The 50999-nt window shown below is 40.8% G+C and overlaps 1 protein-coding gene across 1 annotated transcript; it reads left to right on the top strand.

Moving 5' to 3' along the window:
* The first annotated feature begins 21937 nt into the window (after window positions 1–21937).
* Window positions 21938–50344, top strand: SLC7A4 (solute carrier family 7 member 4). Its single transcript, XM_075214708.1, has 5 exons — window positions 21938–22158; window positions 36419–37482; window positions 38777–39471; window positions 42094–42202; window positions 43690–50344. The coding sequence occupies exons 2-5, from the start codon at window positions 36501–36503 to the stop codon at window positions 43884–43886; spliced, it is 1983 nt and encodes a 660-aa protein (XP_075070809.1). The 5' UTR covers window positions 21938–22158; window positions 36419–36500; the 3' UTR covers window positions 43887–50344.
* Window positions 50345–50999: the final 655 nt, after the last annotated feature.

Raw genomic sequence — 50999 nt, 5'->3', positions numbered from 1 at the left:
ATTAGATCTGTCGCTTTGATCAGTGTAAAGACTTACTGAGTAAATTAGTTTTGATTCCATATTAATATAGTTTAATATGAGAATGTCTCTGTTCCTTGTTTAGTGCCTCCCAAAGCCTAACTGTCGGTTTTATCCATCTGACAATCATCACATGATACATTGGATTGGGTGACAGACAGCAGCTAAAGAAGAACAGGACACAACCCCCTAAGTGTGGTTATGGCCTGTACAAAGAGATAACATAAACTTCTATCTAGCATATGCATCTCTTTGTGCTGTGCATATATTTCTTGAGGTTACAAAGCCTTTAAGCCTAGTGTGGCATAGTAAGAAATTTTTTATGTTGCGAAACCTCACCCATGTTCAGACATAACTCCATTTGCGCAGTGCATCTTGTGTAAAATAGCACTGCGCATGCCCAGAAACGGACATTACGCCAATGAACGCAATTGTATCATATCTGAGCGCAAATGACACGACTCCCTACAACTTGAGAGGCAGAACGGAGGAAGACTGGACTAACATAGGGCATGTACAGTAACGGGCGTTCCAATGCAGATATGGCCGGGTCTTGTCCTGTGTTTGTCGTAAGTACGCTTGTTTTCACTCGTATCTTGTACCCACTAAAGGGCAGGTGTAAATGCTGACTGATGATGATGACTGACGCTGCATAGTCACATCCACGTTGCAACTAGAGCTGTTGTAGCCCAAAACTAAAAGAATCCTCTACCCCTCCCCTTCACAAAATTATATAAAAAATTAAGTTAAATTTTTATATGATTTTAGGTATACCCTATTCAGCCTCCACTTCCTCCCCCATTATTAAATAGTAAAGTTTGAACATTATACTATAAAAAAAAAATATTAATGATAAAAAAAAAAAAAGTATATGTATGTGTGCCACTAGCTTTCTCAGAACAACAGTATGCAACTAAGATAGACTATAAAACTGCATTGAGCATCTGGGAAGAACACTGATGTTAATCAGTTACATTTCACTAACATTTTCCATGTCAGAAATATGTCACATACTATCTTTAGCTGTAGGGGTAGAATTGATCAGTTTTAGTCATTTTAATTTTTTTTTTGACTTCCCTATCGCCTCTGCCAGTCTCACTGTAAGCAAATGAGATGAAGTCAAGAGAGTGAACCCACTCTTAAAGGTGTTTATAATTTCTACTACCGCTTTAAGCCTGAGGAGGGAAATGGAAAGTTCATTAAAACAGCCAATTTTTGCTTAAACATGTAGTTAGTTAAGTACACAGTCACTTATTTACTATATTAAGTACACTATTTTAGTATGATGCATCTAAATGTATGGTTACATGAAGGCCTATTTTACTATGGTTAGTATTTCAAAATGGAGTGGCATGGATTTTCATCTGACCAACTGAGAATTTTATAAAGGGATTTCTATTTACCCATTGTATCAAATTGTAATATGGATATTAAGCACAATCTGTGTCAACTTGTGTGTGGTAGAAAGTTATTTTCATGTGGTCAAGGGTTTTTCTCTGTAAAGAGGTACACTATTCAAAATGTGTATTGCAGCAGTCACCCTTGTCCTTCCTTTTTCCCAAGTATCAAAGCCAGAAGGTCCCATACAGAAGACAGCAGCAGTTTGGCAGTAACTCATTCCTGCCGCAGTCCCACATTGCTCCGTTTTTCTCACAACCTGAATTTGAATATCAAGTCCTGTAGATGCTAGTTGTCAATACAACTAATCAGCTCATTTTGCTTCCACGCTATAAGCTCTGGCGTCTTGTGGTGTATCTTGGTTAACTAACACATGGGCTCCCCCTCATTTTGTCGTTCTCATTCCTGCCGTTTCCAGCTTCGCAACATTGCCCGCATTCGGCCCTTCCTCTCCCAGGATGCCACCAAATCTCTCGTCCACTCTCTGATCATCTCCCGCTTGGACTACTAGCGTTCGCCTCGCTATGTTAAAATAGGATCTCACGCTTGAGAGTCTCACTGAGTATGGTAAGAAATTCCAAAAGTGGGTAGCAGCACAGGAGACATCTAGTAGGCAGGAGTAAAACGTGGTAACCAGAGATGAGACACAGGTCAGAGTAAGATCTAAGAGGGCATAAGGGATAGTATTTTTACATGAGATTTGAGATGGATGAAGAGGTGGTGCTACTGATTTGTAGGTGAGTAATTTGAATTTATGCATAATGGTGAGCATATGTTGCCACTTTACAAATGAAAATAACAACAGCAATAATAATAATAATAAATGTAAAGGTAGGGATCATTCTTTGTGAGACTTTAGATATCTGAAATAAGAACTCTGTTTACTTGATAGACTGCAAGACAGGGTGGCTGACGAGGGATATTAGCCAAATGCATTGAGAGATTACCCCTAATACATGCATGTGTATTGACATTATAAGGCGTCTAATTGTAGAAGTGAACCTGAAAGCCAGATCAGTTCAATTCTGAGAAACACTGTGCAAAGTAGGCAGATAATCCTGCGAGGCTGCCGTGTAATCTTGTGCAGACTGTACTGACTAAGTATAAACAACTAGGCAACCAAATTTACTAGAGTGTTAGACTTTGTACGCACAAGCCTTAAAATCAAATGCACTAAGTGTGTTTCATGTATGATAGCAAAAATAATGTAAGCAAATGCATTTCTGACAAGCTCCGGGTTCCCGTCAATGTAGATGCTGCCTGCAGTGCTCAGAGGCACTAACGATTAGTGAAATACAATGAAGATCTATTGGAATGCTCATTAAGTACACAGTACACTATGTTGCAGGGAAGCTTTGAGAACACGTTTTGATAGTTCTGTTAAAATCAAGGACAGGAGGCAAGATTTTGTCCATGCATTTAACTGGCATTGTTTTGCAACTCTTCTGAGTACAAGATGTTGCCAACTGGGAGCTTCAATCCAATATAAATTTAATGACGTGTGTGTTACGGATAGATGATGCCAAGTGTATCACTATTTGTACATGCTGTGCACGTACTATCAAGAATTACCAATTAGTGCTGTAAGTTTTCCTCTGATTTTTGTAAGTTTTAAATTAAATGAAAAACAAAAGGTTGCTACACTTTTCATGTCATTCAATTTAAGCATATAAGGGTAAATGAAATATACAAAAACAAGTCCAGAAAATTCTTACATTTTATACACTGTACAAAACGTGGAAAATTAATCTTAAGCAGGTACATGTTCAAAGATATCTAAAATACATTGAGCTGCTAAACGTAGCTGAAAAGTTTACAATAACATGAGCTATAATTATGTTTTTATGTGAGAAGTTGAATATATTTAAAGGCAATGATCTTTGTAATGGAACAATACCTATAAAAACCATGTCACATTTGCCTACCTGTGTTCTCCCAGTCAGTGTAGCAGTAACCTATCAGTATGTAGAAAAACATACAGGAAAAATCAAGCCAATACTGTGGTACGGTTCCATAGCGCACACCAGTGGCGGAACTATCATTGGTGCGGCAGGTGCAGTAAACCAGGACCCATGGAGAGAATGGGGCCCGCTGCTCGGCAGATGCAGAGACTCGCTAGTTCCACCTCTGGCTCACACCTAACGCTACAACAATTTATCACACTCCTCCTGTTTAAGGCATATTCTTAATCCTTCATATAAGCAAAGTGTTTGGAATCCACTGACAAATAGGTATTACATAAATCAGCATTTCTCCAATATAGTCAGCAAGTCATGATTTCAGCATTTGTATTTGTGGGAATAGGTGGAATAACTGCTAATGCAGTCAAATTAAATCTAAAAAAAATGGCCAGGTTGTAGACAAACTGGAAAGGTTCCCCCACCCACATCACCCAACTGACATATTGGTCAGCATTTTAAAAAGTAACAAAATATAGTTATAAAGGTTCACATACTATACCGCCATCAACTATTCACAACATACAGCACCAGTGTTCAGCATATTATATAGCACTCCTATTATAAAAAAAATAAGACAGCTGACAGGTATCAAGTAACATTGGTTTTACATGCTCAATGAAGCTGTGACAACAAGCTCCCTTTAAAGGCTACAGTGAATAAATACGGTCACTTGTATAAGCAATCCCCACTCTAATGATATCCGCCACACATTTAAACACCACACGCTTATATCATACCTACCAATACCTAAAAAAAAAAAAAGGTCAGAGGGTGTATTTTATAACCCATTGTATTTTCTTCACGTTAATTATCATTTATTTTCACAGTGAACAAATGATCAGGCAGGACAGATGCTCAAATAAGAGCCTGTCCTGGCATAAAAATCGCAATCACCTTACCTGCAGGTTCTTATGGACTTTCTACACTTTGCCATAGGAAGGAGGGGTGGAGCACAAAGTCTGCCGGGGAAGGGGGGTAATTCCGAATGTAACACCCCCCCTAGTGGTGTTTTAGTTAAACCTTTACCTCAGTGAATAGAGGAGGGGTCACCTAGAGGGTAAGATAGAAGTTTCTGAAAAGTTACATAAACTGGTTACCATGGTGATAACCCAGCCCAGCCTGTGAGACTAAGTGAGAGGAAGGAGGGGCTGTCATTAAGGGGGGATAGGGACAGAGACTGGGAGAGACAGAGGAGAGGAGTTGTAGCTGGGGACCTGGGGTGGAAGCTCCCAGGCTCCCCCAGCATTGCCTGGCTGTCTGAGCGTGGTGACTGAGCCAGGGCAAGGAATGTGTGCCCTGGATGAGGGGGAGAACTCCATGCCACTATAGAGAACCCAAGGAAGAGGGGGACACTTCGCATGGAAGAGGCCCTGGAGTGAGGGCTGCTACAAGAGGCCTGGTAGCTGTAGTGTCAGATCCTGAGGCTGAGAGTACACAGAGTGACGTGTCAGAGCACAGGAGACATCATCCCCGCAGAGGAGGGGTGAGCTGCAGTTGAGAGGTACACAGAGTGTGTCAGAGCTGCATGGAGGAGAGGCTGCCTGCCTATTAGCATCCATGCATGTGCCCCTGCAGAAAGGGTATCTGCAGTGAGTATGGAGTGTAAGAGAGACCAATGATTTATGTTACATAACATCTGGATAACATTAAGAACTGTGCAGGAGGAGTAATGAGATATATTTGCAACCATATTCGTATTGCTCATTAAGAACTGTGCTGGAGAGAGTAAGGAGCTGTACATATATTTCTTTATTGCTGCAACCATTATGATTATCGTGCTGGAGGAAGAGTGTAAATAAAGAGTTGAGTTTGTTATAGAGATGGTCTGGCGCCCAAATTATTGTGACTTCTATTACACTGCACCAAAGTGACATTACCTGTGTCCCACTAACTACAAAGAAACACCTGCATGTGCAGGGACCCCCTGATCATTTACACCCATGCCCATCAGCTAGCCAGGGCTTGAGAAGGAGGTGCACTGTGTACCCTTTGCACCCCACACTACACACAGTGACAGGGGGTTACATAATGGCGCCCAACGTGGGGCTTGAGCACAACAGATGGAGAAAGTGCTTGCAGGACACAGGAACTGAGAGCAGTGTGCCCAGCCGGAGAAACACCCTTGGGACACCATGTCTGACCATCTCTAGGTGCCCAACAGAGACCAAGGGTAATGAGGAGGTAAAGCAAGTTGTTTGCTGAGTAGTTCTGTCCAGGACAGTATATGGAGCAGCAGTGTGCTTGTTGCTGAGACTTGTAGTGCCACTTATCCCAGCTGAGTGGGAAGCAAAAGAAGAAAAGGTTCAACATGTGAGGTGCAATTACAATGCAGTCTGTATATTGCCTTTCCTGAGGATTTGGGGAAGCAAAGAAAGGCAGATCGTCCACGTTGGAGAGAAAGGGGGGGAAGACAACCCCGCTGGTCAAATGCCACCCCTGCATATATTGCTGAGATGTATTTGTTGGGAGGGGCCCACGAGAGCCACCTGTCTCTTTTTGACCCAGGAGGGGGGAGACATGGGCAGGCATGGGCAGGTGCTACATTGCTTTGGCATAAAGCCATATTTAAATGTACATTGAAAGTAAACAGGACACCTGTGACTCACATGTTTACATCCATTGGGGGTGTTGTGGGGTATGCAATGTGAAATGTGTTTTATATTGATACTGCCATTGTATTGCTATGTATGTATTCACTTTACACTGTGATTTTTCATGCAATAGTGATGTAGAAAAGTTTACATGTGTGTGGTCATATGTGAGTTAGGTGTGAGTGAGATTAGCTAGGCAGCCCCATTAGGTGTAGTTTAGGGTGCCCAGCTAATCGGGGGAGAATGTAACACCCCCCTAGTGGTGTTTTAGTTAAACCTTTACCTCAGTGAATAGAGGAGGGGTCACCTAGAGGGTAAGATAGAAGTTTCTGAAAAGTTACATAAACTGGTTACCATGGTGATAACCCAGCCCAGCCTGTGAGACTAAGTGAGAGGAAGGAGGGGCTGTCATTAAGGGGGGATAGGGACAGAGACTGGGAGAGACAGAGGAGAGGAGTTGTAGCTGGGGACCTGGGGTGGAAGCTCCCAGGCTCCCCCAGCCTTGCCTGGCTGTCTGAGCGTGGTGACTGAGCCAGGGCAAGGAATGTGTGCCCTGGATGAGGGGGAGAACTCCATGCCACTATAGAGAACCCAAGGAAGAGGGGGACACTTCGCATGGAAGAGGCCCTGGAGTGAGGGCTGCTACAAGAGGCCTGGTAGCTGTAGTGTCAGATCCTGAGGCTGAGAGTACACAGAGTGACGTGTCAGAGCACAGGAGACATCATCCCCGCAGAGGAGGGGTGAGCTGCAGTTGAGAGGTACACAGAGTGTGTCAGAGCTGCATGGAGGAGAGGCTGCCTGCCTATTAGCATCCATGCATGTGCCCCTGCAGAAAGGGTATCTGCAGTGAGTATGGAGTGTAAGAGAGACCAATGATTTATGTTACATAACATCTGGATAACATTAAGAACTGTGCAGGAGGAGTAATGAGATATATTTGCAACCATATTCGTATTGCTCATTAAGAACTGTGCTGGAGAGAGTAAGGAGCTGTACATATATTTCTTTATTGCTGCAACCATTATGATTATCGTGCTGGAGGAAGAGTGTAAATAAAGAGTTGAGTTTGTTATAGAGATGGTCTGGCGCCCAAATTATTGTGACTTCTATTACACTGCACCAAAGTGACATTACCTGTGTCCCACTAACTACAAAGAAACACCTGCATGTGCAGGGACCCCCTGATCATTTACACCCATGCCCATCAGCTAGCCAGGGCTTGAGAAGGAGGTGCACTGTGTACCCTTTGCACCCCACACTACACACAGTGACAGGGGGTTACACGAAGATACCTCTCCTGTGATGAGCTCCCCACAAGATAGAACAGCTAACGCCATCTTCAGCTGTCGGACTCAAGTTCCGTATTTCAAAACTTGATAAATAGGGCATTTTTGGAATCCCCACAGACATCTATAGGGCGGTAGCATAGCCATGTTTTGAAGTGAGGAGGAGCAAAGGGTAAAGAATAGGAGCAAGTTGATTTAAGTAGTGGAATAAAAGAAAATGTCAATCAGTCAATAAAATTATGAAAAATATTTTGTTGTAAATGAGAGCTGATAACCATTAGGCTTAGGTGAGTGAATACAAGCCTTTATATATGCAATCTTACTGCTAGTAAAAGATGTTAACACAATATACTTAGCCTACAACAAGGGGTTTGTCAGGTGGCTGTGAAAAGTCAAAGCACTACCAATTTTGCTACTAGGCCACAAGTTGTCTGATTAATCCAGGAGTTCTTAAGCATAATTGGTTACTACTAGCCATTATGTGCTTCACAATAGTAGTCATTCATTTGTTTGTTTTAATAAGTGATTCTAGTACAGAACACAGTGCAGTTATCAGGGACATATCATTTTCAAAAGGCATTATATACATACAAAGGTGAAGAGTAAACTGATATAATGATATATTATAACAATATTAGTGCAGATGTATGCAACATGTGGCCGAACGGCTCTTATGGACCTGTAAACCCCAACATATCCTGGCAGTCATTTGTTAGAAGGGCATGCAGGAGTTTATAGTTCTACAACAGCAGGAAACCTGAATTATGTATGCAGAACATTACATGTCAAAGTGCAAATTGGAGTCATAAAAATTCTATAGCTAACATACCAAGGAATGCAATGTTAAATTGACAGTTTTGGTTACTATTGTATTGCTCAGATCACACACATTTACTGCAGTTAACAGTTGTTGGAAATAGTGGCTGAATCTGTGTCGCTTAGCAACCACTTAATGCCGGATGTGCCTGTCATCGTAGTGACATCAGTAGAATGCTTAATCTCTGATTGGTCAGGGTTTATTGTTCTTGCCTAACAACTAGGGATGAGCGCACTCGGATTTATGAAATCCGAGCCCACCCGAACGTTGCCGATCCGAGTCGGATCCGAGACAGATCCGGGTATTGGCGCCAAATTCAAATCTGAAACTGAGGCTCTGACTCATAATCCCGTTGTCGGATCTCGCGATACTCGGATCCTATAAATTCCCCGCTAGTCGCCGCCATCTTCACTCGGGCATTGATCAGGGTAGAGGGAGGGTGTGTTAGGTGGTCCTCTGTCCTGGTAGATCTCGTGCTGTGCTGTTTAGTTCTGTGCTGTGCTGTTTAGTTCTGTGCTGTGCTGTGCTGTGCTGTGTTCTGCAGTATCAGTCCAGTGGTGCTGTGTGCTGTGCTCTGTCCTTCTGAGGTCAGTGGTGCTGCTGGGTCCTGTGCTGTGTCCTGTTCAGTCCAGTGGTGCTGTGTCCTGTGCTCTGTGCTTCTAAGGGCATAGTTATTTCCCCAATATTCCCCTGTGTTTAAAAAAATAAAAAAAAGTTATTTAAAAAAATACCAAAAACTAATTTAATTTTTTTTAATTACCACAAAATTTGCACAACCAATCCTGCAGTATAAGCCCATTGGTACTGCAATATTACCAAGTTCACACATTCTGCAGTATCTTGTGCTACATATAATGGAGACCAAAAATTTGGAGGATAAAGTAGGGAAAGATCAAGACCCACTTCCTCCTAATGCTGAAGCTGCTGCCACTAGTCATGACATAGACGATGAAATGCCATCAACGTCGTCTGGCAAGCACGATGCCCAATCTCCTAGTACAGGGCATGTAAAATCCAAAAAGCCCAAGTTCTCAAAAAACAGCAAAAAAAGAAACTTAAAATCATCTGAGGAGAAACGTAAAGTTGGCAATATGCCAATTACGACACGTAGTGGCAAGGAACGGCTTAGGCCCTGGCCCGTGTTCATGACTAGTGGTCCAGCTTCACCCAAGGATCTAAGCCCTCCTCCCCCCCCTACAAAAAATTTAAGAGAGTTATGCTGTCAGCAACAACAACAAAACAGCAAAGAACTCTGCCTTCTAAACAGATGACATCACAAATCCCCAAGGCGAGTCCAAGGGTGTTGTTGGTTGTGAACCCTGACCTTCCCATCACTGTACGGGAAGAGGTGACTCCATCCAGCATTTGCAGCACGCCCTCTGCATATGCTGGAAGGATCACCCACAGTCCAGTTACAGATTTGGCTAATGAAGGTGTGAATGTTGTACACTGGGAGGAGGATATTGATGTAGCTGGCGCTGAGGAGGATGTTGATGATTATGATGCAGACAGATACCAAATTGCATTTCTCAATTTCTATTTATATTCTAGATTATATAACGGCTGAAAAGTTTTCTGTTTTACTCCTAGTGGAGAGGGGATCTGATGCAGACAGATACCAAACTGCCTTTGTCCATTTCTTTGTATATTTGAATTGCTAGTTCTACAGTCTATGCAGGCTGCTTTATTTATATTCAACTACAAGTGTAGGGCGGGGGGGGGGGGCATAGATAGCCACCAAAGTAACGTGGTCCATTTAATTTCACTTTCTAGCTCCACAGTCTGTGCAGCCTGCTTTTTTTTATCTTCAAAGTATTTATATTTACAAGCCTTGCAATCTAAATTAACTAGAGGTAGTGACATGGTAGAACTCCAAAAGGCAGTTTGGAAGCCCCTGTACAAACTGGCTCTATTTTTTAACTGAGTTGTCCCCCCTCCAGTGTGTACTCGGAAAGAGTTTTTAGTGCAGCGGGGAACCTGGTCAGTGAGCGGCGAAGGAGGTTGCTTCCTCACAACGTTGAAAAAATGATGTTTATAAAAATGAATAATCAATTCCTCAATGAAGTACAGCACTGCCCTCCAGACAGTACAGAGGGACTGTGGTTGTGGAGTCCAGCGGGGACGAATTGATAATGTGTGAGGAGGAGGAAGTACACACTGTAGGGGGAGAGGAATCAGAGGTTGAGGATGAGGACGACATCTTTCCTCAGTAGAGCCTGTTTAGTTTGTACAGGGAGAGATGAATTGTTTTATTGGTGTGGGGGCCCAAACAAACCAATCATTTCAGCCACAGTTGTTTGGTAGGCCCTGTCGCTGAAATGATTGGTTTGTTAAAGTGTGCATGTCCTATTTCAACAACATAAGGGTGGGTGGGAGGGCCCAAGGACAATTCCATCTTGCAACTTTTTTTTTGGCATTATGTGACCATTCAACAGTCGTTTGCCATGTTCAAAAAGTAAAAGAAAATGCCAACAAATTCAATAAATTAAATCAAAAGTTAAATGCCCTGTCATTATTTAAAACAAGAGGTTTTGACGTGCTAGAATTAGTGTAGTGTTAAGATGTTATAAACACTACACTTGGAAATTGGAGGAGGTAATGTGGCCCCGGTATCAAATTGGGTACCGGGGCCACCCCACTACGCAGTCCAGATACTTGTTTGGTGGAATTCAGACCAGTTGAGGGTGTATTTATTTTATTGTGGCCCCGGTATCAAAATGGGTACCGGGGCCACCCCACTACGCAGTCCATATACTTGTTTGGTGGAATTCAGACCAGTTGAGGGTGTATTTATTTTATTGTGGCCCCGGTATCAAAATGGGTACCGGGGCCACCCCACTACGCAGTCCAGATACTTGTTTGGTGGAATTCAGACCAGTTGAGGGTTTTATTATTATATTGTGGGGACCACTCTATCTATACCACACTACAACTCTATACCACTCTATTTAATACTTTAATTCTATTTAATACTTTAACTCTATTTAATACTTTAATTCTATTACTAATTACCATAAAGAGGAACTGCCGCTTCTATTTAATACTTTAATTCTATTAGTAGTTACCATAAAGAGGAACAAAATAAACCAATTTTACCAAAAGTATAATATGACTTAGACTTACAAACACTACACTTGAAAGATGGTGCCTTTAAATGAAAAAGTCAGTCTTCATTGCACGACTATGTGCAACAGGGACAGTTTTTTGGTTTACAAAGTCAACCAATAACACTTCGACCCTGTCTGTCTTTAACATACTTGATGGGATCTCAATGACGAATTGTCTGTACCATGTTTGGAGGAGGTATTGTGGCCCCGGTATCAAATTGGGTACCGGGGCCACCCCACTACGCAGTCCAGATACTTGTTTGGTGGAATTCAGACCAGTTGAGGGTGTATTTATTTTATTGTGGCCCCGGCACCAAATTTACTACCGGGGCCACTCCACTGTGCAGTCCATATTTAGGTGTATCAGATATTAAACAACGGTGACAGTTGATGCCCAATTTTTTAATTATATTGTGGCCTCGGTACCAAATTGTGTACCGGGGCCACCACACTACGCAGTCCATACCCTTTTTTGGTGGAATTCTGACACGTGGAGGGTTTTTTAATTATATTGTGGCCTCGGTACCAAATTGTGTACCGGGGCCACCACACTACGCAGTCAAGATAGATAGATGCGTATCATAGATAAAGTACATTCAGTGGTGTGGGGCAAATTGAAAAATATTCAAAATGCACTGACATTATCAAAAACAAGAGGTTGTCACACGCTAAAACTCCAACATGTATATGATGGAGAGGATGGAGGAGCAGCCGTATGTGTAGTGTAATGCAGACCTGTTGAAGGTTTTTTATATATTTTATTGTGGTGCCCAGTGCCCACTCCTCTACGCAGTCCAGGTACATTTATTGGTGCGATTCATAAAAGTTCAGGGTTTTTAATATATATTGTGGTGACCCACTCCTCTACGCAGTCCAGGTACATTTATTGGTGCGATTCATAAAAGTTCAGGGTTTTTAATATATTGTGGTGACCCACTCCTCTACGCAGTCCAGGTACATTTATTGGTGCGATTCATAAAAGTTCAGGGTTTTTAATATATATTGTGGTGACCCACTCCTCTACGCAGTCCATGTACATTTATTGGTGCGAATCATACAAGTTGATGGTTTTCTTATTATATATATTGTGGTGACCCACTCCTCTACGCAGTCCAGAAAGATACCTCGTTGCAACGTTTTGGACTAATAACTATATTGTGAGGTGTTCAGAATACACTGTAAATTAGTGGAAATGCTTGTTATTGAATGTTATTGAGATTAATAATAGCGTAGGAGTGAAAATAAGCCCAAAAACTTGATTTTTAAACTTTTTATGTTTTTTTCAAAAAAAATCCGAATCCAAAACCTTAAATCCGAACCGAGACCTTTCGTCAAGTGTTTTGCGAGACAAATCCGAACCCCAAAAATAACGAAAATCCGGATCCAAAACACAAAACACGAGACCTCAAAAGTCGCCGGTGCACATCCCTACTAACAACGCTTTTGAAGATGTTTGCAGTAGTGCCATATTGTGATTTAGCACATGTGGAGGGACAACGTGATGTGAACGGTATGTACTAGGGAGAGATGGTGGAGAAATAAGGGGATATAAGGCTCCTCCGCCTGGCTACGCCACTGCTATGGGGACTCCACCTTCTATTGAAGATGCTGTGACTGCAGCCAGGGCAGCCGGGAGGGGGGCGGGTACTAATTACCTGGCAATGCCCTCACTTTATAATGGTTTTTTTTGGTTTTGGGTTTTTTAAACCTTTTTTTTTTAATCTTTTTTTTTTGGGGGCACGGTGGAGGGGGGGGGGTCTCCACCGCCACGATCATGTGTATATACAAATACTCACATGATCATGGTGCCGGCGTCCCTCTTCTCCCCTCCGTTTGCACTGAATGTCGGGCACAGGGGGATGCAGAAAGGGGGGATAAAAGGCACAGGGGGAATGAAGTAAGGGGGGGGGATAAAAGGCCCAGGGGGATGAAGAATGGGGGGGGGAGAGATACAAGGCCCAGGGGGGTGAAGAAGGGGGGGGGGAGAGATACAAGGCCCAGGGGGATAAGAAGGGGGGGGGGAGAGATACAAGGCCCAGGGGGATGAAGAAGGGGGTGGGAGAGATACAAGGCACAGGGGATGAAGACAGGGGGGGGGAGAGATACAAGGCACAGGGGATGAAGACAGGGGGGGAGAGATACAAGGCACAGGGGATGAAGACAGGGGGGGGAGAGATACAAGGCACAGGGGGATGAAGAAGGGGGGGGGAGATACAAGGCACAGGGGATGAAGAAAGGGGGAGAGAGATACAAGGCACAGGGGATGTAGAAAGGGGGAGAGAGATACAAGGCACAGGGGATGAAGAAAGGGGAGAGAGATACAAGGCACAGGGGATGAAGAAAGGGGGAGAGAGATACAAGGCACAGGGGATGAAGACAGAGGGGCAGCATGGCACAGTGTGATGAAGGGGGGTGGCAGTATGGAGGGCACAGTGCGATCATAAGGAGGCATAGCGATGTGATGATGAAGGGGCACAGTAATGTGTGTGTGATTGCACAGGGAGCTTTTGGCAATATAGTGTGTGTGAGGTAGATGGTGGCTAATTAATAGGTGCTATTTTGTTTGCGGGGTAATGGTGGGGCTATGTAATAGTGGGGACTATTCATTTAAGATGGGGTGGTTTGGGGACTATTGAAGGTGGCGATGAGTTTGGGGAGAATTAGGTCTCTTTATTAAATGTGACTATGAATTTAATGGCAGTGATGGTTGCGGGAAATAAGTATATTTCTGAAATGTAAATACTATTCATTTATTGCTGGGGCTGTATGTAGAAAGGGAAATAGGCTTATTTATTAAATAGGAATACCATTATTTTAATGTTGGGTGGAGGAAGGCCTAATTATTAATTGTGGGTGCTATTGATTTAACGCCGGGCTGGTTGTAATTTTCTAAATGTACCCATTTTTTTTTTTCAAATAAGGTCCCCCCAACATTCCAGGACCCAGACAAGCCGCAACTAAAAAAACAGCAGCCACAGGTGGTGAAAGTGACAAGAACAGATAGGAGAGAGCAGGAGAGTGTTAAATGTGATTTTAGTGGGACAATCCCAATTTTTGGTGAGTGTTCTGCCCAATGTAAGGTGCAGGCTGTGAACTCTTTATGTACACAGTGCATTTTTTCTAGATTACACTGTGGTGCTAGATGTCCTGAAAGTCAGGAGTGCTTGGTCATATGTCCCGCTCCGGAGAATTCAGGGCCTAGCGATTTTCCTCGTCAGCCACGCCCCAATAATGCATAACTACGCCCCCAATTGTATGACTCCCCCCCCCCCCCCAGCCACTCCCAATTTTGCGCGTCCGCGCAAAATTTTTCGGCATGGACACCTGTAAGGGGGACCCCATGAAGTTGTTGTACCGGGGCCCTGAATTCCTCTTGGCAGCCCTGACCGCAGGCGATATCTGATATATAAATAGCCTTGTTACTTTAATATGCTGTAATCTGCAGTTTGCCATGATGCAAACCTCTTTGGAGTCTCATAAATAGGCCCCAGAATCAAGACAAAATAATCACTTCCCCAATCCACCCAACCACACACACATATTTCACTTAAACCACTACTACTTTCAGGTAGGTCATACTTTTTTCAGAATCAGGACTATTGGGAAGCATGCTACAAATAAAAAGAACATACCTTGCTCCAAGTCATTACTTCCACAGAGCTTAGGGCCTATTTGTGAAGCCCTAAACCGTGCAGAAACTGCTTTTTCCACCTGGTTTAAGCATTTTTAAGTAAAGTGTTAATTTAAGAAAAGCCTAAGGCAGAAGATATCAGAGATATCTCCTGCATTAGACAAAGTACCAATTTAAACCACAGTCCCCATAATACTAAATGGGATCTGCGGTTTGGGCAATCTGATCAAGCTCTGAAACCTTAGATTTTCCCGATGGCATTAGCCATTCAATCCCATGGGGAGATCATAGCAGGATCCCTCTCCAGCAGCGTTGCTGCTCTCCCCTGCTCTGTTTAATGCAAATGGCAACTGTGCATGCTGGACAGTAGGTCACGCACGCGCAGTAAAGACAACGGGTCTGAACCTGCAGTCTTCCTTAAAATAGAGTCATCATCGAGACAGCCTCCTTTTGGATGCGCTGTCCAGATATGACTTGTATAGTAAATTGCCCCAAAAAGTCATCTGTCATCGTTGCAATGAAAAATGATACAGTATGTAGTACAGTTCTGGGCACCACTCTATGAAAAAGATAATTTGGAACTAGAAAGGGTTCAGAGAAGGGTGACAAAATTGATAAAGGGTATGGAGTCATTACGTTATGAGGAAAGGTTAGCCAGTTTAGGCATGTTTACTTTAGAAAAAAGACGTCTAAGGGGAGATATGATTACTATGTACAAATACATTAAGGGTCAATACAGAGAACTTTCATACCCCAAGGACCATACACAGGACACGTGGTCATCCCCTAAGGTTAGAGGAGAGGAAATTTCACAACCAGCAAAGGAAGGGGTTCTTTACAGTAAGGGCAGTCAATATATGGAATTCGTTGCCAGGGAAGGTTGTGATGGCAGATTCAATAGATATGTTTAAGAAAGGATTAGACAAATTTTTAGCGGAAAGGTGTATCCAGGGATACGACCGTTAATTAAAATGAAGGATAGTAGTGAATATAGGGTAAAAATAGGATTGTAATATTGAGTCTGGGGGGATTTTCACAATTGAAACAGATTGGCGGTTGCTTACTCTGGATCAATTTCAAATATAAGTGCAGGATCGCAGGAGATCCAAAATAGGTTGAACTAGATGGACTGGTGTCTTTTTTCAACCTCATCAACTATGTTACTATGATACTTTCCAAGGCCAAAATCTGATAATTCTTAAATAGGCCCCTTAACCTCTTCTACAGTTGTGGGTATTCTACCCCTTGACAAGGCACAGTAACCTGCCTTCATTGTGTTTTTTTCCTCACTAACATTTTTGCTTCCTGTTTGCCATCCTAACTCTTCTCATTGTTCCTACAGCTAAATTAAAATGTTACTGAGTTATCATTAGAATATAATTTACAGGAATGCTTTGCTACTGAGCAGGTGCACTAAAGCACAATGCAGTCCAAGCAGACCACTATCCACTACAACAATAATCATAACAGGTTCAATAAAATATAGTTATAATGTAATTTTTTTTGTAATATAAATACTCATCCATAAAAAAATATTTAGGTAATAAAAATAAGATAACAACAATATACAGTAAACAAAAAATATTATATTATAAAACAGTATAGGAGAAAATGTACTTGCACTATTGGTCAAAACTGGGACAGTACCAGATACACAGATTTCTAGGGACAACTTGGAACTGTTCCTTGAACTTAAGGACAGCTGGAATCTACGGTACACAATAAAGGAGCACTTACCTTCTGGACGAAGCTAAAGTTAGCTTCTTATTCAAGCTCCAGCTTCTTATTCAGAAAAGCTTATTTTTAAAGGATTAAATCAAACTGGATCACCGATGTCACATCAGATTAACACTAAAGGGGGTCCTTTATACAAACTGCAATAGTATTTAGCCTGACCCAACAAGATTTTGGCTATGAAATCAGGGGGCAAAGTGGCCAAAAGTCACCACATTTTATCATTTTGAATAAGTAGCTGCAGATTTGCAAGGGTTGAATGCTACTGGGCCACCAATTTGACAGTGGGAATCAACACAGGGTGGTCAGTTACATATAAAACACCTGTCTTTTGCCTGCCCAACACTGTTTTGGGCATGCAATCAGGGGGCAAAGTGGGCACATATAGCATTTTTGTCACGGTTGGCTTACAGGAAATTGATCCCTAGGCTCTGCTGAACATGGCTAAGCCCACCCACGGGCACGGAGTCTAACAGGTGATTTTCACCAGAAACCCCCGCAAGGAGGTATGGTCTTAGCTGCACCAAGTCTGCAGATCGCGGTCCTGTGAGTGAGTGTACAGCAGAACGATGTGGGGGAGCCAGGTGAAGTGGAAGGAGACGATGGAGTCCACAGATGAGTGGTATAAATAAAGTCACAATAATATAGGCTGATGGTCAGCAGGCAGTGAGTCACTAGGAGAATAGGTGCTCTGTGATATACAATGAGAGGACAGAGGCTGTCACTATAAAGTACTCTGGAGATGGTAATAGAGGTACTGGAGCAGCGATAGTTCAACATGGCCAGAGACTGAGAGCAGACTGGAGTAACGGAGGTAACCCGTGGTAACAGCTGATGAGTCACAGATGAAGTAGTGGCTCTGAGCGTTAGCAATAAGAGAACTGGAGCGGTCACGATGAAATCACGATGAAGTACACTGGAGATGGTAAGTGAGGTTCTGGAGCAGCAAAGGTTCAACACGGCCAGAGACTGAGAGCAGGCTGGAGTAGCGGAGATAACTCGTGATAGCAGCTGAGGAGTCACAGGTGTAATAGCGGCTCTGAGTGGTAGCGATGAAAGAACCAGAGCTGTCACAATGAAGAACACTGGAGATGGTAAGAGAGGTACTGGAACAGCAATGGTTTAGCACAGACCACGAACTAAGAGCAGACTGGAGCACAGGCAAACCACAAGGAGCACAGGAACTAGACCCACAGCTTGCAGGAAGTGAGCTTTAAGAACAGGCATCAGACAGGTGAATCCAGGAGGTTTAAATAGTGCTCCAGAAGTGCTTAGCCAATGAAAAAGAGGGAGGAAGTCCTGAAGTGCAATAGGCTTGCAACTGCACAGATCTGAATATAGCTGAATGAATGAACTGGAGAATGTCCGATGCTGGGACATGGCAGTTTCCAGATGAATGGACTGCAGGTAACGAGACAGGTACTATCTGTGGGATCGGAGCGTTACAATTTTGAGCATTTTGAAGAAGTAGCTGCAGTTTTGCAAGGGTTGATTATTTTTAATTAAAAATTTCATCAAAAATAAATCCCAAATCACTTTTTAAAAAATAAAATAGACTATATACAACATTAAGGGGTAAAATGGACCAAAAGGAACAAAACTTCACATGATCATAACACCCAATTCTCCTATGGGGCAGCACAGTGGCCTAGTGGTTAGCACTTCTGCCTCACAACACTGGGGTCATGAGTTTGATTCCTGACCATGGCCCTATCTGTGTAGAGTTTGTATGTTCTCCCTGTATTTGCGTGAGTTTCCTCGAGGTGCTCCAGTTTCCTCCCACACTCCAAAAACATACTGGTAGGTTAATTGGCTGCTATAAAAATTGACCCTAGTCTCTCTGACTGTGTGTGTGTCTATGTTAGGGAATGTAGACTGTAAGCTCAAATGGGGCAGGGACTGATGTGAATGAGTTCTCTGTACAGCGCTGCAGAATTTGTGGCGCTATATAAAAAACTGATGATGTCACTACTTGTGGCTGCTGGTTACTTTAGCTCATTTGCTGGTTGTCTGGGTCCTAGAATATTGGAGACCCTATAAAATTTAGAAAACTCCAACCAGTCCCAGTGTTAAATCAATAGCACCCACGTTTTATAATTAGGCCTCCCTCCAGTCCCAACATTAAAATAATAATATTCACATTTGCTAATAGATCTATTTCCCTCCAACCAAGCCTGACATTAGATAGCAAACACATTTAATATATAAACCTATTTCCCTCCATCCAAAAAGCCCCACCAATAAAATAAATTGCCACCCACCACCCCAAAAACAAAACCACCTATTAAATAACTAGCCCACCACACACACACATTTTACTGACATGCTGCCCATCACAAACACATATTTTACTGACATGCAGCCCATCATACACACACACACATTTTAATGACATGCTGCCCATCACACACACATTTTACTGACATGCTGCTCATCACACACATACACATTTTACTGACATGCGGCTCATCACACACACTTTACTGACATGCTGCCCATCACACACACACTTTACTGACATGCTGCCCATCACACACACATTTTACTGACATGCTGCCCATCACACACACACTTTACTGAGATGCTGCCCATCACACATACACACACACACACACACTTTACTGACATGCTGCCCATCACACACACACTTTACTGACATGCTGCCCATCACACACACACTTTACTGACATGCTGCCCATCACACACACACACATTTTACTGACATGCTGCACATCACACACGCACATTTTACTGACATGCTGCCCATCACACACACACACACGCACATTTTACTGACATGCTGCCCATCACACACACACACGCACATTTTATTGACATGGCTGCCCATCACACACACACACATTTTACTTACATGCTGCCCATCACACACACACACATTTTACTGACATGCTGCCCATCACACACACACATATTTTACTGACATGCTGCCCATCACACACACACATTTTACTGACATGCTGCCCATCACACACACACACACACACACATTTTATTGACATGACTGCCCATCACACACACACACACACACATTTTACTGACATGCTGCCTATCACACATACACACACACATTTTAATGACATGTAGCCCATCACACACACCCACATTTTAATGACATCCTGCCCATCACACACACACATTTTACTGACATGCTGCTCATCACACACATACACATTTTACTGACATGCGGCCCATCACACACACTTTACTGACATGCTGCCCATCACACACACACACACACACACATTTTATTGACATGACTGCCCATCACACACACACACACACACATTTTACTGACATGCTGCCTATCACACACACATTTTAATGACATGTAGCCCATCACACACACCCACATTTTAATGACATCCTGCCCATCACACACACACATTTTACTGACATGCTGCTCATCACACACATACACATTTTACTGACATGCGGCCCATCACACACACTTTACTGACATACTGCCCATCACACACACATTTTACTGACATGCTGCACATCACATACACACATTTTACTGACATGCTGCCCATCACACACACACATTTTACTGACATGCTGCCCATCACACACACACGCACATTTTATTGACATGGCTGCCCATCACACACACACATTTTACTGACATGCTGCCCATCACACACACACACACACATTTTACTGACATGCTGCCCATCACACACACACATTTTTTTGACATGCTGCCCATCACACACACACACATATTTTACTGTCATGCTGCCCATCACACAGACACGCACATTTTACTGACATGCTGCCCATCACACACACACACACACACACACACACACACACACACACTTTACTGACATGCTGCCCATCACACACACACATTTTACTGACATGCTGCCCATCACACAGACACAGACATTTTACTGACATGCTGCCCATCACACAGACACACACATTTTACTGACATGCTACCCATCACACACACACATTTTACTGACATGCTGCCCATCACACACACACACACACACATTTTACTAACATGCTGTCCATCACACACACACATTTTACTGACATGCTGCCCATCACACACACTTTACTGACATGCTGTCCATCACACACACACACACACACACACACACACACTTTACTGACATGCTGCCCATCACACACACACACACACACTTTACTGACATGCTGTCCATCACACACACACACACACACACTTTACTGACATGCTGCCCATCACACACACATTTTACTAACATGTTGCCCATCACTAACCTTATTCATCCCATCCGCACGCTGCTCCTCACACATGGGACAGCACAGAGCCGTAACTAGGGCTGTGCGACAGGGGCGACCTCCCAGGGCGCAACGCTGAAGGGGGGCGCAATTTAGGAATATTTTAGGTTAATTTGGTTAAAATTGAGGGGTAGGGGGGCGGCATTTGTCTTTCTCGCCCAGGGCACTAGAATTCTATGTTACAGCTCTGGGACAGCACCTGTCACGTGGTGCGCGTCCCATGTGACACCGGGGCTCAGAGAGAGAGGGGAGAGAGGGAGAGAGAGGGGAGAGAGGGAGAGAGAGGGGAGGGAGGGAGGTAGAGAGAGGGTAGGGGGACAGATCGGAAGATCTACGGCCAATGATAGTAGGTGCCCGTTCCCGGAGGAAGGGCCAGCCACCAAGCAATAGAAACTTGGGCCGGTCATTGAAGCGGCCCAAAATAGACTGATTCTGTCTGGCCCACCCAGCCTGCCACAGCATTTAACCCTTGCAAATCTGCAGCTACTTATTGAAAATGCTCAAAATGCTATCTGTGCCCACTTTGTCCCCTGATTGCATGCCCGAAACAGTGTTGGGCAGGCAAAATACAGGTGTTTTATATGTAACTGACCACCCTGTGTTGATTCCCACTGTCAAATTGGTGGCCCAACGGCATTAAACCTTTGCAAATCTGTAGCTACTTATTCAAAATGATAAAATGTGGTGACTTTTGGCCACTTTGCCCCATGATTTCATGCCTAAACCTTGTTGGGTCAGGCTAAATACTATTGCAGTTTGTATAAGGGACCCCTTTATTGTTAACCTGATGTGAAATCAGTGATCCAGTTTGATTTAATTCTTTAAAAATATGCTTTTCTGAATAAGAAGCTGGAGCTTGAATAAGAAGTGAATAAGAAGCTAACTTCAGCCTCATATTTTCTGGCTGATTTTTATGGTTTGGTGGCACTACAGAAGAAGTAAGAATAAACACTTCTTTATTATTACATAACATATGGGTCATTTAGCTCCTAGTAACAATAGGCAGACGATGGGCTGAAATGGTTAAAGATCTAGCTCGACGTCATCGTTAGAGCAGCATCAGCAAATCGCAATGTTGTCACTTTAAAGAGTCCAGGATCTGTACACATGGCTCCTCCCTGAGCAGCCTCAGCAGCTCCGTGTATACTGGGATCCCCTTGGTATAAACAGCAATTTCTAGGACAGGTGACCGGATCTCCCCATTGGCTCACACAGTGAGAATTATGCACCGGACTAACAGGATCTGTGACCTCCAGCAGCTACCTGACATTGTGTCTTCTCTCTGTTCAGTCTGAGCTGGGCGGATGTATTAGGAACAGGTGAGGGATATACTGTGTGTTGTGTGATATTCTGTCCTTATCCTCTGCCTAGGGAGAGGCTGTATTTGCGAACTGCAGTTTGCCTGTATATGTACTGTGTGTAACCAGTGAATCATTTCAGAAGGCAACGTGGGGAACACGAATCCTTTTGCAAACCTGTGAGATACATTGGGTGTGCAACTGTGCATAGACTCCAACACATCAGTCATTTTATGTCGTTCCGGTTGCTATGCCTGAAGGTTGCCTTGCTCTTTGCAGAGCTAAATAATTAATGAATGCTTGTGTCTGCTTCTGTTATCCCGCACCATCTGGTCTGTTTTCAGGCTACGTTGCCCACTGCCTGTGTGGGTGTAGCATAGTCATGGAGCATGGGAGTTAACAGGATTAAGGGTTTCTTTCCTTGTATGAGAAATATTGGCTTAGGTGGACTACGTGTTACATTTCCTTCAAATTGACCTGAATGCAGAATCAAGAGTTGTTTATTATAGATGACACCGACCCGAATTTACCACTTAAGCTACTACTGCACTCACCTGGGCTGGGTTCATTTATTGATAAGTAGGGTGTCTTTTTCACCCATCCGTGAATTACCCCAGCCCAGGTGATCTAAGGTGTGTCATATACAACATATATGTTGTGTAGGGTTGTACACCAAAAAATTGTAATCCATGGCAGTATATTTTGTGGAAAGTGTACTGTGTTTGATATAATGTTGCATTTTTCTTGTAAATAGTAATAGTTGTTGTTATTATGCCTTGAAGAAGCTACTCCCACTGAAATACAGATTAATAATCTAATGTAGGCTAAATACACTGTAGAAAGACTACAGCTACATTAATGTATATTGTTTGGAATTTTTTTTTTATTGCTAAAGAATCTACATTTCAATAACCTTTTTATATTTTGGTCTTCTTGATAGATTAATACCAATTTAAGGTACATTTATAAAAGTGTTTGAAGCGTAAGACTATGACATAATTAAATGTTTTTTATTATTATTAAATTGTCTCAAAATGTGACCTATTACCACACTTTTGGGCATACATCCCTGTTTCGTTGGATAACAGTTGATTTCTGGATCTTGAAGCACTACCGCTACGTTGCAGTATTCATACAGCCGTGACCAGAAATGTACACTTTTCATTAATGTGCTCCTATCCACTGGCACTTTTTAGCTTCATTCTACATGTTTGTTTTTTTAATGCATGCAAAGCACTTGTTCCTATCTTGTGTTTACCACACGTTAATGCATCGGGAAGCCTACAGTAGTACCTGTTAGTAAAAATACATAACAAATACATTTGCAAAGTTGTTGGTGGTGTTTTTTGTCCATTTTCTCAAAGATACAAACAAAAGTCAATATTTGTTCCAAAATGCTACAATAGAAAGCGCTATGTGTCCTGGAAATAAGAGCTTTTGCTTGAATAGACTAAAAGATATTTCTGGAAAAAAACACCTCTCCAATACCTATAAACTGGTTGGGTCATCAATTGCTTTCCAGTTATTAAAGCTGGTACACACTATAGTGTTTTCAGCGGATTATCGTGTCGACGAAAAACGACTGATTGGCCCGATCTCAGTAGTATTGTTCCAAAGCACAGATCATCGTTTGATGTGATTGTTCAGTAGAACTATAAGTCTCGTTCAGATATGGAACAACGTCCTTCCAATCCTGCAGTGTGCGTGCACTTACGAGCAGGATCTCCGTAGACTTTACAGAGTCATGATCTTTTCAGCCAATGGTTAAGACAGTTGAAGAGCACAGATTTGAGGGTAAACCTTTTAAAACATGTATAGTGTGTACACATGAATCAGCATGCTGATCGGGACTTTTTTTTTTTTTTGTTTTCAGTCGGTATAATCATTGTAGATAACACATTGGTCGGAAAATTCTGTAGTGTGTACCTAGCCTAAGTGGTTAACAACCTATCTATTAATAGTTACACTTCACCAATGTTTCCTCCTGTCAGCTGTCTGAACCATATACTGTGTATTCTTTATATGTATTTTCATATTCATAATTTTCATATTTGTCATTGCAAGGACACTATGAACAGAGTTACCAACTGATACAGTTTCTGTGGATAATTAAATTCTGGTAGGATACGACTAATCCCAATCAGCCATAGAACCTATATAATGTATACGACAATAGAGCCCAGTATAGTGGCAGTATGCTGAATGAAGTATCTATATCTTTGTCATGGTTGGTATAGATGCAACAGATAGTTACCGAACAACAGAAGAAATGTCGGACAAATGTCTCATTATATTTTAGCTTGTCAGGATAAAAAATAAAAGTGATGGTTTTAAGTCTGATTAAAAAGTTCTCCCCCAGATGGCAGAAACTGGCAACATTAGAATTAAATTATTGTTCCTCCCCAGAGGATAAGCCTAGTAGGCACCGTTTAAAATAATATATATACACACACTCTATGGACAAAAGTACTTGGCCACACATTGAATTGAGGTGTTTCGATCAGACCCGTTGCCAGAGGTGTATAGAATCAAGCACCTAGCAATGTGGATACAAAATGGGTTGTTCTGAAGAGCTCAGTGACTTCAAGTGCGGTACTGTGCTAGGATGCCACCTTTACAATAAGACTGTTTGTGAAATTTCATCCCTGATGGATATACCACGGTCAACTGTAAGTGATATTATTAGAAAGTGGAAGCGTTTAGGAACAACAGCAACTGAGCCACGAAGTCAAAGACTGTCACAGAGCGGGGTCTCCTACTAAGGCGCATGGTGCGTAAAAGTTGCCAGCGCTCCGCTGATTCGATAGCTGAAGAGTTCTGAACTTCTACTGGCATTAATGTAAGCACAAAAACTGCGGCGGGAGCTTAATGGAATGGGTTTCCTTGGCCAAGCAGCTGCATGCAAGCCCCACATCACCAAGACCAATGCCAAGCGTCGGATGGAGTGGTGTAAAGCACACCGACACTGGACTGTGGAGCAGTGTAAACGTGTTCTGTGGAATGATGAAACGCGCTTCTCTGTTTGGCAGTCAGATGGGCGAGTGTGGGTTTGGGGGATCCCGGGAGATTGTTACGTCCTTGACTGCATTATGCCAATGCTGACTTTTTGTGGAGGAGGGATAATGGTATAGGGCTGTTTTTCAGGGTTTGGGCATTATCTCCAGTGAAAGGCAATCTTAATGTTTCAGAACACCAAGTAATTTTGGACAATGCTTCCAACTTTGTGGGAACAGTTTGGGGAAGGCCCTTTTCTAGCCCTACATGACTGTGCCCCAGTGCACAAAGCAAGTTCTACAAAGACTTGGCTTGATGAGTCTGGTGTTGAAGAACTTGACTGGCTCGCACAGAGGGATGAACTGGAATGGCGTTTGCGAATCAGACCTTTTCATCAAACATCATAAATGCTCTACAGAATGAATGGGCACAAATTCTCACAGAAACACTACCAACATCTTCTGGAAAGCCTTCCAAGAAGAGTGGAAGCTGTTATCACTGCCAAATGGGGACAAACTTCATATTAAAGTATATGTATTTGAATACAATGTCATTACAGTCCCTGTTGGTGTATTGGTCAAGCTTCAGAATACTTTTGTCCATAATATGTATTTTGTGGCAAAACACAGATACTGCTGAAGCACACACAAACAATTTATTCCTTTTAAGCAGTTTTAATGTCAGGATGGTAAATGTTTTGACACCATACAGATTTCACACTTTCTTGAGACCGTAGACACCAGCTAAAAAAAACCCAGCTCTCTACAGTCCAGCCAGCTCCTCCAGCGTTTGTCTCCCTGAATAATGAAACAAGCAAGCTTTTATAGAAGACACTCCATCCACAGCCCTAGCTTGCTGGGCAGGTTACACACCCAACTCTCCTTTACAAGGAAACTCCTCTGTTTGCTCTGACACAAGCACACACTGTCTGTTTGCAGTGAGGACACCTCAAACTGTCTAAGTTAATCAAACTTTAAACTATTTGTCACGCATAAGTCTTCAATCTACGTGCATTACTGCATGAATGTTTTACCCTGCCTGTATGCCTTATCTGCATGTTGCCAGCTGGATGCCTCCCTTTGTTATATATGTGTGTGTGTGTGTGTGTGTGTGTGTGTGTGTATGTGTATATATATATATATATATATATATATATATATATATATATATATATATATATATATATTATAGAATTTTAATTGGTATGGGAATGTAAGTGAATGGAAATTGAAGGTTTTACAATGAAGGCAGTAGGAGTGACAGTATGGCCACTGTATATACCCCAACTTTCACCAATGTATATAATATCTATGCCACCGTTTTATATAACACCTTTTAATTCCAGCCCTACATGTGCAGGTGCTGAGTACTTCACACAGATGCCAGATCCCATCTGGATGGATGACTCTAATAAATATGTGACATTGATACATTCACACATGTTGAAGGATCTCTCCCCTATAGTCTTTCCATACCATTTGCCGGTTTGATGATGGAATTGCACTCTCAGGATGAGGAGAGCATGTTTTACTGGGCTAAAGTGCTCCTAAAAAAAAATAATGTGTCTTTTGGAGGACCCTCTACAAACTCGTAGTTCAGTCACCTTTACCGCAGCCTGTCCTGTCAAGGTGCCTCCCATATCCAGGGGTCTTCCTCAGCGAGTCCTGTTGTCTCTTGTCACTTGACTTGCTAAATTTTCTCTGATCCTGACCTGGCATTGTGGCCTGAGGACAATGCTTCTAGTGAGACCACTGAAGTTGGTTTTACAACAACCTTCTTTAAAGTGTTCTATTTTTACATTGCACATTGATCATTTTAACTCATTATCTCATATCTTTATTGGCAAATTGTTAATACTCTTCGCCTTTAGCAACCACTTTCTCTTAGAATGAGAGGTGCTTAACAATACTTGGTTGCCCCCAAGTCTTAGGCTTATAGTAGTACAAGCTTAGTTCAGAACCAGCCCTGGCACAAAGTATATAGGAGACATCAATCAAATGGTACAGTACTGTAGACCAGAAACGCAGGTACTCTTAAAGGCTTAATGCTATATCTGTGCAGAACTCAAGCAGTCTCCAAGGACTCTTAAGTCCAAACCAGAGGTCAAGCCTGCAGCAATCCAGAGGATAGTCTGATCCAAAGCAAGGATCTAGAGTAGTCAGGATCAGTTCAGTTATCAGTGCATCTGCAGTGAATCTAGGAAAGAAACTCTGACAGTAAGTGTAATACAGGGACAGTGAGAGTGCAACAATACCCAGCACAGCATCTAGAGCTTCCTGCACTATAAAGTGCAAAGAACCAATCGGGAGGCTGCTAGTGAACCCTCCCCTCCTTGTGTGATTTACTGCACATAATCACACTGCATGCCAGACTCTTCGGATGTGTCCAAAAAAGGAGGAGGAGGAGGTTTGCAGTGAGCGTGACTGTAATCGCTGCTCATTACAATGCCTTATAGCCAGAGGACTGTGAAGTTATTAATCTGACAGAGGTCAATGTTAAAGCAGAAGAACCAGCTGCGACTAGCTGCCAGTGGTACATGCTCACGCCACTCCGCCATCAGTGGTCTGTGTCAAAGCTGCAAAGCCACCTGTGAAAGTTCACTTGTCAGTTGTCCATGTTAAAAGTCTTCCATTTGCAGGAGATTGTGCAGCCACCTATGGTCTGGTCCAGTGAGGTTGTAGAGAGAAACTGCTCCAGTACACTCTGGATTTTAAGCCTCCAAGTGGTATTAGTACTGTATCATTCTATAAGATCCTCAAGGTCTACTTCTATTCTAACTTTCTGAGGTGTTTTTTTTTTTTTTGTTTTTTTTGCCACAATATACTCTTGGGAATCTAGTATACCTTTCTGTTTCAGTTGTAATTTTTAATCCTATGATTTCAATCTAATTGTTTTTTTGTTTTGTTTTTTAGCAGATTTTTGTGATTGACTTTCAAGCCTATAAATCTGTTCCAATAATTCATCATTAAGGATCATATGTTGTCAATGATTTGATCACAGCGAAAACTAAAGGCCATTACTCTCTTCTGATTCTTCTGGATCTCTCTGCTGCATTTGACACTGTTGACCACTCTCTCCTCATACAAACGCTACAATCCCTAGATCTTGAAGGCACTGTCCTATCCTGGTGCTCATCCTACCTATCTAATTGCTCTTTCAGTGTTAATTCCTCTGGATCCACCTCTGCTCAGCTTCCTTTATCAGTTGGAGTACCACAAGGCTCAGCCCTAGGTCCTCTGCTATTCTCTATCTACACCACTACTCTTGGAAAACTAATAAGCTCCTTTTGGATTTCAGTATCCCCTCTATTCAAATGATACACAAATCTATCTATCCTCTCCTGATCTTTCACCATCTGTGTTGTCCTGTGTTACTGACTGTCTCTCTGCCATTTCATCTTGAATGTCCTCTTGCCAACTTAAACTCAATCTTTCAAAAACAGAATTATTAATATTCCCAGCAAAAAACAAGCTTCCTGCCTGACATTTCTATTTCTGTTGATAACATGACTATAAATCCCACCCCGCAAGCTCACTGCCTAGGTGTAATCCTTGACTCGCAACTATCCTTTGTTCCCCACATAGACTCTATATCTAAATCATGTTACATACATCTAAAGAACATTTCCAGAATATGCACATATCTCACACAATACACTGAAAAAACCTTAATTCATGCACTCATTCTCTCCCAAATCAACTATTGCAATGCCCTCTTTACTGGTCTTCCCAAAATCGAACTCAACTCCTACAATCTATTATGCATGCAGCGTCTAGATAGATTCTCCTTGTAAACCGTTCTTCCTCTGCTGAGCCACTCTGTCAGTCTCTACATTGGTTGCCTGTATTTCAATGAATACAATATAAAATTCTACTAACATACAAGGCCGTCCACAAAATTGCACCGACATACATCTCCTCACTTGTCTCAAAATATCTCCCAACTTGACCCCTCCATTCTGCACAAGATCTGTGTCTCTTCCACTCTCATTACATCTTCCCATTCCCAGTTACAAGACTTTTTTTGGGCTGCACCCACTTTGTGGAATTCCCTCCCTCGCATAACAAAACTTTCCTCTAGTCTTCAAGACAAAAATCATCTGACCAGCATTGCTGTGTGACAGATCATAGAGCCCACTCAGTACCTTTTTACCTTTGCTTTCTAGCTGGACCAATGTGCAACATAATGTAGCACGTGCCCTTGTGTATCCCACTGTCCCATTGATTGTATTAAGCTTGCGAGCAGGGTCCTCTTACCTCTCTGTCTATATGTATTACCCAGTATTGTTCTATTAATGTTTGTTCCCACTTGTAAAGCGCTACGGAATTTACTGGCGTTATATAAATTGTGGCAAGAGCCCGCTACTGCAGAAGCACACGCGAACAACTTCTTCCTTTTTATGGTGCTTTATTGTCAGGATGGTAAATATTTTGACACCGTATACTTGCACAGCAATCATGGAGACCCTAAACGCTAGCTATACATAGACCAGCTCTCTCTCAGGACCAGCCAGCTATCCCAGCGTTGGTCTCCCTGAACAAATGAAACAAACAAGCTTTTATACATGATGCTCCTCCCCCAGCTTTAGCTTGATGGACAGATGACACACCCACCTTCTCTTTAAAAGAAAACACCCATCACTGGCTCTGTTTGCACAACCAGACACGCCCTGTCTGTTTGCTGAGAGGAAGGATTTCAGATCATGTAAGTTTAAGCAAATTTAAACTATTGCTTTTCATACATAAGTCTTCACTCTAGGTGCATTACTGCACAAATGTTTTACTCTACTTCCCTGCTTTCTCTGCATATTGCCAGCTAAATGCCTCCTTTTGTTACAAAATAAATGATGATAATAGGTTCCTCACTTTGTTGTATTGAAAAGGATGATGACATCCATGGGAAACAACAAACCATTTGGATTTGAAAATGCACTCTGCATTTTGGTTACACATTGAGACAGTCACATGCAGACCCATGTGCTGGTTTGTTAACTTTTGTGTTTTTATAGTCGAATTGTGTACTACTGACTTTCTCCGTTAAGCCTAGTAAGTATGTCTGTCTGTCGGATTTATTTATTTTTTATTTTTTTTTGCAACAATCTCAAGTTTAGCATCAGGTGCCGCGTTGGGTCAGTCTTTCTTTTTCTTAAAACTGTTTTCGCCAAATTCATGTACATCACAGTTATACTCTCAGTCTTTGTAGTAAGGATGTAGTAGCCTCAAGAGGAAAGCTGTATTTGTTTTTTTTTTTTTTGTTTTTTTTCATTTTTTCGGGGCAGGTGTCTGATCCATATACATCTACTAGTGCCTCCAACCAGGGGCGGGCTGGCAAGTTTCAGCCCGGGGGGCGCACAGGCGGCCGCACCGCAGGGCGCATTCGATGCGGCGTCCGCACCGCAGGGCGCATCCGATGCGGCCGCATCGAGTGCAGTGATGCGGCCGCCTGCGCGCCGCTGGTAATAAGTGTATGCGGACGGCACCATGGGGAGGCGGGCGGCCCAAACAGCAGTTAGACTAAGTGGCCCGGGGGGCTTATGCCCCCCGGCCCAGCCCGCCCCTGCCTCCAACCTTTCTGTAGCAATCATTTTCCCTTTTCTCCATGAGACACGTCTGCTCAGAACAATAGATTTTTAACTCTTCATCATATGATGTTTTAGGCCACTTGTGCTGTGAAAGACCACCTTCTTATTTTAAGAACTTTTTTATAGAATGACTCATGAACCTGAATTACATTTTTTTTTTTTTTTTTTTTTTTTTTCTCTTCAGGAGGATTTGATTTATCAAATCCATTATCCCTCCTTTTCTCATACAAGAAATCAACTTCAATAATATATTATCTGATCCCGTATACTACCACTTAAGAGTTGCAAGGATGAATTAATCGTTAATAATTGAATTTGTTTAATGTATTCCCTATTGATATTATTTGTGGCCTATAAGGGAAGGTATGCATTTTTGCTGATGATACAAAGATTTGTTATAGATTTGACACTCCAGAAGTTGTACATCAAATGCAGAGAGATTTCGAGATAATAGAGAAATGGACTCTTAAATGCGATACATCAAATGTAATCTAATGCATGTGGGACAGTCAATAAGCAGGATCCAGAATGAATAGTGATGTTATACATCAACTGAGCAAAGGGAACTGGGAGCTCTAGTTTCAGATGATACGGAGGTAAGTAAGTAGTAAGAAAAAAAACCATTAGAATATTTGTTGTACAGGAAGAGGTATTAGTAGCGGAAAAAGGGAGGTTACTGTATAGTGCCATTTTTTTGGATTTCTGGTAAGACATCACTCTGAGTACAATGTACATTTCTGGAGTCCATATCTCCAAACAGATATGAATAGAATAGAAAAAAACAGATGAGGGCTAAAATGGGGCATGAGCTGCATAACAAAACTTACCAGGAAAGACTTTGAGCTGAACAGTTAAGAGGAAACAATGGAAATAAGTGAAATAACAGTAATATAAAATTATATAAAATGTATTAATATATTTGTATAGTATTTTAAAAAATAAGATGCTTTCTAGAACAAGGGACACATTGTAAATGGACGGTATAAGATGATTTATTTATTTTTATTATTTTTTTTTGGGGTAACCCTAGGTAGGAAATGTGAGGTGCAGATGGTACCACATCTGCCCTTTCTCCCACCCCCAGATGTTACTCTGATCCGCACCAACTTTTCTCACTAATCAGTTTGTTTTTCTAATGCCATTTTTAGTTCCTGCTACTGATTGTTCATAATAACGTCCAATATGACCTACACTGCACTGATAACAGATACTTGTTAATGGTTGTCTTAGAAACAGAGCACACCCTCAACTAACTCTCTTTGGTGGGAATTCATACCCCCCCCCCCCTGAAGCAAGTCTATTACCGTAATTTTAGCTCAGGTTTCTGCTCACAGCTCATGGAGCTGCGAGCAAAAAGCCCACATTGAAATTACTGTATTAAAGGTAATTATGTGCACTATTACCGTAATATCGTACTATTACCCTAATATTGGTAATAGTGCGCAGGCCGCATTACTTTTGACAGTAATGCGGCCAATTTAATTCCCGCCATTGTGTCTGGTACTAAGTAATAAAAAAATGTCAAAAGGATGCACACAGGTATTGGTGATTTATCCCCCAGAGTATGCTTATTGATGCAAGCACAGAAAAAACACAAAAATACTAGGACTGCCTGCAAACTTCAGTTTTTGCGCAAAGACGGTCACCTTGATTCACAAACCTGTACGCCTCAGGAGAAACATAAGTATACCATACTTGCCTACTTTCTGGCAGTACAGTCCGGTAGAGGGGCCTGACTAGAGGGCGGGAGGGGGCGAGGCATGGTCAATTGCCTCATTTTGGCCTTGCCCCAGTGGCAAAATGACATTTTGACGAATGATGCGATTCGCGGTGAATCACGTTATTTTGGCCAGGGAATTGCGAGATGCAGGAGACTTGCCAGCTCTCCCGGGGGTCCGGGAGACCGACCCGGACTTCGGAGTCTCCCGGACATTTCGGGAGACTTGGCAAGTATGCAGTATACATTCAAAAATTGAGATCATTGGTGGTTCCAAAGCTGCATTTGCACACTTATAATGTCATCTTACTCTTCGTTAATAACCGCCTGTATATTTTGCAGTGTTTTTTGTTTTGTTTTTTTGGTGTTTCTTTGGAATAAGATAGTTCAAAATAAGCCAAATATCCTATTCCATATAAGGTAGAATGCAAAACCCTATAGTCAGTGTTTCATCTGTTTTCCATGGCTAGTCTTTTAGGGGAAACTATCTGAATGTTACAATTTGATTCTGTAGAATCGTCACACAATTTTATTTTGTGCGGATTCCAGCCAAGTTATTCCTAAAGTTCGCAAATGCTTTTCTGCATGAAAATAGTCATCTCAGCCCCGTTGTTCAAGTCTGTCCTTAATTATTCAATTTCCATTTCTCTCTTCACAATTTTCACAGGGGTTGTTTATCTCCTTCAGACAAGCACTTTACCTGCTCTTCTCTTCACATACTTCTCCAGTGTTGCATTTCCACTGCTATGACAATGCACTATTGTCTTTAAATGTTTCATTTCAACAGTGTGTTTAGATTTCAAACTGAAATGTTTGTTGGCCAGAATTCTTCAAATTTCTTCATTTCTATCTTTTCAGCTTTGCACCTACACTCTTGCTTGAATAAATGCTCGCAGGTCTTTGGATGTTTAGGTTTTTGTAACAGTGGGTGTAAAAAATTTGTCTTCTGACAATTCTTCCAATGTAGGCAAATCCATTTTTCATTTATGTAATTGATCGGCCTCACCTCCATCTGACAGTCCTGGATTAGGTCAATGGTTGGCAGTGACTCTTCAGTTCCTATCCTAACCTGGAATATCAACTGTCGAAATGCAAATTCTGCATATGCAATGCTTGCATCCAGGGCGTTCTGGACTGTCCAGTCCATTTGAAGCAGATTGTTTTGTGTGTTTTGCATTTTTGTTCAATAGCAAGTGACCAGACTAGAGATATTCACTGACCCCCCCCCCCCCCCATGTTTTGGTTTTGATCTGGATTACCGTCATGTTTTGGTTTTGCCAAACCCCCCCTTGCGTGTTTTGGTTTTGTTTTTGTTTTGCAATTTTGTTTAAAAATCAATGTTTTTGGACATAAAATAACCTAATTTAGTGCTCCACCTGTTTCTTGGATAAGTAAGGTAATTCTAAAGCTAATAAATTAGGAAGAAAACAGTTTAATCCCTGATAGGCCATCCTTAATTCTGCACACAAACCTGATTGTCTTCCTCTTCATCTTCGCCTATTGGCAATGCAGCCATCGTCTTTGGGTGTATATTAAACCCTACATTTATAGATAAATATATAAAGAAATGGACAAATGCAGTTTGGTTTCTGTCTCTCCAAGCCCCCCTCCAATTGTAGAAAATACTAAAAAATTCCGCCGTTATAGACTGTACAATATAAATTGAAATGGACAAAGGCAGTTTGATTTCAGTCTCTATAGACCCCCCCCTTCACCCTCCACTTGTAGTTGAATAGAATAAAAGCAGCCTGCATAGACTGAACAATATAAAAAATAAATGGACCAAGGTAGATTGGTAGCTATGACCCCCCCCCCCCCCCCCTCCACTTGTAGTTGAATAGAAAAAACGCAGCCTGCATAGACTGTAGGATTCGAATGTAAAAAGAAATGGACAAAGGCAGTTTAATATCTTTCTGCATCAGACCCCTTCGCCACTAGGAGTAAAATAGAAAACTATTCAGTCGTTATAGACTCTAGAATAGAAATTGAGAAAGGCAATTTGGTGTCTGTCTGCATCATCATCATCAACATCATCATTAGCGCCCTCATCGCCTACACAAATCTCCCCCCATCCTCTTCTAATTCCAAGTGGCATCCTCAATTTGTGTATCGCCTGTTAAGGCACACATCAGAAGAACTGCTGAAAGGACCCTTCTTTATGGGAACACTAACAGAATGCTCACAATTACACATACTACTGGTGGATGGACTCTCCACAGGGATTGGTGTCATTTCTGATTCTGAGCATACATTATCCTCTAATGCCTTACTGTTTTCTTGCAGCTCGCCTTTCACGCGTAACAGTAGTTGTGCACCACTTTTAGACTCCAAATTGCTTGCTCACAAGTGACCTTACAAGAAGAAGACTCAGTAACATTTTTAGATCTGGCAGTAATAGAGAAAGGTGAAGGCATCATTCTTTCTTTGCCACTGCGTGTGTAGAATGGCATGTTGGCAATTTTTTTTTATCGGCACTTAACTTTTCCTCAGTTACACTTCTTTTTTGCTTCAACGAGGTTTTTTGGTGTGTGTTTTTTTTTCTTTTTTCCCCTGATTTCAAAAAAGCTATGTACTTTTGCATAGGCTTTACCAGATGACGCACTGGGAACACTACCATCAGAACTGGTGCCAGCACCTGCTTGCTGATTCTGCTCATGTGGACTGCTTTGAATCCATTTTAATGAGCCCAAAGCACTTGTAGTGGAAAGTATTGTATTAGATAGATACTGCTGATAAATATGACTTTGTGCGACAGCCAGAAAAATTGTTTCACACTGGGGAATATGGGAGACCCCAAAGCACTTGTAGTGCAAACAAATTGAAAAATAAGCATCCTCTATCCTCCTGTCTTGCTGTTCTAACAATTGCAAATAGAATTGGATTTAATAATAGAATTGAATAGATTCGAAATGAAAGAATAAGGTGTACAATTATTGCTCTGTCCCTGCGCTAATACAGCCTCTGACCTAACCCTGCTCTCTCCCTCTGTCAAATGGCGATGGATTGCTGTGGAGGCTGGTCTTTATGCTTTTCAAATCTCGCGAGAACCGAGCTCAGAAATACGAATACGTCACAATGACGTTTTGCCTCGCTTTCGATTCCGAATGGGTGGGAGAGTACCGAGCCTGCTCGGCTCAGTACTCGGATAGGCGAAATTCGGATGGATTCGGATCTCGGGGAACCGAGCCCGCCCATCTTTAGACCAGACTGACTTTGTTTGACCTTAAATCTCCAAAGTATTAAAGAATGTAAAGTTCAAGCTTCAAGAGTTTACCAAACAAATCAGCCATTACAGAAATAAGTAAAAAAAAAAAAAAGGGGAGAAAGAAGCTGAAATTGAATGTATGAACAAACACACAGAGATCTGCTGCTGGATACATACATACATTTGCAAATGTGTGCAACTAATACTTTTGCATTTTTATCTACAGTAGAAATAGCAGATCTGTTGCTGGCTATAGCAGTGTGCTGGGGGATCTCTGTGTGTGTGTGTTCCTTTTAGGATAACCCCACCCTTTCACGCACCTGCTATAGCCTATAAATTGATTTGAGCAGCTTCCATTTTCTTTATTTATTTGGTAAATAAATAATGTATATGTAACATGGAGATATTACTGCTACACTGAGCTAATACAATGACGTTGGAGCAAGGAGAGCCAAATATGGAGACAAGGTGCCCTGAATCAATGTTTTATACATAATGTGATTTTAACTTACATTTAATATAATAAATACTTGAAAATACCAGGAATTATCATGAAGAATATTAAAATATGACTTGTGATTACATGAACAGAAATTTCTTGTAAAAGAGGAAACCAATGGCAATCACTTTCACTGTCAGTGGAACAACACACACACTGTTGTGCTGTAGTTTCAGCAGCGGCTCTTATAATAATTACATAAACTGTCATGTTGTGAATAATATATGTAGGCTAAATGTCTTCCACAGGTATAATAAATAATAATTTCTCCGTTTTCTGTTCTAGATATTAACTACCAACAGACATGGGGGAAATACAGCGCTAATCAATAATCCTGTGCAATTGGTAAAGATTAACACTTTGCAAGATGGGGAATAGACTACCCACCACGTCGGCTCTTGTTCGGTTCTGCCAGAAGCTGAACAGGGTGAAGACTCTGGAAGATGATTTAATGGAGACATCCTTGAAAAGATGCCTGTCAACCCTGGACCTCATTCTTTTAGGTGTAGGTGGAATGATGGGTTCTGGCCTTTATGTACTGACTGGCACAGTGGCCAAGCAGATAGCCGGCCCAGCCGTCGTTATATCATTTATTATTGCCGGTTTTGCCTCTTTGCTTGCAGCTCTCTGCTATGCTGAGTTTGGTGCTAGGGTTCCAAAGACTGGTTCTGCATACATGTTTACATATGTTTCAGTGGGCGAAATATGGGCCTTTCTAATTGGCTGGAACGTTATCCTGGAATATATGATCGGTGGTGCAGCCGTTGCGAGAGCTTGGAGTGGATATTTAGACTCCATGTTTGACCACAAAATCAAAAACTATACTGAAAGCCATATTGGAACTTGGGGTGTACAGTTCTTGGCTCAATACCCTGATTTCTTGGCTGCTGGAATCTTGTTGTTTGCCACAGCATTTATATCGTTTGGGGTCAGAGTATCCTCCTGGCTTAATCACATTTTTGCAGCCGTTAATTTGTGTGTCATACTTTTTATTCTAGTATTTGGGTTTATACTCGCAGACCCAAAGAACTGGGCTGCTGAAAACGGAGGTTTTGCTCCATTTGGGTTTTCCGGCATTATGTCGGGCACTGCCACATGTTTTTATGCCTTTGTTGGCTTTGATGTGATTGCAGCATCTAGTGAAGAAGCGAGAAATCCTCAAAAATCTGTTCCCAAAGCAACAGCTGTGTCTCTAGGCCTTGCAACAGTTGCCTACATCCTGGTGTCCACTGTAATGACTCTAATGGTGCCTTGGAAGACATTGGTACCAGACTCCGCTCTTTCGGATGCATTTTACCGGAGAGGTTATTCTTGGGCAGGATTTATTGTAGCTGCTGGCTCTATTTGTGGTAAGTCAACTTTTGCAATCTAAACATTCATTAAAATTACACAGTTAGAATTTAGGACAAATAAAACTTGATGGACCTGTATCATTTTTAACTTTACTATTTGTGCTATTTGTTACTATGTAGTAATATTTTGTATTAGTTTTTCATGATTTATGAAAATACTGCTGGTTAGTGACACTGTGACTTTGGCAGATTAAGGAACAGGTAATCCTGATAGTATCATATCTCTTCTTTAGTGCTGCTCCTTCAATGTGAATTTGCTCCTCCCATTGTTTATAGAATCCATGGCACCATGGCCAGGGGCCAGCAAGCACAAAAACATTTTCCACGGGTGCTTTATACATGGGGGGGGGGGCGTGGTAATAAATCAAGTCTATTTATTACCAATCAAATCTTAAAGGTTAGACTTCCATGTGCTTGTTCATCAAGCTTATGATGTTGCCCATTTACCAAAGAAGGAGTCTCTAATGGTTTGATGTGGAAAATAATCACGTTTATTGATTCACGTGCACACAGACCACTGAATCAGATCAGAAGGCCCAGATTGTACATTAGTTTTATACACCATAATATTGACACTCTTCGCAGAGGGGCTGTTTAAGCTTAACCTTTGCATTGATTGGATAATTACTAATTCCATGCATCTCCACCCAAAGAATGCACCACTCCGACTGAAACATGTCAACAAAGGTCCTAATCTCTGTAACATAGATATTCTTTTATCCACGTTTTTAGCTAAAAAGCTACTTGAAACATCTCGCATAATCGTATTCCTAGAAACAAGAAATACATTTTACAAAGGTACATTCATCTTGTACAGAAATAAGTTCATTTAATAAGACGGTACAATGCATATCATGGCTGATAGACTCCAGATTGTCATTCAACTCACACAATCAAATCGGGAAGTGTGAACTCATTCACCACTATTCTCTTCCAGCAAACGGCAGCACTGCGGACAGGTCATATGGCAAATTCATTTTACATTACATTTTAAGATATACGTTCCCCCAAAGAGAATGGACACATCTTTTATATTGCAAAGCTATTGGAGTTTAAAAAATACTTTTACCAACCTACAATATCCAGAAACATTATATAATTGCATTAGGAAACTAAAGTTTGGCTTGGGTTAGGGCTTGGGCAAATGTTAGTTAATAGGATTACATGTTAGGTTCACATTTAGGATTTGAGCTAATGTTAGTCTTAATATAATATAAGTACAAAATCATGTTGGTTTGTTGATATTATCTTATGCTACATAATTAACATGCCTTCTTGTTTTCCATTAAAGCTATGAATACTGTGCTGCTCAGTAGCCTCTTCTCCCTGCCAAGAATTGTATATGCAATGGCGGAAGATGGGTTATTCTTTCAAGTTTTCTCCAAAGTGAACCCGGTTACTAAAGTACCTGTCATAGGAATTGTGGTATTTGGCATTTTGATGGCCATCCTGGCTCTCATATTTGACCTGGAAGCACTAGTGCAGTTTTTGTCTATTGGCACACTTCTGGCCTACACATTTGTTGCAGCCAGTATCATTGTATTGAGGTTTCAGCAAGAAAAATCGGAGCCCTCAAATGCAGCCGACCAGGAACAAAGTCCCCAGCACCGTGATCCCGGGATCGGTACTGAGAGGATTGCTGGAGAAGAATTTAAGGAATATGAGTCTTTTTCTGATAAGCTTCAATTGGTTGAAACTCAGAAAAAAGACAAAGACCGCAGAGAAACAGGACACCTGAAAGCTGCCTTTGAGCCATACCTAAAGTTCTTGAGTGACTTTTATCCTGGTGAAGTTGTCACAATTGCAGTAGTAACAATGATGGTCTCCGCCATTTGCCTGTGTTCTGTCCTGGTGTTTGGAAATAATCACTTGCATCTCCCTAGCTGGACTTTTTATTTACTGATTGTAGTTTTTCTGATTGGATTTTTAATCAGTGTCCTTTTAATTTGGGTCCATGAACAACAGAAGAAAACTGCCACATTTCAGGTAATTACAAGCCTGTAAAGCTTACACCAGGTTTTGGAGACCAGTGCTCTAAGTAAAATCATGTTCTTATACATAGTCGCCAAGGTCTGTCCCCGGGAGTATGTGTTCCTTATAGTGCTCCAGGCTTAAATCTACTTTTTAAACAGAACCACTCTTAAGCGCTCCCACTCCAGGGACCAAAGTAAAAATAATATAGAGAAGAATGTAAAGAATTCAGTGGTACATCCTCTTTAAGGAGTGTCAAACCTTAAAAATGATCAACCATACAAACAGGTGTGTCAGAGAACTACAATAAATGAGGAAGGCATTACAGATTATATGACAAATATGACAGGGACAGACTCTGGGAAATGTATCCAGCAACCAAAACAGGCAAAAGTAGATGCAACATACAAACATGATAAGAGGTGTGCCAGAGAACTACGACATATTACATTCAGAAAAAACAGCACAAATATGGCATAATAAACAAATTCATAAAATACACATTTATTTGAAATATAAATAAAAAAAAATGATGTCTATTAAATAATAAAAAAAAATTGAATGAAAAATAAATATTAATAAGAGTGCTATAAAATTCTAAATTAACAATATAAATATTTGCAAATGTCTTCATATAACCAGGTTACACAGACTAAAGAAAATGTCCAGTCAAAGGTATATAGGAGTGCACTTATTTCGGATTTAAACACCGTTGCATGCATAAATAATTAAGCAAACTTCTTCAAAAACTGCTATAGTGAAATGAGTCTCTATTAAGAGTGAATGGTCGATTCACTCATTTCACATAGAATATACAGCAGGCAAATGTATGTTTGTGGTTTATCAGTAGCTCTAATCCAACAGCGTCTGAGCTTTATTAAGATACCATGTATTTGTAGTTAGGTAGAAAGATGTCCCCTCTTACTTGTCTGTCCCTGTCATATTTGCCATCTAATCTGATTTAATTTATACACAACACTAATCCCACTCCAATTTGGCAAGGAACCCAGTGTTACCTTAGAATCGCTACTGGTGTGGGGCATTTTCAGTCATTCTAGTGCTGTAGGGCTTTACAGTGTGGGACTGAACGTTTAGATATGTGCCATAGACATACAGTCAGATGGCTCCTTATTCAAATTCATGGCAGCATTGAATTTCATTCTGTGCTGATACTTGGATTTTTGGCATTAACCGGTGGGAACTCCACTGTTAACCAATAGGACTCAAGTGCAGACACACCCAGCAAATTGCTACATTATGGGTAGTAACTAAAGTAAGGAAGTGGACATAACATACAGATGTCCCTGCCTGACAGCAGTTCCTTTAGTAATTGTTTTAAAGGTTGATGTTAAAGCTGATTTAAAAGGAAAATTATTAGCGGCATTCAACAAATTATGACATCATTATCAACCAATTGAACGCATTTCCAATTTAATTTGTTCATATTCATGCTTTTAAAAGTTGTATTATAAGTGGTACTATAAGAGTCTCCAAAATAGTTGCATATCTTAATAAACATGTTCTCATTGCTTTAATATATACCTTACTCCGGTGACTAACAGACAAATATGCTCACTATGCTACAACCGTAATTATCACCTCAATATAATATATTCTATATCAAACATCGCTTCACATATCTTCTTGTCGCATACCCTGAGGAGATTGCCAGTCTCCCAAAAGTGTGTAGAACAAAAAAATATAATGCTCAGGGTGCGTCCAAAAAGGATGTAAAAATATATTTCTTTATATATAAAAAGAATAAGTGAACAAGCTCACATGTATATCATCCAAATGATATGGCGGGTAATACCCGATACAATGTTACAATGAAGACATTCCCAATGAGATGATAATAATCAATAAAATGAGTGTCTGGCCAGTACACACTATCATAAAAACATGTATTGTAGACCAAGTCCTGATAATCAACAAAAATGTAGCAGGAGAGATCTCACCCAATAGTAAGGTGCAGCTGCAACGTGAGGGTGAGTGAACACAGATCCATATTAGGATTCAGCGTGGTCTGATGCGTGATGTGTCAATTTTCCTTAATGTGGCTCTCATATAATCCCACAATGATCAATGAAGTTCTTATAGATGGTGAAAATGCTGTGGTATTTATCTCACCACTGGAAATCCCGAGAAGATAGCTGACAAACCACCGCTGGTGGACATGGGTGGTGTATATCAATAGGTATCGGGAGGAGTGTACTCAGGTGCCGGAGTTCCGTTGTGTCGAGGAGTGATATCCCGTTGTAAAACTGCCTCAGGAGCGTTTCGTTAGTAGTATGCTAACTTTTTCAAAGATGAAAGTTAGCATACTGCTAACGAAACGCGTTAGAGTCAGGACTCCCTAACATCCGGATCGCTATTTGAAGGAGAACACATCTCCATTATATCCAAGGAGACTATTTTCCTAATATTGACAAAAGCACTGCATAGTATGTAGGCACTATATAAATAACATAAGACTTCATAAACTCTTGTACTTCATTTACTGTTTAAATCATGCTAAAAACAAAATATTTAATACTTTACTTGGCACACAAGATACTGTATTATGACTATTATTTGTGTTGCATATTGACATAATTACTTACTTTGTCTATCTTGCAATAACTACTGTCAATATAGGTCCCGTTGGTGCCGCTGATTCCGTCTTTGAGTATCCTGCTAAACATATATCTCATGCTCAAGCTGAACTACATGACATGGGTGCGGTTTACAGTATGGCTTGCTATTGGTAAGCCTTTCTGCATTATACTTATGGGCATTGTGTTCAGCTATCAACCAATGTTTATTTCAGTATAGAGACCCGGAATTAGTGGAGCTATATATGATGATAACTAAGAAGGACAATGTAAAGCAGGGGGCTGGTGAAGGCAGATGGTAATAGGTTCATTTTCAAACCGCTTTGAGAAGTTGAGCTTACTAAGGGATCTATTTATGAGCGGGAGATTTGCAGGCTTAAACATTTCATTTAAAAACATTTTCTTTTTAGAAAGTGGAACTGGAAGCCAAACTCCAGACTTCCAGTTCCATTGTGCATGTGTGAATCGGCAAATTGTAGCAATATAAGGTTTTGCTGCGATTGAAAATCTTTTTTTGTGTATAATGGTAAAAGTCGTTTTAAAATCAGAGTTGCAAATAACCAATAACAAATCCACTTCCTTTTATCAAATTATTTGCTGGATAAAAACTCCCGTCAAAGATGCAGATGGTCCAGTAGTAGTGTAGTGACCCTACTAATCCCAGTTTTGGAGTTTTTCCCGATTCCTAAATATGAGAATGTCAGTACATACTTACAAGGGTTGTTGTGGTAGTTGTAGGAAGGAAATGTTCTGCTATTTTTTTTCACCCCTGGAAGTGATAAAGGTGGCACAAGGGGTAGGTTTCTATTACTGTTTATTTGCTACTGTGTTAATTAGTTTACATCATAAATTATTTCGATTTTGTTCTATGTATTGGACACCAAATGAATTCTATAGGAATCTAATGCCAGTGCCATACTACAGCCAGTATCCCGCAGTCTGTCCTCTTCCTGTAACCGCCAGCCCCTAACATAACCAGCTGAACTTGCTCTGTTCAGACAGTTGGACAAAGATACATCACACAGCCCTCGTGTCCCAGTGTAGCTAGAAAGCACAAGACTCGGCTACATAGTGCTTCCAGTCTATAGGATGCCAGCAGTTACAAGAAGAGACAAGTAGCTCGCTAACATGTCCTGTGATCACAAGCGACCGAGTCCTTATATGTAGTCAGGTTGTTATTGAATTGCCTCTGTATAGAGTTAGTGGGTATAGCGTCATAGTTTGCCAACACTCAGATGTCATAACATGGACGTCAGATTACCCTGGTCAGATTGTCTCTCTTCCTATATTTCTTGTTTTACATCTTATTGTCCATCAATGATCGCTTTGTCTATGCATCAAATGGACACATATATCTAGAAGCAAAATAGGTTTTACCAACACCCTTAATTGTCCTTGTAATACACGAATACTCCTTCACTTTAGCATTAGTGTTTTTAATGATTATTTTGTAACCTTGATATTATTGTTTTGCTTCATAGTGTAACATAGTTGCAATAATTAAAACATGATTCATTTTAAATGCTAACAATCACATTTTAATTTATTAATGAGTAATTTTAATATTTTAAAAAAATGTTAAAGTATTATGTACAAGCCCCCAAATCGCTTCCCATTACAATCTTATTTCTCTTTGCAGGCCTCTTTGTTTATTTTGGTTATGGCATCTGGCACAGCAAAGAGAACTTGCATGGACCAAAGAGCCACGGGGTCACTGCGCGTTACGTGGTATTTCCAAGCAGCAGTCTGGAAGAAACTGTGCAGCAGATCCAACCTAACATGCATGATGCCATGGGACAGGCGGAGACTACGGATGATGAAATCATAAAGAGATGATAGATAGAATGTCCATCTAGGTACATCAAAACCTATATGTTGGGGAAAGTCTTATGTTGTACTTTTTCCTTCGCTAGAAGGATTTGCCATTTGCACTGAAATATCACAAGTGTAAGGACACTTTCAGAAAACCATATACAGCACAAACACTACGCAAATTCCAAGTCCTGTTTTCTTCAGAAATCTGTAACCATAATACGTATGCTTTGTCTAGTAGAGTAAAGAATGCTATACTTAGCCTTACAGAATGCCGAGTTATTACTGTATCGGAGCACAAATTACATTATACCCAGTGATTTATATATTATTACAAACACCCCCAAAACAATTGCATGTTTGGACCTTCAAAAGTAGTGGATCTTCTGAAGTATGTTAGTCAAGGGGATGCATATTTTTTAGAAGACAAATACAGAAAATATATATGTAATTAATGGGCAAGTACAGGATTTTTACAGGAGGAATTCCACCTTTTAAACTTTTATCAAATCTTCATATTGTATGTATATGCTGCCCTAACAACCGTACAAATGATATTTCTAGATATATCTAGCAAGGATGATGTATGCCCTGACCTCTAACCCTACAGATCTCCCTGCAAAGAGAAGCCTGCAAAAGTCATTGTGTTGTGCTACAAATGGCCAGGCAATGGTTGTGGTCTAGAAGGGGCATTATCTGCTATTCCCTAGGTACTACAAACTCAAGGACAAATATATCTGTTTCCTAAAAATCAGATTGTCTTGCCGCTTTAGAATTGAGCTTACTGCTGCCGATTGGCACTGATATCTGGCAATCAGCCCAGTATTACAGCTTTCATGGCCCGAAAAAGACTGATGCCCAGTCATGATCCATCCCAAAGTGCTTGGATGATGATGGTGTATTTTAGCAAATGCAGCTCCACTACTGGCCAGTGTCCAACAACTCTAAAGGGCCCTAGTCTAGCTCGAAGCAAAATAACCCTTCAATATTGCTAAGATTATTTATTCTCATGATTTTTTTTTTATTTTATTTTTTTTCTCGGATATTGTCTTGGTTTTTAAAAATACCTTTTGAAACAAAAAATTAGATCATTTTATCTAAAATGGAAACAAAAATACCATGGTAAAGTTATATTGTTATCAAACTGGATTATGTTTATCCCAAGTGGTACATTTAGATTCAAGGGTTACTTCAGTTTATTGAATGCAACTCATAATAGTAAATCCTAGCCTAGTACTACCAAATAATATGAAAATGTTTATTAAATGTATAAAATTACTGAAATGTTATTGTTAACTTATACCTGACCTATGTAAGTACAGTGAGGAAAGTTGGTTAGTCACTTAAGGCAGTTTAACAGTGTTTTGTCACAGTGGCCATTCACACAGATAGTATTGTAGAAGAATTATTGGTGAAGCATTGTTGGTGCACCGTCACACTGTAAAAAAATAAAGGGTCCTGTTGATTTTCAGATACCATTGGATGGACAACCCACAGATACATAATTCTATATGGCTAACATATGTAATGTAGAGTAATCATTCTTCCTAACTGATTGAGTCCAACATGACTGAGACATAACTGTCATCTCAAACGCTGGCTGTTCACAGTCAGTGACTAAGTATATGGTTGCTGTTTTGGCATGTGCTTACTTGTCTGGAAATTCCAATAGTAGAAATTAAGTCTGATTTTTATTTATTTATTTTTATCAGCAGTAACAAACTAAACATAACCCTGCTTTGGAGTTTTTATATCCAACAGCTTTCAAAATTCTTATCCCCACCTCTTTGGTCATGCCCACGCATTGGGTACTCACTCATGACTCTTCAGTCTCTATAGAAGTGCCTGGCTTGGCTCATAAACGTTTGCCACTTCTCCAGTGATTTCACTTTATAGGCATAATTTTTATTTTACTTCTTATTGTGTTTAAACATTCCTTGACCTCGTAATCTTGCCTGACTTTTTTTTTTTTGCTTTTCACCTGGCTTTCTGCATCTTTGCAGGAGCCCTAGTGAAAGCTGATTTTACTTACTAGCAATGTAAAATATCACACAAGATTTATATCCTTCATATTTTGTAAAAATGTCAAAGTAGCAACAGAATTGCACAATTTGAATAATTTGTGTCATCATGGCCCCATCCCCTGCTGCGAGATGACACACCTCACTGCGTAGTGGGCATGAGGGCATGAATTGTGCCCCCTGCACTTGCCCTTTACCTGCTACTGCAGATCATGAGCAGCATTAAACAAGTAATACATGTAGAACAGTTACTAACAGTTAATAGTTAAGGGTTCTATTGCCTTTATGTATTACCCAGTATTGTCTTATCAATGTTTATTCCCAATTGTAAAGCGCTACGGAATTTGCTGGCGCTATATAAATAAATGATGATGATGATTGCCTTAGGAGGGCAGTTGGTTCAAGGCCCATACAGAATAGGGGGGCACATTTTTATTATAATAAATTTCTAAGTAACTGGATGGAGCAGGGTTTTTGAATTTGTCCATATCATATAATTGGTGAGTGAGAGGAAAAGCTCATTCACTGGCTTGGCCTGACTGCACTAACAAGATATTAGCTGTAATGGACTTAAACCTGCAGACAACAGTTGCCCTGTGTAACCTACATTACCAATTGCCAATACTTCACTTAATGAAAACAATTTTAGATTGTTTTATAGTGATTGAGTGTTTTGGCATATAACATCGGTTTCAGCTTGTGATGATTTTATCTTAAATAGAAAGTATGCCAAAACCCTACTCAACGTGTGCAATATTATCCAGTCCAACAGAACAGCATATGAACGTCAGTTACTGGCATTAAATGCATTTTCTCTTTGTAGGATGAATACAATTATCACAATTGGCTGTTTACATTCAGTTTGGTCATTAGTTGTTTAGATTTCTTAGTACAAAGAACTGGGCAAAGATGCTATTCAAAATAAAATACCTCTTTATGGTTTATGAGATGGGACATGTGAATCAGACTTCTTAAAGCTGGTTTATGCACACTAAACAGCATTTAATGCAGTTGTTATTATAATTGTCTTTATGAGGTGCCACAAGGGGTCTGCAGCACCGTATACAGGGTTTGAACAAACAACAAAACTACAATATTACAGCCTGAAAACTAACATAATGTTGTAAAGAAAACACAGCTTGTGAGAGCTTACATTCTAGTGGGGAGGGGTGGACAAGAGGAAGAAGTTGATTGGGTGCAAAGCTTGGGGTTGTGGAGGTGGCAGAGATAGGAGGCTGGTAGGCTTGAATGAAGAGAAATGTTTCTAGGGCATGTTTGAAGCCTTCAAGACTTGTGGATAGAGTAATTGGTCATGGGATGGCATTCCAAAGGTTGGGAGCAGCGCAGGAGAAATCCTGCAGTGGGAATAGGTAATCCCTAGGGAGGTGAGGCAGCAGTCGTTGGCAGAGTGGACAGGAGGAATATTAAGGTTTCTCCAGTTTATTAAACAGGACCTGTCACCAGGTCATAAGATGTAATGTTTTGGCATTACTGCATAGTGACTTGTGCTAACTTATGAAATTTCCCAAAGCCCCATCTACTTCTTTACTATCTAGGCGAGACTCACTGTAGTTATCATACTGTTCCTTACTACCTTGTTTTACTACATTTGCCATTCTCCAAACACCATTAATTACACCAGTGAGCAGTGATTGACTAAACAGATTGGTTAATGGTGCTGCCAGTGCTATTATTATTATTATTATTATTATTATTTTTTTAATATTCTCAGATGTATGCCATCTGTACTTTGACTAATCTGCATTCAATTTTGTAGTGTAAAATATACACAGAAAATACAGTCTATCAATTTACTTGAAACCAGTTGTTGTTCTACAAAATAAAATACCTCTAAGTTTGGGACAGTGTGAAATAGACTTTTTTGTAAATCTACACTACACAATATAAAATACAGATATTAAGATTTGTCGCCAGGTAATCTGGTGTACAATTTTGCCTTACTACAGAGTTCCCCTGAAGCCCATATACGTAGGAGAGAAAATTTTATACACTAGTATACAATACAGACAGCAACAATCCATAATGCATTACACCATTAAACCATACTTGCCAACATTGGCAAATTGTTTCCCAGGGTCAGGTGGGTGAGTCATTGGCCCTGCCCCCAAAACCGGGGGTGGGGCCATGATGACACAGCGTCACAAAGCCCCACCCCTACGTTTAATTTACAGAGATGGCTGGGATCCGGCAGAATTACCTACTCTCCCTGGAGTCCAGGAGGACTCCCAGAAATTTGGGAGGCTCCTGGACGTTCTGGGGGAGTAGGCAACTATATATTAAACTAAATATAATTCTACAAAGACCAGCCATCTACTAAATATCAGATTAAACACATATAACTTGGTAATGCAGATCAAGTTATTTACAGGACAGTGAGTAAGGAGAACACGAGGAAAGAGGGACAGGGCCTGGCTGGCAAATTTTAGCCAGGGGACAAAAATCAGCTCAGCAGCCTATTAGGAACATTTTAAAGGAAAAAAAATACAGGTAGCCCTATGACCCAGTCCAGGGTAGCCAACTATGGGATCCATCCAGGGAGCAGGTGCCCCCCAGCCCAGCAAGCCAATGGAAGGGGAAGACACAAATGGGGTGGCAACAGATGGGGGAGTGGAGGTGATGGCAGAGGCAAGGTTAGGAGGAGGGCTTGAATAAAGTAATGAGTATTCATGGCACACTTGAAGCCTTTGAGACTTGAGGCTAATCTCAGTGTGTGGGAGATACTAAATATTTTAATTAACATACTGTCTTGTGAAACTATTTATATTTTTAGCTGTTGCACCATCTTGGTTGCAGGACATCTAAGTGTGCCACTTTTACATGACTGTGGAGGGAGGGGGTGCAGGAAGAATACTCAGAAGTTCCACTCTCTCTCTGATTGTGGCTTCTGATTGGTCTCTGCCCTTCACACACTCCATAACCCGTGTCACACAGCTCTGGTTTCTAGCTGGGGCTATGAGATGCACCAAAGTCCCAGGAAAAATCCCTGTATGGGACAGGGAAGTGAGGGAACAAGGTATTGCATACATGGTAATGCAGCTTAAGCTGTGATTAAGAGCATTGTGGACAGGGATTTTATTAAGGAACTACAGTAGAAATAAAAAAAAATTGTAATCAAATCCTTAGTAAAAGCAAATTTTACATGTCCAAACATGAGATACAAGTTATGTTGGATTCTCTTAAACTTCTGAACAACAGTGAGAATTCTGAGCACATGTCAGAATGTAAAATTGTATTGTATTGTGTGGCCTGGAGCAGCTTGTTCCCGTACTACATAATGATGTTCCCGCAGCAGGCCTGTACTTGTTGCCCCGGCCCGTTACTGCTGTTCTGTCTTCCTCCACCATTCCTATAATTTAAGATTCTTGGCCCCAACCTCCACCATATAACTGCATAATAAAAGAAATGGAAGTCAAATGTATCTGTCAGTATTAATAATTGTCATATAAAATTGTTTAAGTTGGAACATCTTTGTGGGAAAAAAGATGTGGGAAGATAACGAAACAAGGAACAGCCTGCCCCATATGAAATATACTGGCTTAATCCTACTGTATGTTGCCTTTCCACAAATCTGAAGCTGTTGTGTAGCCATCACTTTGCTCAAAGGATCAGAAACACAAATATTTAATTGACTGAAACAACCTTTATTTATTTTCTTGCTCTCTGTTTATCACCATTTCACACTTGATATCTGTTTTTTTTGGGGGGTTTTTGCCAATCTCTAGCCTGTTGGGATTATGTAAATATGAATAATATGTATTTGGATATAAGTCACTTTAGTGAGGCCTATAGCTAGCCTACTCTCCTGGGTGGTTGTGGTCAGATAGCACATTTCACTATAAGGTATGGTTACATTTCTATTTGACATTGTATGTCAGCCTCTATTTCTGTTCTATAGTAATAGAAAAAGACAGGTAGACATTCTCGTTTTATAGGGTTCTCTGTCAGCAGCCTAGTCTTTCTGTTACTAATAAGTGGGACCAAACCTCTTGCACATGTACATTTCCATTTCAATAAACATCCCGTAAAACTAATTCATATTTAAATAGTTTTTGTCTTTTTTCAAACACACGTTAGTCCAGAAATGGATATAACTCCTAGATCATTTCTTTATACTGCACATATATATCATAGCTTGGAACTGGTGATGTGCTGTACTTTAAGCAGCGTTTTGCTAGCTGACATTGAAACATTGTACGAGATGAACTTGTGAGCTCCGATCATGGGATTATAAACCAATGTTAAGCTAATCATGGGGCTGTTTAATTGTATTATCAGTGCTTCTGGCAACTTTAAAAAAGAAAACAATCTTGTATTTTTGTATCAATGTATTGTAACATTCTCTTTTGCAATTCATTTGACTTTTTCCTGTTTTTGGTTTTGTTGTACAGTGATGTATTGACTTAATGATAAAAGCAGTTTAATAAATGTTTAGAGATGCAACATCTGGTGTTGAGTGTATTAGTTTCGTTATTTCGGATTTCCTGTATTGAGTATAACTGTGTGAATATATTTACAGTTTAATTTAAATTAAAAGTGGTTTGATACAAAATAAATACATTTTATTAAATAACTTTGAAGGGGGATACATCAACTTTTTTTTTTTTTTACTTTATTTTGTAATCCCCAAGATGTGGCAAATAAACTTTGCATCTTTCTATAAATAAAAAAACAAGCTACCTAACTTGTCTATTAATATCAGAAAAGTGTAGATCAACCCAAGAATCTGGCAGCTGTGAACTACAACTTATTGAACACTTGTTAAAACCTGGGGGTAAATGTATCAATGTCCGGATTCTTCAACTCAGGCGAGATCGGCATCTTCAGCGCTTAAATTTAAAGCGGCGCTGCATTGTAAAGAGAAGTCTATTCCTAACAGCCAGGGTTATTCTTAGCCGTTTGCTGTTTGAGTCGGAAACCAAAGTGGCACTTCTCTCGTGTCTTACGCAAAGTACCATAAACCTTTTTATATGAGTGGAGTGCACTTTAAAAGCCAATATTGTCATTTGCAAGCATTATTAGACCAACCATTAAGGTAAATCCTACTAATTTCATTCCTGTAGTTTTGCTGCTCCTAAAATGAGCATGCTAATTGCCC

The sequence above is a fragment of the Mixophyes fleayi genome, chromosome 1 (genome assembly GCF_038048845.1).
Source record: "Mixophyes fleayi isolate aMixFle1 chromosome 1, aMixFle1.hap1, whole genome shotgun sequence".
Classification (NCBI taxonomy): domain Eukaryota; kingdom Metazoa; phylum Chordata; class Amphibia; order Anura; family Limnodynastidae; genus Mixophyes; species Mixophyes fleayi.
This window is presented reverse-complemented; position numbering and strand designations above follow the sequence as displayed.

Bases quoted from the DNA above. Each gene is read 5' to 3' on its own strand.
- SLC7A4 (XM_075214708.1), top strand. From the start codon at position 36,501: ATGGGGAATAGACTACCCACCACGTCGGCTCTTGTTCGGTTCTGCCAG. The intron at 37,483-38,776 runs GTAAGTCAACTT...TTTCCATTAAAG, and splicing joins AGCTGCTGGCTCTATTTGTG to CTATGAATACTGTGCTGCTC. The intron at 42,203-43,689 runs GTAAGCCTTTCT...TTCTCTTTGCAG, and splicing joins TACAGTATGGCTTGCTATTG to GCCTCTTTGTTTATTTTGGT.